The sequence below is a fragment of the Arachis hypogaea genome, chromosome 18 (genome assembly GCF_003086295.3).
Source record: "Arachis hypogaea cultivar Tifrunner chromosome 18, arahy.Tifrunner.gnm2.J5K5, whole genome shotgun sequence".
NCBI lineage: Eukaryota > Viridiplantae > Streptophyta > Magnoliopsida > Fabales > Fabaceae > Arachis > Arachis hypogaea.
In genome coordinates, this window is record NC_092053.1 from 101,164,401 (window position 1) to 101,236,489 (window position 72,089).

Consider the following 72,089-nt stretch of genomic DNA (forward strand, 5'->3'; position numbering starts at 1 on the left):
CACAAAACAGCAACACAATAACACAGCATAGCTAATCAATAATCAATTAATCATTCAACCTAAGCACAATTAAAATATCAAGATAGTCATAATCTAAGCACAATCGAGTCAGAAAACAAAAAACAAAAAATAGCAGCACAATTTTAATGAAGATTAACAAGGTTAACCAATGAACTAAATTAATTGAATCAGCACAATTTTAACAAAAATTAACTAGCAAAATAAATTAACTAATCATTCAATGATTCAATCCAAAACAAGAAAATAGAGTATAATATAACTAGATTCAAATTTCAATCTGAGTAACATTAGCAAAATCCCAAAAAAATCAATGTTCTGAGTAAAGAGTGAAGAACAGAGAACGAAAATTTAAAAAAAAATGAAGCCATTGCCTTCGTTCTGAGCAATATGAGTAGAGGGGCAGAAGCACAACAGAGATGGAGCCCATGCGATGAGCAAGATAATGGACGGCACAGAAGCGTAGCTGAGCAAATGAAGAACAGGCACTAGCAGTGAGCACTAGCTAACCTTCAAAGGACGACTGCGAGCAGATGACACCGACAGTAGAGAACCAAGATTGAGAGCCAACAGGGATTCTTCTTTGGAGCATGCCGACAGAACAAAGAGAGAAGCCCTTGACTGCGACGGATGGTGGCAGTGGCTCACTCCTTGTGGCAGTGAGGCTAGGATTTCTGTTTTTGTGTGGAGAGAAGGAATGAGATAAGAAAAATCAAAGAAGGGGCTTTAAGGTTGGGAGGAGAGGCTTCTGTGCTTCACATATGCCGCTGACTGCGATGGACGGCGGTGGTGGCTCACTCCTTGTGACTTGCGGCGGTGAGGCTAAGGTTTCGTTTCTTTGGAGAGGAGGAAGGAAATCGGAGAATTGGAAAAAGGGTTGGAACTTGGGAGGAGAGGCTTTCCATCACACATACTTTCTTTTTTATGTTTAAAGCGAAATAGCATCGTTTCATGAGAACTGGCCAGGCACAATCCGGTCTGACCGACCAATTTCCAACCAGTTCAGCAGTTTAAGTTCGGCTTTAAGATTAGCAATTTTACCTGGCAAACCGAACCGTTTAAGCTATCGGTTCAGATTGAATCGGTCAGAGGGGTCGGTTCGATTTTCAGAACCATGGGTATGAGGGAGAATCAAGCTAGGGAAAACATTGAGATAAGACTTAAAATATGTGAAAAGTATTAATGAAAGAGGAAAGATACAAAGATGATAAAGATGGGCTTAGCCCTAAAGATTAAAGTAACTTAGAGACGGTGAGATAGGAATTGTTGGTAGAGGCTGATGTTTGTTGACTTGGCTTTGGGCCGAACACTAGAACGGAGACGGTCGTAAACTTTGTACTGATTTTCCATTAGTCTTAGACGTGTTGTTGGCCAAAATTCACCTATAGTGGATATCATTTGTGTACCTCGGGATGTTGCTCCTATAGACCGAAGTTCACCTATAGAGAGTTGTCATTCCTGTAAGCCAAAATTCACTTACAAGGGTGCCATTTCTGTAGGCCGAGTTTCACCTACAGAGGGTTGTTATGTTGTTCTAGAAAAGCCATATCCGACTAAGAATGTTAGATTATGTTAGGAGCGGGTAGACCGACACATGAGCTCATGACCTGCATTAAGACTAGACATGCATCATACTTATTTGCGCACATTTTTCTGTGATATTTGTTTGTGATTGTGTGTGCTTTCTGATTTGGTTGTTTATCTGTATCTTTTGAATGGATTGTCGTTGTTGGCTAAAAATATACTAAAATGAACTTAACTGCAACCTCGACCCTATTAAGGACTCCCGAGTTCTTACCTCTTCTTTTTCAACCCTTTCAGTTACAAGTGCGAAGGCTTATTGCGAAGCTATAGAAGCATAGAAGAATTAGTGTTGTGAAGTTGGGTTGTTGTTAGAATTTATTTTTCCATCGCCTTGTTAGTTGAAGCTTTTATTTCAGAGGGGTAGGCATGTATATGTTGTTCATTGATTAACTATAATGTATTACTAGTAATTATGTGATTATTATTGATTGAAAGTCTTTGATGAACGATTTTTAATGGATAAAAATAAAATTTACTAGCTTTTTCCTAAAACTGGGAACATGTTAACGTCGTAAAGGCTTATTATTAAATAGATAATAAAAGAAAACAGGTCAGTAACACCTTATTTTTGGTACGATCATGACATGCTAGAAGTTAGGTCGTTACATATTATTTATTATTGCTTCTTAATGTTGATTTTAAGCTTTTGCAAATTTGATTATATTAGAAATAAATTTTAGTTCATTGTAAGTTTTATTTTGAGTGAACTACCAACCCAGCCCCTATCCATTTTCAAGAATAACAACGCGACCCCTCAAAATAAAAACGATCTACTTCATTCCCTTTCCCCTAATTCCGTCACACAACCCGGTCCCTGTGGGTTATTTTTCGGCAAGGCTTGATGGAAAATGATGAGCTGTCATGATTGAAGCATGACCAATCACATGAGCTCGCTGACGTGTTCATTCGATGCCTAGTTGGACAAGTTCAAATGGACAGGGGATCAGTTGTCCACTTTCTTCACTCTAAAAATGATGTCGCTCGTGCGGGAAGTAACTCTTTAATTGCTTCTCAAACGTTGTGTTTCCATAAAATCCCATCAACAAGCCTTCATATTTACAAGAAAACCAGAGGCATGAGCAGCAGTAAGGATCATGCATCGAGTTCCATTGGTGGGAGTAGAAGAGAAGCTTTTAAAGAGGAAGGCAGAAGTGCTATAGGCGTATTTGCAGGGAGTATTGGTGCACCAAAGAAGAAGAAGATGTTTATTGCTCCACGATGCCATTGTGGGGCGCATGCAATGCTATTTCTCTCTTCAACAGAACTAAACCCTAACAGGTTATTTTATGGATGTCCACACTTCAAGGTAATCTCAAATTTAATTTAAGTTTCTTTCATTTTAACTCCTTGTGACATCTTCTTAGTTGTGGGTATATTGTACAGAGTTCAACACCTCATTGCAAATACTTTGCATGGTTGGATGATTATGTTGCATCATTTGATGAGTTACCCAGAAATTATTTTATGGAGGGTTGGAAGCCAGATCAAAATCAGATACCTGATGCTGCTGTTGTTAATGCTGAAAAACTCAGGGAACTAGAGGGTAGAGTTACTGGGTTAGAATTTGAAGCTAGAAATTGTAATGCCAATAGTGGTACTAACTGCGTTAGTGTTAAAGCTATGGTTATTGCTTTTGTATTTGAAATTGTAATCTCAAAATTTGTTTAACGCATTTAGCTAGCATGAAACCTTATGTGATACTAGGTTTAAAGTTATGTTGTTTTAAAAAAGTGTATATTGTTTAAGGCATTTGGAGTAAAGTGTATGTCTACCATTTAAATTGTATTATTAACTTTAGAAGAATGTATGTTGTTTGAGATGAGATAATACTTTGATTCAATGAAAATGATCTGTTACTACTTTGATGCATTTTAGTATGTAGTTACACAAATTTCTCAATGGACAATATTGGATAAACAAACTAAACAGATGCTTTATATAAAACAACTACAGAAAACAACCAATCATGTCCTTGTTCAGCATGAGAAAGGGACAACATATAGCCCTTTAACAACAAAAAGAAGGCCAACATGTAGCCTTAAATAAAAACATCTTCCAAGTCAGTCTAGTAGAGTTTCAAAATCACCTAAACATGCATACATACACTTAATTAAAGCAAAAATTTTCCTAAATTTGTAAACACCAACATCAAAGTAACAACAAAAGGAGTTCAGTTTGATATCATCTAAGTCAACAGCAACATATCAAAGATCATGTCTGCCTCGAAGGTATAAATCAAGGGGTAAGAATAAACTTGAAAAGTCTTACTACAAGCTCGGAACTTGCTGCAGCCATGGTCTCTGTAGAAATAGCACTTTGTTGAGAGGGGACATTAGTAGTTGTTGTCCTCGAGTTCACATTTTGTTTAGTTGGAACATAGGGTTTGAGACCTGATACTGGAGGACCAGGTGGTAGAGTAGATAGTCCAAATAAAGGTGGAGCCAAAATAAGAGCAATCGGGGGCCTAACAATAGGGTGTTTTCTTCTCTGGGCATGATTGAAATTGGGGGTGGAGTTGGACTGAGGAGGTGATTGATTTAGGTTGATAGAGTCTGTTGCAACCTGTAACAAAAAATCAATGAGTTAATTAGGACAAATAGGTTAAACAACAGTGACAAACCATTATACCACTTCTGCATGGGGTACAGTTTGTGAAAGGGGAATTTCGTCTCTCTGTTCCTAAGACTCCGAATTACCCTTCCTTGGTAATGTCTTTCGAATTTTCTTCTTGTTCTTCTTTGCTTTTGTCTATCACCGTAACACAAACATGTGAGTATAGGGAGATTCTAATTTGTAACTTGAGCAGCAATATAGACATATAACAATTTCATAGATACTACCAGTAGATTCATAGGTGGTGCAGGTTATACATTATCATTGTTCAGATTAGAACTTTCATCCTATTTATATAAACAAGCTAAAATAAGTGGTATTTCACAATTTTCACAGGTGACTCTTAAACCCCTAACAATTTACAAAGTGGTATAGTTCAAACCCCAATTACCTAGCCTTTGTTCTGGCTTGGGTCAAAGGGAACAATCTACAACCCCTTCCTCTTAGCACCTCAACTTACCCTCTTTCATTTGATTAATCTCCATATCTCCTTTAATTACATGAAGTCCAGCTTCCATGTTAGGTGCTCCCATATCAAGCCAGAACATCTGCTTATACTCCCGGTAACCCAATTCTTTAAACAATTCAACGAAGTCAAAGAAATTTATGTAATCCAAGTCTAAAGGGGGAAACCTCTTCACTTTACCATCCAAGTAGCAGAGAACTCCCTCAGAGTCTTTGACAAATCTTCTCCCACGGTGAAACACAGGAATGACCATATATTCAGACATTTGCAATCATATTTATTCAAACTTTAAGAATATATCCTAACACTAAAAATATTTAAACAAACAGTTAACCATAACTACATTATTTAACTTTTATGAAAATACACAAAATTTATTCCTATTTAAACTTTTCTATAAATAGGACCACAAAGGGTTGCAGACAACAATGGTGCATTGTCAGAATCAGAATCAGAATGTTGGACCACACAAAACACAAGGGACAAACACTTTCTAGAAAGTCACTAACCTGAACTATGTGAAACGTCCCCAAAGGATTCCGTCCAACTCCGTCAACAACACCACCAACCCGCCATCAACTGTGACGTCGTCAGCACTATTTTAAGCAGCAACATCAACACTTCCCCCCCAACAACCCAGCATCCACAGTAGTCTCGAGAAATGAGGAACCTTTTCTTCTAGGGTTTTCTTATAAATGTGAAGGCTCATTGATGGGGTTTTATGGAAACACAACGTTTGAGAAGCAACTGAAGCGCTACTTCCCGCGCGAATGACATCGTTTTTACAACTGAGCCCCTGTCCATTTGAACTTGTCCAACTAGGCATTGAATGAACACGTCAGCGAGCTCATGTGGTTGGTCACACTTCAAACGTGACAGCTCAGCATTTTTTGTCAAGCCTTGTCGGAAAATAACCCACAGAATCGCGTTGTGTGACAGAATTATGGGACATGGACCGAAGTGAATCATTTTTATTTTGAGGGGTCACATTGTCATTCTTGAAAATGGACAGGGGCCGAGTTGGTAGTTCACTCTTTTATTTTTGGATATACTTAGATTCAATAATTTAATTCCTTAACTTGAACATATAACCTAATTAATCTTAAATAACATATTTTGATTTAATTAATTACAATTAAAGTAGTTAAATTTACCTAATCTATACCAATATATAATGGGGATACAGAAGTTTGGTATCCAATTTCTTCTTCCTATTTTACTCCTATTTCTTTTTTATTAAAAAATGACTTTATCCCATGACAGAGTTTAAAACCTGATTCACTTTTAATAAAGAGTAAACTACCCTTTCTACCCACGAAAGTTGAAAACGCTGACATATCTACCTATAGAAAAAGAAAATTACCATTTGTACCCATGAAATATGGGTTCCACACAACAAAATTATCCAAACACTAAAAAATTACCTAAAATTCCTAAATTACCCTTATCTTCACCACCACACCACCTCCTTCACCCAATCACCTTTCTAACCCTAACCTTCTTCACCCAGCCACCATCCCTCTTTCCCTTTCTAATCTCAAATCCCACTATCCCCCTTCACCTACCACCACCCCTCAAGCTCTTCACTCAATGGTGGCTCCCGCTACCCCCGCAACCGTCACCGGAACCCTCGCCCTCGTTCACGGATTTACCGGTGAATCCAGCTGGTTCCTCCAGCTCACTGCCATCTACTTCGCCAAGGCTGGATTCGCCACTTGCTCCATTGACCATCAGGGCCACGGCTTCTCCGACGGCCTCATCGCCCACATCCCTGACATCAACCCCGTCGTCGACGACTGCATCGCCTTCTTTGACGAATTCCACTCTCGCTTCGATCCTTCTCTTCCTTCCTTCCTCTACTCCGAATCCCTTGGCGGCGCAATTGCGCTATTAATCACTCTCCGCCACCGCGACTCACCGGAAAATGTCTCATCCGGGAAGCCATGGAATGGTCTGATTCTTAACGACGCCATGTGCGGGATCAGCGAGAAGTTCAAGCCACCGTGGCCATTGGAACATTTTCTTTCTATAGCTGCGGCTATAATCCCTACGTGGCGCGTGGTTCCAACGCGTGGATCGATCCCGGACGTTTCCTTCAAAGTGGAGTGGAAGCGGAAGCTGGCGCTGGTGAGCCCGCGGAGGAAGGTGGCGCGTCCCCGAGCTTCGACGGCGCAGGAGCTGCTGCGGATATGCAAAGGGGTGGTGGTGAGATTTGAGATTAGAAAGGGAAAGAGGGGTGGTGGCTGGGTGAAGAGGGTTAGGGTTAGAAAGGTGATTGGGTGAAGGAGGTGGTGTGGTGGTGAAGATAACGGTAATTTAGGGATTTTAGGTAATTTTTTAATGTTTGGATAATTTTGTTGTGCGGAACCCATATTTCATGGGTACAAATGGTAATTTCCTTTTTCTATGGGTAGATATGTCAGCGTTTTCAACTTTCGTGGGTAGAAATGGTAGTTTACTCTTTAATAAAAAAACTGGCACTATGTACTCAATTCTTTTTGTTTTTTTTTTTAATTGAAAAAATGACTTTATCCCACGATAGAGTTTAAAGTTGGTTCATTTTATTTCAGGTAACAACAAACTTAACATGTATTATGATAATTTTTTTTGAAATAATTAAAATAATAAATAATTAAAAAATTAAAATAAATAATGTATTCATAAAATTAATAATAACAAATAGAATAAAAAAATATAAATATATCTCTTATTTTTTATCATGCGTATTTTTGAATCTGGGTGAATAGGTATATCTTATAAGGTAATAACTATAAAATGAAAATAAATTTATTATTCTAAATTATAAAAGAAGTACTGAGTACTCTTTAACTACAACTTTTATTATAAATTTATTACAAAAAATGTATTTATGTTTCAAATTAATGTAAATGTTTGGGATAAAAAATAAAAAAATATGTCTTTATATTCTTATATTAAAAAATAAATAAAATTATTTTATATACAAAAATACTATTTTATAAGATAATTCCAAAAATCTCTCAAACACTCTGAATTCAATTCGTTGATCTAGCATAACACACAATACTTGATAAGATATTAAATAGTATTCTTATATTAAAGTTTATCATAATGATTTTATTATCAAAATAATATTTATACATTGTGATAAATTAATGCAGCATGATAATTTTTAATATACTTTAATTTAATTTTTTATTTTAATTTATATTTTTATGTTTTAAAATTTTAGTAATAATATATATTTTTATAATTTAAAATAAAACTAGAAAAAATCTAACTTAAATACAAATACAACGATAGAAGAAGAGTACAAGAATATTAATATTTTATCTCATGTATTTAAAAATACATGGAACAAATAAAGATTAATCCTTCTTATTATAAAATCTTTGTCCAATTAAAATTTAACAAATGACAAAATTTGATAACGGTAAAATGTGGCATAATTTTTTAAAATGTCTAAATACTATATTAAATATTACAAGTAGTGAATGGATAAATAATTTTCAAATTCTAGAATTAAAAATATAGATAACGCTTTATGTATTTATATGAGTTACTGAACCAATTTTATTGAATAACTATTTGAATACTAACTATAAAAAAATACTACTAAATCAGCCAATGACAATAATCATGAGATACGTAAATTAAAAAATACATATCAATTTAATAATAGTAAGTATGTAATCATTCCGGATATTTTTTTCACTACGATATGCAATCCATCATGATCAGAAATAACTTTGGAACTCAGTCATATTCAAACTCCACAGGATCGTTCGGATATAACAATTAGGATTTTCAGAGCCAAATTTGAACCATTAAAGGAGGATGTTATTACCAAGGGTGTATTGAAAAATGTGAAAAGTTATATTTATGTCACTGAGTTTTAAAAAAGAGGATTGCCACACTTGCATATGTTGTTAATCTTAGAAAATAATGACAACTTGAGTGATCCCAACCAGTATGATAGTTTGGTACGAGCAAAAATACCATCTAAAGAAGCAGAATCACACTTACATGAGGCCGTGCTAAGGCATATGATCCATAGTATTTGTAAAACGCTTAATCAATCTTCACTATGCATGAAAAATGGTTAATGTAAACGCAACTACTCAAAAGAGTTCGTAGCAGATACACGACGAGGTGATGACTCATATTCTCAATATAGGAGGCAATTTGATACTCCAATCCCTATAAACCAAAATGTGACAATTGACAACAGATGGTTAGTTCCGTACAATCCTTAGCTACTACTAAAGTATGATTGCCATATCAATGTAGAGATATATAGCAGTATCAAGAGTATAAAGTATCTATACAAGTATTGCTATAAGGGACCAGATCGTGTTGTAATGGAGGTTCATAAAAGTTCACATTATGATGAGGTGAAACAGTTTATTGATGCAAGATGGATTGCCGCTCCAGAGGCATGCTGGAGAATATTTAAATTCAACCTTTACCGAATGTACCCATCAGTTGAAAGGTCACAAATTCATTTGCCAAACCAATATCAAGTGAGGTTTTATGAGCACCAAACTATTTCTGAAATATTTAATGATGACTATTTTTCAAAAACAATGCTCATTGAATTCTTTGCACTTAATCAGGAAGATGACCAAAAATCTATGCATCTTTTGTATAGGAAAATCCCATAATATTACACTTGGCACAACAAGGAAATAGAATGGCGTCGGCGCAAGTCACAAAAGAGAGCTATCGGTCGAATCTATACTGTTTCACAACAGAAGGAGAAAAATTCTATGTGCGTATTCTGTTGTCAAATGTAAGAGGACTAACTGATTGGGATGACTTGCTAACAGTGAATGGTGTCTAATATCGTCCTTTAAGCAATTCGCTCAGCACCGAGGACTGTTAGAGAGTGACAACAGCATAAAAGCGTGTTTGGTTGAGGCATTTATTTTAAGAAAGCCATGTGCTTTAAGAAAGTTGTTTGCAACCATCTTAATATTTTGTGACCCAACAAATGTAAGAAGGTTGTGGGACGAGTTTTTTTTCATATATGGTGGATGATTATCCATCAACAAGCACTACAACATGCCATGGGTTGACAAATTGCCTACTCAGGGATTTCAATGACATCTTCCTTCAACATGGAAAATGCATTGAATAATACGATTTACCAGCTCTAACTTCGAACAACGACAATGACAACTTGATGCCTATATTATCCAAGAAGAGTTATCCATCAAAGTACTTCAAGAAGACCTGTGTTCTATAGAAAGATTGAATCATGACCAGTCTATAACTTTCAAGTGCATTATGAATACAGTTGATTGGAGAGAAAGTGGAGTGTTCTTCGTTGATGGGTTAGGGGAGTAGGCAAAATATTTCTATATAAAGCTATAATTGCAGACTTAAGAAGTAAAGCACATATGGTCTTGGTAACTGCATTATCAGGAATAGCTACAACTTTACTGCCTGGGGGTCGAACAATTCATTCTAGATTTAAAATCCCAATTAATATAGAACCATCCTCCATATACAATATAAGTAAACAATGTGATCTTGCAAAACTAATTAGGCAAACAACAACGATATTTTAGGAGGAAGCACCAATGGCTAATAAAGAGACAATGAAATCATTAGACTGCATATTACGAGACATATTAGAAAATAATAATCCATTTAGAGGAAAAGTGATGGTGATGGGATGAAATTTTCACGAAGTACTACTTGTTGTGCCGAAAGGAAGTATGTCGCAATTGATTTAAGCTTTTATTGTTAAATCACATTTGTGGGTATTCACCAAAATTCTCCACTTGCAACAAAATATGCGATCTCTTAATGATTATGATTTTGCGGAGTATCTTATGAGCATAGGGGATGGGATTGATCCTAGTATATGTGAGGACTTGGTATAAATAAAAGCACATATGACAATACCATGGGAAGGTGAGGCATCATTACACAAATTAATAGAACTCTTTCTAAATTTACAAGCTCATGAGTGAGATACATCTTACATGGTAGAGAGAGCTATATTGACACTCAAAAATAATGATGTACAATAGCTCAATCATATAATCATCAACAAATTTTCGGGAGACGAACAAATTTTAGCATCCTTTAATGAAGTAGAAGCAGATACTAATAATTTGTATCAACAAGAATAATATCTTAACTCAATCTCCACAGGTAGATTGCCACTTCATACAATGAAAGTAAAAAACAAATGCTCCTTTGATGTTACTAAGAAACATAGATCCTAAGACAGGCTTATACAATGACACAAGGTTATTGTGTCGAGAAACTTTTCAAAACATGTTAGACGTGGAAATCTTAACCGGCCATCACTCTGAACAAAGAGTTTTTCTGCCTCGGATAAAATATAAAACAACTGAGAACTCAGGATTATTCTTTGTGCTTATTAGGAGGCAATTTCCTGTCAGGCAATCACAAGGGCAAACTATTCTTAAGATAGGGATCTATTTTCCTAAACATGTGTTCAGCCATGGTCAATTATATGTTGTTCTATCTCGAAGTATTTCTTAGTCAACCACAAAACTCTTAGTCAAAGAAGAAAAAATAGATAGAAAAAGCGAACAATACACAAGGAATGTGGTATTCAAAGAAATTTTGTTACCTACACCTCAAGTAATTTATGCGCTTAGTAAATACGTGAACCTTTTCCTTGATATAAACAGTGTATTATATAATTTTAACATTGGAATAAATATCTTTGTTCACTAATTTTAACTATTAATGACTAAGATTTTTGAACAGATAAATTAATATCACATGAGCTCATCAAGATATGTCAAGAGATAAGAGAAATGAATTCGAACATCATTGAAATATAATAAAAATTAAAAATGATATGATACATCATTAAAATATATCAATAATGATTTTTTAAGAAATTAAATTATGCATTGTTTATATTTATTTTGAAAAAAATCAATTTTTTTTAAATATTGATATCAATTTTATAATTTTAGAAATAAAATTTGAGATGTATAATTATTTAATTCAAAAGTAATATACGAAATATTATTTAAATATATTGTGACACATATATGCAATAAATAACAGGAAGAATGATTCCCACCGTTATGGAGTAGAGTTATTCTCTACGTACAAGCGTTTTCCCATACAAGTCATACAAGTCATTTATATTCACGCGCTTTCACGTTTTTCTCCGTGCCTTTTCTTCTTCTTCTTCTTCTTCTTCTTCTTTCTTCGTGCTTCTTCTTCTTCTTCTTCTTCTTCTTCTTCTTCTTCTTCTTCTTCTTCTTCTTCTTCTTCTTCTTCATAATTTTTTTCTCTCATTATCGTCGTCATCAACACCACCTCTTCCTCCTCCTCCTCTTCTTCCTTCTTTTTTCATTGAAATTTCTTCTCCACTTTTCTTTTTCTATTTCTCCTTCATCATCAGTTATCTCATTTTTAAAGATAATAAAAAATTCAGGTTCAGATTGTCAATTGAACCAAAATAAAATTGATTATTGTTTTGAATCCAATCAAGTGGTTAAGGTGTGGTTCAATTTAGAAGAAAAAATATAGCATTAGAATAAACATTTTTCTGCAGCAAATTTGGGTGTAACACGAAGATATTTGGGTGTAACAGGAAGATATTTGGGTATATTTTAAGAATTTTTAGGTGTATTTTTATTCTGATAAGTTCTGCATAATTCAAAACTGTTCCTCTTCTTCCTTCTCATCTTCTACTGTTTCTTCTTTTTTTATCATCATCACCATCTTCTTCTTCTTCTTTTTCTTATTCATCTTTTCCTTTTTATTTTACCTTCTCAAGTTTCTTCTTGTTTTACTCTCTTAACAAAAATAAAAATAAAAAATCAAACAAAGAAGAAGAAGAAATACATAATGCTGCAAAATTACTTGGAAGAGGATCAACTTACATTCATTTAACTAAAAGAAAGAAAGAAATAAGGAAAAAAAGAAGAAGAAAAAATGCAGCATTAGAGAAAATATTTTTCTGTATTTGCAGCAAATTTGGGTGTAACACAAAGATATTTAGGTGTATTTTAAGAAATTTTGGGTGTATTTTTATTCTGATAAGTTCTGCATAATTTAAAATTCTTCCTCTTCCTCCTCTTCATCTTCTACTGCTTCTTCTTCTTCTTCATCTTCTTATTTCGTTTTCTTATGGTGAGAGAGAGCGTATTTTGGAATTGGTTGAGGGACGCGCATGTTATCACGCTCCAGTGGGTGAATGTAGTTTTTGTTAGACTTGGCCCAACTTGTAAGACTTGTAAGCTAAAAAGACTTAACAATTAATGGTACCAATGAGACCAATCGATAATAAAGTAAGTATTACTATATTAATGACGGTGACAATTGCATTGATGATACATATTTCTATTTTAATATTATTAATCAAACATGATATTTAAATCAGGTTTATCCACTCAAAATTTATTCTATTGGTTGGGAAGGTACAGTTAAAGCAGATAAAATTCAGTTATGAAAGATGATAAAAAAAGAAATATTATATCAAAAGAATGAAAGTTAATGAAATAAACTTTTATATTACAAAATAATACCATCTATTTAGACATATATACTAATTATGTTAAAAATTTAACTTTTTCTTTTTCAGCCATAAACTCAAAAAAGCACAATTAGCTGATTTTGGTGATAAACAATATCATTATAGGTAACTGTTATTAAATATAAATTTCTAACAAATCAGACGTAATGTCATTTAATTTACATTTTGTCATAGATAAAAAAGGATTAATGTCATTTTTTTGTCTTCTCAGAAAATTCAGTGCAAAACAAGATAACTTAATTCTACAGGTTTTAATTGAATTAATTGAATTCGTCCCTGTAATAAGGAATCAATTTAATTGAATAATCTTAAATTATTTATATATTTATTTTTATGGTCAATAAATCTGACAGATTTTTAAGACTCAAAAAATTATTAATAAGGAGATATATGATGAATTACGAAGAATTTTTTTAGGTACACAATTTTTATATTCTCTTATTTTGTTTATTAATTATTCTTATAGTTTGATATTTAAAAACAAAAAAAATAGGCATATTTCTTCCGTTTTTTCACTATTTATAGGAAAATGAAGGCCTCTTCAGATTCAGATCTATATTTTGGCGTACTACTTAAAAAAGATGAAGACAAATATGAATATCTATGACATTTAAGCAAAAATTATCTTTTGTAAATAATTAATATGTATTTTAGTTTTTATATACTCTTTTTGAATTAAAATAATAATAATAATATTATTATTATTATTTGAATTATATTTTTTTCTGATAATATATATACCTCTTTATAGTATTTTTTATAATTTAACATTTTAAACTTTTTTTATAGTAATTTTAATTTTAATAAAATATGATATAAATAAGGCCACGTCAATATTAAAATAATAAAAAAATACTTATTTAATAAATTTAAAAAGTGAATAATATATTAACAAAAAAATAAAATTAATTTATTAAAAAATAATAGAAAAGCGGCTGAGGCATCGTGCCTGTTGAGCCACTAGTAAACATAACTCTAACCCACTTACACTCAAATTGATTAAAATTTTATGTAATAAATTTTTGTACAATTAAATCAAATAATTTTTGTTTTAGAAACCAACCCATACCGTACCACTAACCATGGTTCTGAAAATCGGATCGGATCGGCTGATCGAATCAGTTCAACCAAGAACTAGCAGTAATAGCAGTCCGGTCTACTACCTATAACTACTTAAGAGAGAACTGCTGAACCGGCTAAGAATTGGTCGGTTGGACCGGATCGGTAACCGATCGGTTCATAGAAAACGACGCCGTTTTGTTTATTTGTAACAAAAAAAAAAACCAGAACCATTCGCGAACAACCCTCCTTCTTCCCTCAATCATTCGTGAGCCGTCCATTGCGCCGCCGTCCCCAGGTCTTCAGCGCCTCCGCCCTGTCCCTGTCCGAAACCCAGATAGCACATCATCCCCATCTTCGCTGGCTTCTCTATTTGTGGCTTAGAGCAGCTTGCCATTAGGTCGCCGCTTGCCAGTCGTCTCGCCTATTACCTCGTTGTCACCGCTTGCCAGTCGTCTCCGTGGCCTTCTCCTTCTCCTTCTCCGCAGTGTCTCCCCCTTCTAGCTCAGCACGCGTCATCCATTCCCAGGTGAAATTGCTGCCCGAGGCCTCCAGCTGGTGCGTCGTGGTGTCGCCATCTTCTGGCCGTCGTGTCTTCGTCGTCCCGCCGTCGTCTTTCTACTGTCAGTGGAAGGTTAGTGAAACTGTGATTTACTGATTTCTGTTGAGTCTGCTACTCTGTTTCAGGGTTTTGAGGTTGAATTTGTGATTTGTGATTTCTTGGGTCTTTTGTAATGTTGCTGATTTATGATTTCTGTTACTTGTTATGCTGTTGTTGTTGTTGTTGTTGTTGTTGTTGTTGTTGTTGTTGTTGTTGTTATGGCACTGTGATTCTGTGATCACTGATCAGTGTTTTGAATTTGGAGTTTGTGATTACTAATTAGTGACAGACATCTGGCATACCCCTATAAAGAATATATGATTGCATTTGCTTGTCACTGCATAACAGAGAAGCCTCCCTCAGCCGATCTTGCTGCTCTCTGTTCCTAATAAATGGATTTGTCTGACCAAAAGTCATGACTATTTGAGAGAGTCGCTGAGTTGCTTCTTGTGCTCCTTTTTTCGTTGAACAAAATATAAGCGCAGATTTTCCTCTTGAGTATTGCATTAGAATATCTAAATGAGATTATAAAAAAATGATAATTCTTTACCTTGTACAGAGATGTCAACAGCAGAAAATAAGTTACAAACCAAAACAAATTTGTTAAGCAGTAAGCTGAAGTATCCTTACCAAAAATATAGTTTTGAAGGCACTGCATGGAAGTATAAACAATAAATTTGTGATTCTATGATCATTGATCAGTGTTTTGAATTTGGCATTAGTAATTAGTGATTTATGATTTTGATTAGTGATTTTGTTATGCTGCTGTTTTGAATTAATTTAGGGGTAATTATTTGTAATGTTGCTGTTTTGAATTAATTTAGGGGTGATTATTTGTTATGCTGCTGTTTGAATTAATTTAGGAGTGATTAATGATTATTTCTAGTTGTACTGATGCTGTTTGATAAGATCATATGATTTTTAAGATACTTAGGGAGAATGAGAGAAGGAGAGAGCGGGAGAGAGCGTTTGAGGGTGAAACACGGTGAGGAAGATGGCCATGCCATCGAAAGAGATAAGGGGAAGAGCGTGGGAGGGTTTGCATTAGGTGTGAAGGAGAGATCAAGTAAGGGCGACCTTAGTTCTAGGGTGACTTCCAAGATTTCTTTCCGTGACAAGGTTATTGGTTCTACGGTAGCCTCAGGGATAAACCTGGCCGAAGCTTTAGATGAGGATTCCATGGCAGTGGTCACCAAAAACCAAGGAGATCCTATGCCTCCGAGAGTTTGCTTCTCCGAAGAGGCTAGAAACATCCTTTCTGAACCATACATGGAGGCAATTGTGATTAAGGTTCTTGAAAAAAACCTTAGTTACACGGCCATGTTTCACAAACTGAAAGGGCTATGGAGGATCACCGGTGGATATGAAATCTTGGATGTGGGTTTTGGGTACTTCCTCGTTAAATTTGATCGCATGGACGATCGAGAGAAGGTTTTACTAGGGGGCCATGGATGATCTTCAGCCATTATATTGCGGTCAAGCCATGGATACCAGATTTTAAACCTTGTGAGGACACTTTCGGGGAGACTATGGTTTGGATTCAAATTGCTGGTTTGAGCATATAGTACTATCAGGATAAAGCCATGATGAGAATTGCTTCTGTTGTGGGGAGACCAGTCAGGCTGGATCTGGCTACTAAGTCGGCAGAGCGGGGGAAATTTGCTCGGGCTTGCATGCAAATTAATCTTGGTTTGCCGGTAGTCCAGAGTGTGATTGTCAATGAGTTTGAATATAAGGTGGAGTATGAATGCTTATACCTTATTTGTGACAAGTGCAATTGTTTTGGGCATCCAACAACTGACTGCAGAATGACCCCAATAGAGTCGAAAAAGGTTGATCAAAAGGAAACATCAGTGACCGAGACGGCGGCCCGGGTGGTGCAGCCACAGGAAGCCTCAAAGGAAAAAATTTTAAATTTGGATGCAATCCCGAAGATTCAGTGATAGTTGCAGAAATTGGAGAGGAATTAGGTGATACGTTGCATAGGAAGGAAGTGGAATCCCAGCATTTGGAAAATGAGGCTGGCTGGACCAAAGTCAGCAGTAAAAAGAGAAGAAATTTGAGTCAATCAAACAAAGCCCAACAAACCTCTAAAGACAAAGTGCCGGTGCACTCGAATCAGAAATTGGACCAGAACCGTGACTTTAGGCTACGTATGAGAGGAGCCGAATCAGGGGTGAAGACCGGGTCGGTTGGCGGATCTCAAGCACGCATGGCGTCTACCAAACAGCAAGGGGTGAAGGGCAAAGCTGTCTCCGTTGTGGTACTGACTTTCACTGCCATTATCAAAAACAGACACAAGAGGTTGCGCCCTTCTTCTTTGCAGAATTCGCCATCGACTCTGAACTGCCTTGGCAACACCAGCAAGCAGCAAATCAGTGAATTGAAAGGGTTGTCAATGGAAGGACACAGACAAACCGGGCAACAACCGGGTAAGGACAAGCAAGTCTCAAGGGGATATGATGGTGGATCTTCATCATCTCATTAGGGACTTCGGCTGAGGTTGGTCCTTTTTACAGTACAATTGTTTTATGGATTATTTAGATTTAAGCTTTCTATTTTGGAATATTAGAGGGGCCTCTAATAAATTGGCCCGGTTTCATAGTAAGGAGTTAGTGAATAAATTTCGCCCTACTTTTTTCATTCTGTTTGAAACCCATATTCCTTTCGAGATGATGAAATCTTTTTGGAATAATCTAGGTTACCAGGTTGTTGGTATTGTTGAGGCTAATGGTCATAGTGGGGTATCTGGGTTCTATGTTCTAATTCAAATATTTCTGTGAGAGTATTGGAAGTAGTTGATCAATGTATTAGTTTTGAAATTACTATGGGCAATACTTCTAGTTACTGCAATACGGTGTATGCTAATCCGCATATACATCGGCGTAAAGAACTGTAGGGTGACTTGACAAGGATTGCTAATATGATCCATCTACCTTAGATTGTGTTAGGGGACTTTAATGATATTCTGTTGCAGAGTGAAGTTAGAGGGGGGCAGTTTAGACTTGCCAGAACAGAAAAATTTGTGGAAACATTGGAGGATTGTGGGCTGTTTGATATGGGGGCTATTGGGAGAAGATTCACTTGGTACAAGAAGGTGAAAGGTGGGGTGCAGCTGGCTAAGAAGCTTGATAGAGCAATCATCAACCAGGAGGCTTATACTGAGGTGTTGGCGCGCCTTTTCACTCTGATCATTGCCCGTTATTCACTAGGTGCAAGATGGCAGAGAGGGCTACCAAGGGCCATCGTCCGTTCAGATTCCAGGCTGCATGGATGACTCATCCTCTGTTTAGGAATGTTGTTCATACAGCTTGGAATAAAGGAGCTCCAGATGTGGTCAAATGTTTGTTGGAGGTTCAAAAAGATGCAACTAGCTTCAATAAAAAGGTTTTTGGCAATATTTTTGTTAAGAAAAGGGAGCTAGAGAGGCTTTTGAATGACGTTCAGATTACTCTGGAGAGTCGGGAGGATCAACAGCTTAGGATCAAAGAGCAAGTTTTGCGTCAGGAACTGAATGTTGTCCTTCTTCAAGAAGAGCTGCTGTGGTATCAAAAATCTAGAGAACATTGAGTGAGATGTGGAGACAGAAATACAAAATTTTTTCATCTGCAAACGGTTATCAGGCGAAAGAGGAACAAAATTCATGGGTTGTTTTTGGTGGATGGGTCTTGGGCCATGGAGACTTCGACTCTAGAAATGGCGGCAAATTCTTTTCAAAAACTCTTTTCTACAAGGGAGGATATTGACTTGGACGCCATGGGGCATTTTCCTTACCCGTCTCTTAGTACCGAGACTTGTCAAAAGCTAGTGGAACCAGTGACGTCTGAAGAGGTTAAAGGAGCTGCCATGAGTTCGTTTAAAGCGCCAGGGCCAGATGGATTTCAAGCAATTTTCTACAAAGAGTTCTGAGACTCTCTTAGCAATGATGTATGTGGACTGATCAAGCGAGCCTTTGAGGGTGAGCCAATGAATGCGGCTATTTTCGATACTCTCGTTGTTCTAATTCCTAAAGTGGAAGTTCCCTCTTCCTTACGAGAGTTTTGGCCTATTAGCTTATGTAATGTAATTTATAAAATTGTCACAAAGGTTCTAGTTAACAGGTTCAGACCTTTCCTCTCAGAGATCATTGGTCCTTTGCAAGGAGGGTTCATTCCAAGAAGAGGAACTACAGAGAATATTATCATTGCTCAGGAGATTATTCACTTCATAAGGAACACCAAGTCTCGAAAAGGAACAATGGCGTTCAAGATTGATTTGGAAAAAGCTTATGACAGGGTAGACTGGCATTTTTTGGAAGCTACTTTGGTCCGGTTTGGGTTTCCAAAGGCTACCATTAATCTTATATTGAATTGTGTGACTTCCTCTTCGTTGGCAGTTTTGTGGAATGGGAACAAGCTCCAAAATTTAAACCCAAAGAGAGGGTTAAGGCAAGGAGATCCCATGACTCCTTATCTATTTGTACTCTGTATGAAAATGCTTGCCTGCTTTATCTCTCATAGAGTTTCCCAAGGTTTGTGGAGCTCAGTAGCGGTTTCTAGGAGCGGACCACGACTCTCTCATTTGATGTTTGCAGATGATCTTTTGCTTTTCTGTAAAGCATCGAAAGCTCAAGTAATAGAGGTTATGCATTGCCTGGACTTATTTTCTAGAGTGTCAAGTTTAAAGGTAAATCTTCATAAGTCAAAGGCCCAGTGTTCCAAGAGGGTGTTAGAGAGGAGGAAAGAGGTTCTCTCAAGGGTCTCTAACATCCGGTTCTGCAATGATTTGGGTAAATACATGGGAATTAACATCGGTCATGCCAGAGCTTCCAGGAAGACGGCTCAGGAGGTTGTTGAAAAAATTTTGAGGAAGCTCTCCAGTTGGAAAGGATGCCTGCTGAATAAGGTAGGGAGGCTTTGTCTTGTTAAATCAGTTATAGCCTCTATCCCAGTTTATGAAATGCAAATTTCTCTTCTCTCGAAGTATGCATGTAATAAAATTGATTCCTTGATGAGACAGTTCTTGTGGAAAGGCCAAGCAACCGGCAAATAGCTGCCTCTGGTCAGGTGGGAGGTCGCCATAACTCCTAAAAGGGCAGGAGAATTGGGTATTAGGGATACTTCCTTTGCTAACATGGCGCTTCTGGGAAATTTGGTATGAGATTGTCTAAATAATAGTGAGAAGTTGTGGGTGCAGGTTCTGAAGCATAAATATCTCAGGAATCAATCTGGTATGAACAAAAATAGTAGAAATTCTTCATCGGCTACCTGGAAGAACATTGTTAGTGCCTATGAGCATCTCAAGGAAGGGCTTCATTGGAATATTGGGGATGTCCACAAATCAGTTTGGTATGATGAGTGGACTCTTTTTGGTAAGCTTTGCAACCTTGTTCCTTATGTACATATTTCTAAATCAGATTTCATAGTGGCTGACTTGTAGAAAGGGGTGTCTTGGGAGGTTGATAGTCTTACCACGCCTATTCCGCATGAGATTAAGCAGTTTATTTGTGGTCTGAGATATCCTAGTTCGACTGAGTTAGAGCCACAGTGGGAGTGGTGGCCTGTAGCAACAAAAAAGTATAGTGCAAGGGAGGGTTATAGATGGTTATTAGAGAAAACATTAAATTGGAATGCCAATAGTAATTAGAACTGGTTGTGGAATACAAACATTCCGGAGAAGTTCAAATTTACTATGTGGCTTGGCTTATATGATGCTCTACCAACTGAGACCTTTCGATTCAAGCGGCATTTAGCTTCTTCAGATATGTGTAAAAGATGTAACAAGACGGAGGATACTATGGAGCATTGCCTTAGAGACTGTGAACGATCAAAGGCAATTTGGCATATGTTGGATCCTAGTATCCTGGACTCGACGGCTAGTACTGCTCTTGAAGAGTGGTTTCGGAAGGCCTTGGCTAACAATGAGGCGTCTTTTGGTGCAGGGCTTTGGTGGGTATGGAGACATAGGTGCAATGACATATTCAATACTGACAACCCTTGGACAGACCACAAGGTTGTTGCCTTGTCCAGAATTACCGCCAAGGGCTTACAGGTTTACAGGAATTGAAACAATGCCTTTAGGTCTCTCCGAAATTGCCTGTATTGGGAACCACCGGTAGGCAACAGTTTTAAAGTTAATTGTGATGTAAGCTTGTATTTAGATTCAAATTTAGCGAAATTTGGGTGTATTATTAGAGATTCTAAGGGAGATCAGATCTCGAACTGCTCTGGAAGCATTCCCCCTGGTCTATCATCAGATGTGAATTATTTGCTTCTTGGAGGGGGCTGGTTTTAGCCTGAAATTGCGACTTGAGGGATATTATATGTTAAACGGATTGCCTTGACATTTTGCCCATCATGCATGAGCTTACAAGTCTGAAGTAACAAATTTGGTTCACAAGATTCAGGAGCTTTTATCTCGTCCTTGGTTTGTTCATGTTGAGTGGGTGTCCCGAAAAACAAATAGAGCTGCGAATTGGATGGCTAGATATGGTGCCAAGAGTAACTTTCATGTTATTTGGTCTGAGTCTTGTGTTGATCTCCAGCAAATCATCCGCTCGGATATATGATAGTGTTTGCTTTGTTTCTTTCCATGTTTAGACACAAAAAAATTATTTTTATGATATTTATTTATAATTGATTTATTATTTTATTTTAAAACGATTCTCAACTATCGATTAAACCAATTAGACTAATAAATCAATAAATCAGTGGCTAGAGGGATTTGATGAGTAGTCCGATTTTGGGAGCCTTGCCACTGACTAGTAACTACCATCTTTGTTTTCCCCCAATATCATAAAAATACTCCCTCGGTCCCTCCGCTACACCATTGCATCGAGTCATTGACCCCTTTTCTTTTCCATTATTATTTATTTATTTATAATATAATTCACTCTCACTACTCAGTGTGTGTTCTCTCTCTCTCGCGCTCTCTCTCTCTCTCTGTGTATGTAGGTGATGGCTGCTTCTTCATCTTCTAAGTCTCTGGTGGGGCCTCTTGCGCTTGTCTCAGAGAATGGTTGCAGAGTTTGGGAGGATCCTTCGTTCATCAAGTGGAGGAAAAGGGATGCACATGTCACGTTGCGTTCTCATGAATCTGTTGAAGGTGTCACACGATCCCGCAATTATTTACCTTCATCACTTATTATTTTTTCTTGGATAATTGATGATGATTGGCATGCTTTCTTCTTGAGTTTATTTATTTATATTTTAATTTATGGGATTCAAATGCATTTTGCTGAAATGCAATTCGTCGACCTGGGTTTGGATTCGTTTGATGCAAATTTGTTCCTTTCTAAATTTGTAAGCATCATTTGTGATTGGAAATTATCCTTTGGACTTTCTTTTTAAAAATAATTTTTTAAATAATTATCTAGGGAAAATTTCATGGGCAATTTTCGTATTTTTGTATTTAGGGAGATTTGGTGTGCTATTATTTCTGCAAAACTATCAATTGATTGAAATTAAGTTATAATATGATATAGTGAAGTCTGCATGTATATTGTATACAGATAATATTGTCCAATTATAAGTATTTGATGGAATCTGAATTAATATGAATGTATTTAGATTCATTTCACTGCTACATGAACTTGTCTTTAGGATCAGAAAAGTTTATGCGATTTCTGAGTTTTGAAGAATGGTTCCTGGTGCCTACAGGATATGGCTAAATCAATGATTGTGGTTTTTGAAGTTTGAACTAGTTGGTCTCCCTTGTACATATGTTTTCAAAAAATTCCCGCTACGTCTATGCCCTTTATAATAAACACGTTTTGACACCAGTATTTTCTTAATAACCAAACATACATTCTCTTTATTTTCTTAATTAAAAAATAATTTAAATACACAATTAATTCAATAACAACTGGATTTTTATATGGGTGTCAAGAGTGTTTGGTGTATGAATAGTGTTTTTCTTTTCAAAATAAACATGTGAACTTTACATTGTGTTTGTGGTAAGCTTTGCAATATGCACTTCTTATTTATGTTGGACAACCTGAATTTTGTGATGAGTAGAATCTCTTAGATATTGGTATAAACGCAACAAAGTGGATTTTCTGGCATCAAAATTTGCTGTTTGGAATGATGATGCTATTCAAGGATCTCTTGATTGTGCCGCATTTTGGGTAAAAGATTTACCCTTTGTCAAGTCCTTGTCTGGATATTGGAAGTTTTTCTTAGCTAACAATCCGGACAATGTCCCTAATGAATTTTATGGAAATGAATTCCAAGATTCAGAGTGGAAAACTTTACCTGGTAAGTTTATCTTAATTTTGAGTATGCCATATGTTTTAAAAAATTTATTTTGCTTCTAGAGCTTTACTTTCTTTAAGTCTCCTAGTTTTGAAGCATGTCCTTTATGATTTGATATTTGAAAATGAATACTTTTAAGGAAAATTAGTATGAAATACTTTTGGAAATGACAACTTTGTCTTTGTTTTAGAACAAGAGTTTCATTTTGATGCATTGACAATATAATTTTTTACAATGTCATCCAACCAAATTAGATGATTGATTCAAGTAGTATATATGAAACCTTTTTACACTAACAATGCATACTGTTAAATCCTTATAACAATCATGAACTATATATGCCATTGTTACATAATTTTTGCCTGACTTTTTGTTGTTTATTGGTTGAGGGACTAAAATTAGTATTCCTAATCCTCTCTGTTCAAACTTTCCTTTTCTCTGTTGCAGCTTCAGTTTGTTAACAAATGAATTATTAATAAATGAATTATTATTTAATATCATATTAGTTTGTTATAGTTTTATATTGGAAAGTTTGTTATATTTGTCATGATTATATCAACTGGATGGTGCTTCACATAATGGGTTCCCTTTGTGTATTTTGATACATTCAGTAGGCTCCTAGGTCATACTTTGAAATTGTTGCTAGTTATACTGTTCGGTTTTTATAGACAATTTTGTGCGTGGTTAATGAATGTAATCAACTTGGGGGAGATCTCACCTTTTTTATTTGTTAATATTTATGTTACCATTCATATAATTTTTTCTAAATCCATTTTTGTTAATTGACTTATCAATTGTCGTTTTTGCCATTTACTGTATTCACAAGTGCTGATATTGTCTATGTCTAAATTTCCAAACTTTGGCAGTTCCTTCGAATTGGCAGTTGCATGGATTTGACCGCCCGATTTATACAAACGTAACATATCCATTTCCACTAAATCCTCCTTTTGTTCCTATGGAAAATCCAACTGGCTGCTACAGAATAAACTTCCACATTCCCAAAGAATGGGAGGGTATGTCTATCTTTTGTTAACCAGTCTACAGTATAGAGGAATCTTGTGTTGTTTTTCTCTCTCTATTTCCATTCACTTCTAACTGTTGTTATTTATAACTATGATGCATTGCGCTTTACCTGCAATTTATGATGTATTATAAAGTACAAGTCACATGTGTCCATTGATACACCATTAAATGAAAAGGTTATTTAATAGTATAAGAATTGCTTAAAGTTACACCGTTATAATTTAACACACACACACACACATTGCAACAGTGAAGTAGATTTGTTTTGTTCTTTGTTTCTTTTCAAATCACCTTCTGTCATTCCCTCATTTATAAACCATGTTTTAGTTTTAATTTTTTTTTGTGCGTACCAACCATTAATTTATTTCATAGGTAGAAGAATTTTGCTCCATTTTGAAGCAGTTGATTCTGCATTTTGTGCTTGGATAAATGGGCATCCTATTGGATATAGGTATCTCTCCCTCTCCCTCTCCTTCTTCATCATTCCATCTCTTCCTCCCTCCATGTGGCTTCTGGAAGTTCCAGGTTCTGGAGGTGGATGTATACATTATGGATCGGTATGTTGCTGTGTTAACACTGATGCCATATGACAAGGAGGCATTTTGTGAAATTGATGATAAGTTGATAACTTTTTTCTCCAGTAATGAAAAATATTATCACGTGTTCATATCTTGCTCCAAATATAGCAGTGGAAAACACCAACCTAAATTGGAAAGGCATACATATTTATCTTATAGTCCAAATTGCATTAAATGCCTTAGCTTTTAAATTAACTAACTCTTGGTCTCATTGACAGAAATTTTGATTATTTTGCAAGGACAGCCAAGATAGCAGGGTACCTGCAGAGTTTGAAATCACTGATTTTTGTCATCCATTTGGTTCAGACCATATGAATGTTCTAGCTGTTCAAGTGTTTAGATGGAGTGACGGCTCTTACCTTGAAGATCAAGACCACTGGAGGTTATCTGGCATACACCGTGATGTACTTCTTCTAGCCAAGCCAAAGGTTTGTTTTCTCTAAATTGCTTGTCTCCTACTTATGCTGTCTCATTTGGTAGATGCTTTTGTGGGTAAAATTCTAATAATGCAGATTCTAGAAAGATGAAACATAAGTCAGCACTATATGCATATGATATCAAAATGCAATGTTGAAGTTATTTTAATCACCAGTGTTACAAGTTTATGAAATCTCTAGTAGAATACATTAAGCATCTTGTGTCTACCTGGTATGAGGGACGTGGAATATTTAGAGGTATATGTCTCTTTGATATGCAGAGAGATTTGAGAGCTTTGCTTTTTTAAATTTTTATGTATTCCAAATGTGCATTAATGCAATTTCTTCTTCATCCAAAAGGTTAAAGTTGGATTAGGTCCTTAAGGCACCTCAATTATGATTTAGGCGTCCTAGAAAAATCCAAGTTTTAGAATAATATGGATTTATATTTTATAAATTTATTATTGTTTTTAATATAAGTCGAATCTACTGTTTGATGAGTTCATCCAACACCCTTCCTTCGTCTTGCTTGACGCTAATATCTAATAATGTGTGACATAGGTGTTTATAATGGATTATTTTTTCAAAACAAACATTGCCGAGGACTTTTCATCTGCAGATATATTGGTAAGCATAATATCTTGTGAATAATATTTTTCATGTTACAAATGTACATCATGTTTGAAAATAATCTTATATGTGGAAGATTTTACCTTATTCCAATTACTTTTAAGTCTTTCTTTCTTTTTATTTTTTATTTTTTTATATTTTGGGTACAAGTTGAATGCGAATACCATAATTTATTTCAATACGAAACTTGTGATGGTTTATTTTCACAAAATACATTTAATCTTTGTTGCCCTTATTCTACATGATTGTACACTTATTTCGTCATTTTCTTTTTCTTGAAAATCTATATATTATTATTATAATATATCAAAAAGAGACCAAAGTAATATTATAGTGTGCTAATAACATCTTAAGTTCTTAAGGTATTTATAAATTGTCAACACTAGACTTAGTTTGTAATAACTTAGAGAAAAACATGTATCTATACAGCCACATTTGTTATGATATTATAGAGAATATCATCTATGTAACCAATCTAAGATTAAGCTCGTTTAGTTTGTAATAACATAGAAAAAATAAATCTATCAACATAGCCACATTTATAATACATAGAGAATAACATCTATTAAACTAATTCAGTATCAATTTCATAATCTTTCACATTAAGTTCTCCAATTATAAAAAAAAAATTATATTATAGAGGATGCTAATTCATATCAATAATTTAAATTCGAATATTGCATGTCTTATTTGTTGAGCAAACTTCATTTATGAAAATTATATAAAAGAAGAGACTAAAGTAATACTATAATGAGTTAATGACACCTATGTTCTTAAGTTTTCTATAGATATGACATGCTATCACTAAACTTATTTTGTAACAACATAAAAAATAACATCTTTCTACATAGTGACCGTTATAATATCATATCGAATAGCATCTATATAACCAACTTAACTGTTCTAACATTAATCTCATAAGTTCTCCGATTATGTAAAATTTTATATTGTATAAAGGATGTTAGTTTATATCAAGGGCATAATTGTAATAGTTTTAATTCTAGTTAGTCCATATACCTGACACTTTGCAATATATCGTCATACATACGAGAAAGTTAGCCATATCATTGTTCAAATGAGCAAAATATCATACTCATTTAGAATATTTTGTTAATGACAATGAAATTTGAATACCAATTATATTGATAAGTGTTAAGGCTGAAAATGCTATGTAAATACTGAGAATTTTTTTGCATTTTAGATAAGTAGAATTAAAAAAGAAAAAGGCAAAATTCATTTATTTTTTTTATCTTTTATTATTTGAGTATATATATATATATATGGTTCCCCTCTATTAAAACTATCAGAGTTCAAGTAAGTTCATATATTTGTGAATTATTTCTAGGTCAATATTTGGAAAAGAAAAAAAACATGGGTCAAACATGTTATACTCTAGGCTTATATAAAATATATAAAAATATTTGTATATAATGCATCATTTACTAATATATTTTTAAAATTAGACTAAATAATTCTATTGAAAAAAGTTTGATTAAATAATTTTAAATTACTTAATTTTTAGCAAAAAGAGTGTTCTAATTTGTATTCTGGTTTAAATCTAGTTGATGATAATTCTTGGGCCAAAGGTAGAGGTTAGCTAAAGTTTCTGCCAAAGTTCAAATACAGATTTGTAATATCATAGGCCAGGTCTGCCTGGGTTCATGGTTCACTTTGATTGCCACTAACCACTATTGTGTTTAAATTGATGTTGTAATTTTTTTATTATTTTATATATTCATGTTTGTATTTGGGGCATCATATTTTATTAATATCTCTTACCTATGATCCAGGTAGAAGTTAAAGTAGATAATTCCTTAGAGACATCCAAGGATAATCTCTTAACAAACTACAGCATTGAAGCTGCATTGTATGATTCTGGAAGCTGGTATACCAGTAATGGGAATCCTGATCTCCTCTCATCTAATGTAGTGGACTTAAAATTTCAACCATCAAGTGCACCAACATTAGGTTTCCATGGTTACGTGTTTGGTGGGAAATTGCAAGCACCAAAGCTTTGGTCTGCAGAGCATGTGAGTAATTTCAATCACTTTCTACATGTTTAGACCGAACTCTTCTTATTGAGACATGAACCAATGATTTTAATCTGAAGATCTGAGCATTCATGTCTTAAACGATCACTGATTCTGTAAAAGTTTTGTGCTTTGATCTCAATTCAGTATTGAGCTAAAGATTTGGTATTTTCAAATTCTTTCATTTCATACTTACTCTATGGCTGTTATCTGCAGATATGCTCAAAGTTTATTGTTTCTCACATTCTTCCCTCTCATTGTTTCCCAATCAGTACATTTTTGTTTACCTTATCATCCCCATATGGTTTTTGAATACAGCTCTGTACCTTTTTCTGCGAACTTTGAAGACTTTTGTCCTCATTTGACATCTTATATTATTTGAATTTATCTCAGCCATACCTCTATACCTTAGTTGTCGTCCTCAAAGATAAAACTGGAAATACTGTTGATTGCGAGTCATGTCCAGTGGGCTTTAGGAAAGTATCTACAGCCTACAAACAATTGCTTGTCAATGGAAAAGCTGTCGTAATAAGAGGTGTGAACAGGCATGAACATCATCCACGAGTGGGAAAGGCAAATATAGAATCCTGCATGATCAAGGTAATGTTTGTCAATTTATCCTCTCATATAGTAATTAAGAGAAAACAATATAATTAAGCTCTCCTGATCTTTCAAAAAGTGCAATGACACCCTAAAGTTATCAAATGGCGAAGAGACGCCCTTTCGTGAACTTTTCTTAAGGGGGTAATTTTGTCAATAAGATATCACGTGAAGGGGTAATTTCGAAGAAAATTTAGCAAATCTTTTTGCACCATTTGATAATTCCAAAGCGTTCATTGCACACTATGAACGTTTAAGGGAGATGTCACAAGACCCAATGTTTAAGGGGTTAATTGCATTTTTCCCTTTAATTAATTTGGTGGTTAGTTTTTACCTTTATTATGGGAACTTTTCATACACTGATTACCACTTTGCTAGTTTGCTACAGGATTTGGTTTTGATGAAACAAAATAATATTAATGCTGTTAGGAATAGCCACTATCCTCAACATCCACGCTGGTATGAACTATGTGATCTGTTCGGCATGTACATGATAGATGAAGCCAACATTGAGACTCATGGTTTTGATTATTGTACACATTTCAAGCATCCTACTTTGGAACCGATTTGGGCAGCTGCAATGCTGGATCGAGTGATCAGCATGGTCGAGAGAGATAAAAACCACGCATGCATTATTTCTTGGTCTTTAGGGAATGAATCTGGATTTGGGCCAAATCATTTTTCTTTAGCTGGTACCACACTTACAGCTCGATTTTGTGCATAACTGTATCAACTTATTACTTTATCCTGCCAGTTAATTTTTGGAAAATTTGCTTAGTAAATTTATCTTGTACCCTGCGAATAAATTGCTTCCGAAAAATTGCGTTCTCTTTTTCAGAGCTTATTAATAACCATTTTAAGCATATGCAAGGCAAGTCGCTTACTGTAGTTAAACATTCACATGTTGGTAGGAAAAATCAACAATTATTCGCCGAGAATAACTTTGAAAAGAATAAGTAGGACAGCATTATTAAATGCATCTTATTTGGCTTTATTACCTTTTGAATTGTCATAAGGGAGTTAATTCTTTCAAATGATACAATAGGTTTATTTTTTAATTTTTATCTCCATTCAATGATGAGATATTCGTCAGGTTGGATTCGTGGAAGAGACCCATCGCGGGTAGTGCATTACGAAGGTGGTGGATCTAGAACTCCTTGCACAGATATTGTGTGCCCCATGTATATGCGTGTTTGGGACATGCTGAAAATTGCAAATGATCCAAATGAATCACGACCTCTCATTCTTTGCGAGTATGCATTATCATCATCATCATAATCATTATTACTTATTTATTTTTGACATTTCTATATTTGGATATTGGGATTTGTATCAACAATGCAGTGTTGATATTTACTTTCCATTTTTCCTTTTGATGCCCAAATGCCAGGTATTCACATGCAATGGGTAACAGCAATGGGAATCTACATATATATTGGGAAGCAATTGACAACACATTTGGACTTCAAGGAGGCTTTATTTGGGATTGGGTTGATCAGGTGAGCGGTCCATCAAGATTTGATTTGATTCTGTTACTGAATAAGGTGTATGTTAGGAGGGAATATAGAGGGTGAGTGGCTTTCATGCGCTAGTTCCCAGCTAACTTTGAATACTGAGAAACAAATACTCATTAATATTGAGCCATCTTTGTCAAGGGTCTCTTTATTCTTGAAGTTCATGATCAAGGTCCACCTACTATGATTTTTTGCCTGTATGATAATCTCTTGTTAATCTTTATGTGGACCAAGTTATGTGGCCTTATGTGATTAGGCATGCTTATGAAGTGGGCTCATTGCCTGTACTCATTGAGTTCAGTTATGATCATCAGCTTTTTTGGGAGTGATTATACTTATCCAAGGAACAAAAAACCCTGCAACTTCTATTTTCCTCTATTGATTGACCTCTTGAAATTAGATTCAATCTTCATTTCCTTGTTTCCTACCTTTTACCCTGGATTTTCAATTTGGATGTTTGTTAATATCAGTTCTGGTATATTGTCTTCATGACATCGTAGGAGTGTCTACAGATTATTATGATGAAGTCTTTTGATTAGTAGGTTTGGTACTTTGCATGTAGGCCCTGATAAAAATTGATGAAAGTGGCAGACAGAGATGGGCGTATGGAGGTGAATTTGGGGATGTTCCTAATGACTCAAATTTTTGTTTGAATGGCCTCACATTTCCTGATCGAACTGCTCATCCTGTTTTACAAGGTAAACTGACATCATAGTTTTACTTTTGTATGCACCATTGTTGAGCTGGGTGCATCCTCCATTTGTTTAGTCTCTTTAGAAAGGTAGTCATGGTTTTTCTTCTTTCAGAAGTCAAGTATCTATACCAACCAATCAAGGTGGCTTTGCATGAAGGGAAAATTGAGGTACACATATTACGTTGTGGTTTTTGTATTTGATTGATCAAATCTGTGCTTGCTTATTTATATATATAATTTTGCAGATTAAAAATGGGCATTTTTTTCAAACAACAGAAGGACTGGAGTTTAGTTGGTATGCTTCTGCAGATGGGTGTAACCTCGGATCTGGAAGTTTAAGTCTTGAACCAATTAAGCCCCAAAGTAGTTATACCATCGATTGGCAATCAGGTCCATGGTATTCTTTGTGGACTTCGTCGTCATCCGAAGAAATGTTCCTCACTATAACTGCAAAGCTTTTGAGTTCTACACGCTGGGTTGAAGCTGGTCATATTGTTTCATCCTCACAAGTTCAACTGCCCACAAAGAGAGGCTTCGTTCCTCATGTAATCATTTTAACAAATGATATATCGCTATGAATGGATCTTGGTGTTTGGATGTCATTTACTGCAGTAACTGAATTTTAAATTTTCTGTGTCATGCATGATTATTGTTCCAGGCTATCAATGTTAGTGGTGGCACCTTGGTGGCTGAAACTCTGGGTGATAAAATTAAAGTTAACCAGCAAGATATTTGGGACATAACATTGAGCACTAAAACAGGAACGGTTGAAAGCTGGAAGGTAACTTTTTTAATTTGGCTATTATGTGTGGAATCTCAAATTGCACGATATCTTAATTTATTTATTTGAGTATATTAAGAAAACTTCTATAATCTTTATAATTACTGTAATCCATATTTATGATATAAGTTATTAATATAAATTTGTTATATTAAAATTAATATTCAGGAAGATTTCTCAAAAAAAAAAAAAAGCGGATTATTTGGTTAACCTTTGAGAAATAGTTTTCTTTTTATATTAATGTAAGGGAAACATAATCAATTTGTTTAGATTTTAGAAACCAGGCGGATAGGAGGAGTTATTGGAATTGGAAAAGTTGAATATTTATTTCTCTTTTAAGGGATAGTTTAGATACTTGATTGAGAGTTATTTGGAGCAACATAGTCTTAAAACCTGGTTTTAAAGATTGAAAGTATTCTTGCTGATTAAGATATCTCTATTCTCTATTATTTTGTTCATCTAAAGTGTGTGTGTTACAATGAGGGAACTTTTGCATTGTTGTGTTAAATCCTTCCCACAATAACAACGAACAAAATATCTATCTATCTATGTATCTATCTATCTATTTTTATTATATAGAAATTGATACCAACTTCTTTTACATTAAGTTTAGGCCATGTTTTCTCCTCTAATAATTGCCATGTCAGCATTTTGATTACTTGGCAAAAATTAAAAGAAAAAAAATACTTATCTATTATTATTCAACTAAAACATAAAGTACTAATTAAATACAATAAGCATATATTAAAAGTGCCATAATAATAATAATTAAAAAATTTTCAGTTATAAATATTGAAATTCTACAACTTATACATGTTAAGACTCTTATTATTACATTAGTTGGTCTACTTATACATGCTATATAAGGCTCTTGCTACTTTTTATTTCTTAATCTCTCGTACCAATTGACGAAAACTCCTCCAAGTAAGTTTAAATTTGGCACATTTCTTTACTAAATACATTCAAATATATCATGATTATAAAATTAATTCATAATTTTATTACATTTCTGGTATTTTTCATTCTCTTTCATTTTTCCTAACCCAAGTAAGTTCAAATTTGGCACATCTTTTTATTAGGTATATTCAAATATATATGATTGATTATAAAGTTAATTTATAATTTTATATTATATTTTTGGTATTTCTCATCTCATTCATTTTTTCCTATTTTTTTTTCTTTAATTATTTGCAAACCTAAGAATAGTATATAAGAAGACAAAGTATGACAACTAAAAAAAATGTGAAAATAGAAGCAACAAATGAAGATTTAGTTTTGTACAACTCTAATATAAAAAGGCCTATGCCTTTTTTAAAATTAAATGAATTCAAATTCTTAAAATAATAAATTATATTTCAATTTGTATTTTACATTTTAGTTGAATAATTATATGGAATTATATACAAATTATCAAATAAATGTTTTGCAAAATATTTTTAATATAAAACAATTCAAATTTAACATTAGTTTACATATTATCTAATCAACTTTTAAATAATATAACACTTATTAGAATATACTATATACTATAATTAATTTATCTCTCTGCGCATCGCACGGGTCTCACTCTAGTAGAATAGAGAAAGGGATGAAGGTAGAAAGAGCTAGAACAGAAGAGAAGAGAGAAATAGAATAGAATAAAATAGAAATATGGGAATGTTGCAGCCAAGGATATCAGTGTGATATTCCTGGGTCTAAGAGTATATTCAAGTGTGATGTATGAGTAATATGTGTAAAGTATAACTTGGCTTTCAAGAGGCCAAGACTCTTACTAATTCTATCCACTACTTTCCTCAATACAAATGCATTTCCCTTTTTCTATTTATATCACTCATTCCTTCTAACAGATTCCCTAAAAGCTCGGTCCCCACTCCCTCAATTAGTTATTTTTCTTCCTGCTATGATATGTAAATTCCAGAGGAAGGATACTCCCTTTCTGCCCTTCCACTACTCTGCTGTTTGGGTTTCTAACAATGTTCCACCTTAATTAATTTGCTAGACTTTGGGACATTGCTTTTCCCAAAAATTTGCTTTTGTATTGGGATATGATCTAAAGGTTGTTTACAGTTTCTCTAGTTTTCAAAGAGATTGAGAATGAAATGACCTCTTGCATTTCAGGTGTCTTTGTTCATATGGTTTTCATATTCTGTGACATTTTTGTTTTAGTTTTGGTATGATCTTGATGTTAAGTTGTAATTAGTAATTGCCCCTAGTGCACTTTGTTTTGTTCTCATTTTTTCTAATAAGATCTTATTTCTAAGCAGTTTTCAATCAGTTATATTTGAAAAGCAAAAATTATCATGTTTCTATTCTTTATCAACGATTTGTAGAAAGTTCATGATGTCTTTGATTTTCAATTTTTGCAGTTTTCTGTTCAGTTATTTTTGTTTCTTTACTAAATATTCATTCTAATATTATGTTGATATATAATGCTAGGTCAAAGGAGTTGATGTTCTCAGTAAAGGTATATATCCATGTTTCTGGAGAGCTCCTACTGATAACGATAAAGGCGGAGGACCAGCTAGTTATTTGTCTAAATGGAAAGATGCTGGAATCGACAGCCTCCACTTTGTTACTGAAAGCTGTTCCCTCCAGAATACAACTAACAGCTCGGTTCAAATATTGGTTGTTTTTCTTGGTGTTTCCAGGCAAGACAAGTCAAAGGTTTTATTCACAACGGATATAAAATATTCAATTCATGCTTCTGGCGATGTCATTGTGGAATGCAGTGTTAAACCAAACCTGGATCTTCCTCCTTTGCCACGTGTGGGAGTAGAATTCAATGTGGAAAAATCGTTTGATCAAGTGACTTGGTATGGCAGAGGGCCATTTGAGTGTTATCCAGATCGAAAGGCTTCTGCACAGGTTGCGATATATGAGTCGAATGTTAGTGACTTGCATGTTCCGTATGTTGTTCCAGGGGAAAGTTCCGGTAGGGCAGATGTTAGATGGGCAACATTCAAAAATAAAAATGGTTTTGGTATATATGCTTCTAGGTATGGTAGCTCTCCACCAATGCAAATGAGTGCAAGCTACTACAGCACTTCGGAGCTTCACCGAGCAATGCACAATGAAGAGCTTATTGCAGGAGATAGCATTGAGGTATTTAATTTCTGTTGGTATTTCAGCAATATTTTGATTCAATTGTAGTTTGCTACATAATTATTTTAGGGCGTGATCGCTAGTTGTGAGGGAATGAAAAGGGAAGACTTTAGAAGGTTGGAAATGTTTTAGGTATTCCACACTAAATGAAAGCTCTTGGTCTTGATGAGCCTGTGAAGAAGCGTGTTCTAAGCCTTCAAAAGAGGCTAAGAAGACACATTTCTTTACATGAAGAGTGCCTCTTCTTTCCGAAGGAGAAGGTGTTAGGGGTTGGGGACTGATGTGTGAGCTCGTGGAAGAGGGAGGAATGTGATGAGAGAGCTTTTGAGAAGTTGGTTTGGCAAGCAGTAAGGATGTGAGAGATGGTGGCGGTTGAAGAGGGAAAGGGCGTGTGGGAGAGTGGTGGATTTAGAACTTGGACGACCAACAAGGTTCGGCACTGGATTGTTGATCAGATAATGATGATTATGATGATGGTGGTTGAGCAGAGGGGAGATTGATGGTGGCAGTGGTGGTTATGATCGTGGGAAAGAGAAGGTGGTGATAGTGGCAGCAGCAGCATCAGTGTTGGTTTTAGTGTAGAGCTATGAAATCCGGACACTTCGCTGAATTGTCGTGTCTGCGTGGGATACGACACTCGTCAATAATCGTCAGACATGTATGTCTATTGTGTCCAACTATGTCTTAATAAAAAATAAAAAATTATTCGCCGGACACACCTAAATACCGTCACGTGTCAGCAACTCCAGTTTTATTCTTAACATGTGTTCTTGAAATGAATTTGAAAATAATATATATTATTTATTAATTATTTTAAATACTTTATATAATTAAAAGAAGACATTAAAAATAGTTAAAAAATATAATATCAATAAAATATCAAAATATAATTGTAATTTATCAAAAAAATACTTTATATATATATATATATATATATATATATATATATATATATATATATATATTGTGTTCCTGTGTCTTATAAGATTTTAAAATTCATGTGTCTGTATGTCCCATATCGTGTTCGTGTCAGTGTCTGTGCATCATAGGTGAAGAGAAATAAAATATGAATTAAATTTTGATGTTCTGACAATATACAGAATTTTATATGGGCATTCAACAGGATTAATGTGTTTAAATAACTTTTTTAAGTAATAGCTTTGAAGATTAGTTACTTTTGTTAATATGATAATACGCTATTAGATGTCTGAGTAATTCACTTTTAACAATTTTAACACATTTGACGAATGGAAGGGATAAATGAGTAACTTTTAGCAAATGTTAGGGTAATACTGTGCTATTTCATAGATTACACAGGAAATTGCGCATGGGTCCGGCCTTTACCAAAAATTTATGTATGCTCTCAGAATATATTGGTTTTGTGCTTTAAGAGAATTCGTAACTATTCATTCTTCATTTTTCACTTTTCTTGTCAATTTTTTAATATTGTAAACTAAACTGAGTGGTAGGCTACTGTCATTAAACCAAACAGGTTTCCATTGTCTTTGTATTTCTGTGTTAGAATCTGAACCCAAGAACATCCTCTTTTACCATTTTTTTCTATTTAGTTCTTCTAACTATTCTGTTTATTTATAATTTTATTTTGGTATTATATGCAGATTCATTTTGACCACAAACACATGGGTTTGGGTGGAGATGATAGTTGGTCCCCATGTGTGCACAACCAGTATTTGGTTCCTGCTGTGCCATACTCTTTCTCTCTAAGGCTATCTCCAGTTACTCCTGCTTCTTCTGGTCATGACATCTACAAATCTCAGCTTCAAATCTCTTGATTTCTCTGATATTCGACTAATTTGTCTACGAATGAGTAGGAATAAACTTCAAAGCTCTTGTGATGTGAGAAAGAAACATTAACATGCAATCTCTGTTGGTACCTATTTGAATCTATTTATTTATCTATTATATAAAAAAAAGAAAAACCAAGCTAGTTTTGACAATCACTAGCAAGAGGCCGGTAGGGGTGGCAAAGCCCGTCATTTGGTGGGCTGCCCCATTCCGTCTCGCTTAGTGAGGCGGTCTTAAATTTGTCTCCCGCTCTACTTAATGTAAGCCCGGCAATTCTCTTTTATTATTATTATTATTATTATTATTATTATTATTATTATTATTATTAAATGTAATACAATGTATATATAATTTTACCATCATTTTAATAAATTTATAATTTTTAAAGACAAAAAATTATCACTTCTAAATTCACAAATATTAAAAGCTTTATAATTTTAAATATGTAATAGATATAATTATTAACCAAATTTTTTGAAACAAAATAATAAAACTAACATTGTAAAAAATAAAACAAATATTGTTCAAAATATATAATTAAACCTCTTCAGGTCTCTAATAAATCAAACATAGAATATAATCTAAATTATAACTTAAAATACCTTAAATTACAAAAATAATGGTGGCCCCTGGGGAAGCCGTCCCGTCTTGTCGAAATCCGCCGAAGTCCGCGAATTAGGTGATGTGGGTTAGGTGGACTTTTTAATTATGGCGGTTTCAAATTTTTAGTTTGGCCCTTCTTTTTTGGCGAGTTACACGGTCGGCTCGTCGAATTTTGCCCTATTTGTCACCTCTACATGCAAGTGAATGACTAAGTTTGTACAATTAATAAGAGGTATAAAAAGAATACGCAGAAAGTTGAATAATGATATGTTTGTCATATACATATATTGAGCTTAGAAAGATAAACACTGATGTAACTAATAATCTTAGATCATGTATTAAGTAAAGGGTTTTTTATTTAAATAAATTATTTGCCCTCCTATTTTACCTGAATCCCCTAAATAATTTTTTTGAACGTGAATCCCCTAAACCATATAATATATAAATCGTCCTAGGCTCGTGTGTTTTAATCAATATATAAATCATTGTACTCCGGGACGATTTATGCATGAATTGCAAAGGTGAATAAGGCATAAATCGTCCCACCCTACTGTGTATTAAAAGTAACACATAAATCGTCTTAGGCTAGTTTGATTTATGCGTTTTACCCTAAAACCCCATACCCTGGCATGATTTACGTGCTTCTCCATAACCCTCAACCCCCTAGCACGATTTACGTGCAAATCCCAAACCCACAAGCCCCTAGGACGATTTATGTGGAAAACTTTATCCCTCAATACCCTAGGACGAGTTATGTGTTACTATGATAAGACACGTTAGTATGGGACGATTTACATGTAAAAACACAATACCAGACACCATGAAACGATTTATGTGCTGGAAGAGCCTATAAATACAGGAGGAACATCATTGTCGAGCCATATTTCAGCTGAGGGTTGCGGGAAGATGGCTGAGAGTGTGTTCTTGTTAGTTCATCATCGGGGAAAGATCGATGAAAACACAAGTGAGGGTGTAAGGTTCAGTAGCAAGAAACAGATTGGAGTGTTCATAAATCCATCAACGAGTTTAGATGATTTACGAAATAGCATACTACAAAAGTTAGGTAAGTGCGGTAAGAAGCTTGTGAAGCAAATGTTCTTCAGGATCCCTATCTCACTCAGGCAAGGTTATGTGAAGTTTGGAAAATATGAGATGCTAGGCGATGACGACATTCGCGTTATATTTCACAGTCAATCAAGATTTTCAGATTTGGGAGCTATGGAGTTGTTCGCGAAAATGGCTGATGTGGAGGGTAGCTCCGGTGGATCTGCTCCAAATCCGCCCACAGTCGGGGTAGATGGTGCTTCAAGTGCCATTCCTATTCGTCACGACGTCACCGCCCACGTTTCATCTCCGTCATTTGCAGCCGATCTGGCAGTTCATGCCGAAGATGGGGATTGCTTGGGTGATGTACGAACCTTCGGGGAGCTTGCAGCGGAAATCAGAGAGGGACCGGTATTGGATGGTGCAACTACGTTCATGGAGGTCAGAGATAGGGATCCAGTTACTGAGGCCATTGGTGATGATGATTCAGATTCGGAACCACCCGTTAGCGGTGATGAATCTGACGATGAGGATGACACAAGACCAGTTGCGAGATCGCAAGGCCAAACAAGTTCTCAGACACAACAGTACCATCCACACTTCTCTACATTGGATCTTGAGGCAATGAATCAACCAGCATTTCCAGGTCAACAAATGTCAAGTATTCACAGAGACGAGCACGGTATGCATGCGGCAGAGGAGTTTGAGGTCGGGCAGCGGTTCCAGAGCAAGGAGGAGGCAGTGTTGATGGTGAAGAATTATAATATCCGCCGTGGTGTTCAGTATAAGGTGTTTAAGTCGGACCAGTTGAAGTATCACGGGAAGTGCGTCCAGTTTGGGAATGGGTGTAATTGGCTGATACGCGTGACTATGCGGCAGCGGAAAGGATACTGGGAAGTCCGGAAGTACAATGGGCCTCACACATGTCTTGCAACCGAGCTGTCCACCAACCACAGGCAGCTTGATTATCATGTGATCTGTGCATCAATTCTATCGCTGGTTAGGGCGGATGCGGCAATCTCGGTGAAAGTACTGCAGAATGTGGTGTCAACGACATATGGATTCAAGCCCAGCTACCAGAAGGTGTGGATGGCTAAGCAGAAGGCGATTGCACAGATTTATGGTGATTGGGAGGAATCTTACAACATAATTCCGAGGTGGATAATCGGGGTTCAGATGTACATGCTGGGCAGTATTGCAGTATTGCGCACTTCACCTGTAAGGTCTGGTAATACGGTTGATGAGTCGAGGGTGTTTTTTCATCGATTGTTTTGGACGTTTTCGCCATACATTGAGGCATTCAAGTATTGTAAGCCACTGATATCCATTGACGGTACCCATCTGTATGGCAAGTACGGCGAAACGTTACTCATGGCGATTGCACAAGATGGAAACTCGAACATACTCCCAGTGGCATTTGGACTTGTCGAAGGTGAGAACACTGAGTCATGGAAGTTCTTCCTTACTCACCTTCGCCAACATGTGACCCCGCAACCCGGCATTCTAGTTATATCTGACCGCCACAATGCAATCAAGGCCACGTTAGTTGCAGAAGACGGTGGGTGGCTCCCACCGGCAGCCTATCGTGCATATTGTGCTAGGCACATAGCTGCTAATTTTGCGCTTAACTTTAAATCCAAGGATGCACGGAAGATTCTGGTGAACGCAGCCTACGCAAAGTCTGAATAGGAGCATCAATATTGCATGGAGATATTGAGGTCCGAAGACCCGGCTATGGTTGAGTGGTGTAACTGGATTGGGTTAGGGTTATGGACCCAATATCGGGATGGTGGGCGCCAGTACGGTCACATGACAACCAACATATCTGAGTGTATCAATGCCGTCTTGAAGGGTAGATGGAACTTACCGGTGGGGTCACTTGTGAAGTCAACATATGGGCGATTGGCTGAGCTCTTTGTTAGAAAAGGAAAGGAAGCGGAGATGCAACTCGGGGCAAGGCAGGAATTTCGCAGATGCTTATGAGGGCGATTGAGAAGAACCAACAGGCCTCCAGAAACATGCGGGTTGAGCTATACGATAGAAGGAACACAGAGTTTGTTGTGGACGAGATTGCTCCGACGGGAGGGAGAATCGCTCTGACTGCATGTAGGGTATCGCTTTCGGCCAGGACATGTGACTATGGCTATTTTCAGGCCCTCCATTACCCATGTCGTCATGTGCTTGCAGCTTGTTCGTATTTCAGACTAGATTGGAGGATTTACGTGGATGACGTGTATCGCTTGACAACCATCTTCAATGTTTATAAGATAGGTTTCTCCCCTCCGATGGCAGACGACTTGCTTCCCTTGTACGAGGGTCCTCAAGTTATCCCAGACCCCGGCATGATGCGAGCGACCGTGGGTCGTCCTAGGACTACACGGATAAGAAACAGTATGGATGAGCCCAAACCGGACAGGACGAAGAGATGTGGTATGTGTAGGGTTCCAGGTCATACTAGAAGACAGTGTCCCCTTCGCGCATGTGCATCCGGTCCTCATGAAGGGACTAATGCATAGAGCCTCGAGTAGCGTTATAGTTTATGTTATTTTATTTGCCTTAGCATAGTTAGATTGTTGCTTGATGTCGTCCCTTACACTTTGCATTTAATGGTGTTCTTTGTCGTTCACTTCATTTGTTGTTAAAGACCTCGTGTTAGTCGGTTTAAGTTTCACTTTTCATTTACTTTCAAAATAGTCCTTTAATCTTACCATAGTACTAGATAATAACATAACAATAACGAAATTGTAACAGTGCTTAATAACAACATAACAATATCGAAACGACAAGAGTACTAAATAACACAACATCAACAATAGTAAAAAGTACTAGCTGAATACCATAACAATAACATAAGAATACCCCACTATCTAACACATATGTGACCCGGTGCCACACTTGGCTGGCCTGATGATGCGCTTCCTCCTCTGCGTGACCGGTACATATGTCTCCGGTGGCTGCACCTCCATCCCAGCAGCACGATCGGGCTCGTCAGGCAACTGTGTGTGCGTCTATCCCTGCACGGCAGATGCCGGAGTACCACCCATGGCAAACGGACCTCCCTGATAAGTAGTCGGTGATTCATTCGAATTGACATTAAGATCCACTGCCCTTCCCTCAAACTGAGGCCTATAATCACCATCTGTGCTGGCAAACTCCCGTATCTCAGCAAAAAAATCACTCCCCGCACCAAAAACCTGCTCCATCTGGTTCGGGCTGTAGAAGTCAGAGAATAGTGTCGTGGTCTCAACCCCCCTCCGAAACCCCCACCTCCAAACCCACTAGGTAGCGAACCACAACCACATCCAGACCTACCTGCACCACCCCCCCCGACTAGATCCCTCAGCTGCCCAACTCCCCCAGCCAGACCCAGCTGCACCACCTCCCCGGCCAGACCCTCCAGCACCACCCCCCCCAACCATACCCCGCTCCACCACCCCAACCAGAGCCTCCAGACTGACTCCCCCAACCAAAGCCACCTGCACCACCCCCTCGACCAGACCATCCACCACCACCACCCCAACCCCAGCCGGATCCCCCCCCCCCCCGCCGTGTCTCCATCCAACCTGATGACTCTGGCTCCCTCCATGGTCTTCATCGCCACCCTGTGTCTCATCCAACTCCAAGGCATCGTCGCCCCCCTGGCGCATTGGTTGGCTATATCGCATTCCAACCCGCTCACACGTAGCCCTCCTACGGTTGTCCGGGAAGTTTGGTCCCTGCTGTCTAGCGGGCACATCGATATTACCTTGAACTGGAGCATCTGCAGGGATCCCGACCTGGCGAGGGTCAACTAAATCCCGGTCATGCAACAGAAATCTATGGGCTACCCTGTACCACCAATCAAGATACTCCACCGAGGGTCCTGGATCTGGTACCAACTGAAACGTCAACATGCTCTGATGCCTCTGATCCCAACACTCATGCCATGTGGCAAAGACCTCAAGAAACCAGCGGGTAGGTCCCCGACCATCCTTCGATAATAGAAAATCAATTTTGATGGCTGGTTCAGGTACGTGCTGAACTCCTCCAAGCTGGGAAAGGACTCGGTCAACCTGGTGCCACTCGATGGAGGAAAAGTAAATCAATGCAGTTGTCGACTTCCATAAATGCGTGTGCTCAGGTCTAAGGATATCAGGGTGGACAACTTGAATAACCTCCAGTGCCGAGTATGGCATCCAAATAAACTGCAACATGTAGGATCGTTATGTCAGAAGACAGTACGTGATGCATACACTTAACCATATAAAACGTGAAACTATAACAAATTTTATGGGAGATTATACTTACATCATCCACTCTCACCCTGTTCAATCTGTGTCGGGTAGCAATGACCCGAGGACCCTTCTCATCTGATGACGGCATGTATCTACCCCACCTGCAAGATTCAGTGTCGGCACCATTAGACATACTTTAAAAGTGATTCAGGCATTAATAATATACGTTATGTTTGGAGTTAAAGTATATCAAACTAAATAATAAGCATTATACTCACCTTGATGCAAGCGGCCAGAGAATAACATCAAACCCTCTTGGCCTGAATGTGGGAAACCTCCAGAATATCTAGGACTGCAGCAATGCTAGTGGCCCAGCTAAGTTTTTTACATTCCGATTAGCTACTCTGCAGAGACACCTATATAACCAAGATAATGCGGCCGAACCCCAGCTATACTTTTCGAGTCCGTCGAGATCCGCAACATACGGGAGCCAGCGTAAGTGAACTCTGGCCCCAGACTTGTCGCCAAAAAGCATCGTGGACAACAACATCATGATGTAACCACGAGCATAGACCTGTACCGTGGCCTCTGTAGCATCATTTGGCATGACTCTGAACCTGTTTTGGAACCAGCCATATGATACGGTGAACTCATCAATATAGTCCTCAGGAGGAAGTTCACCGAACAACTCTTCAAACCACTGCCACGCAGGCTTACCCCCTTCCATCAACTGCTCAAAGTCATTGAGACAACCACTAACTGGAAATCCATCAATAGGGAGGCCGAATTGATATGCCACATCCTGTAAAGTGACAGTGCACTCCCCAAATGGCATATGGAAAGTGTGAGTCTTTGGACGCCATCGCTCAACAAAGGCACTAATCAGTGGCTCATCCAGCTTAAACCAATAATCATTCAGCCTAGCAACATGCAGCAATCCGGCGCTATCTAGGTAAGGCATAATACGGTCATGCAATATCATCTTTTGTTGCCTACGGATAGTCCGTACACACCGGGTTGGCTGATAACAGAATAACAAGCACAGTCACAACTCAACATCGCACAACAACCAAAAACATGTATCAGAAATCAACCAAACCCCTAAACCAAACATGACCCTAACCTATCCTAAACATGTTAACCTTAACATTTCACTAATTTCTAACACAACAAGCATTTTTTTTCAAAAGAATCACATTCTTGTAACTAAACACATCAACTACATTGACTATATCAGTTGTAAACCAAATTAACTACTAACCTCTTCGTCAATAAAACCTGCCACGTGCGCGATGCCGTTCAATCGGTACATGTCGTTCCTCGCCATCTTCGACCGCCCCCCAAAGCCACCAAATCAGCCTCCAACCGCTGCCAACCCAACCTTCAGAAGCCACCCTCCGCCGCCGTCAACGCCGTCCACCGGAGGCCACCTTTTCCGAACCTTAACCAACCCTCCACCGCCGCCGACCACACCCTTCCTTGAATTTTTTCCCGTAGCTCTCCTCCCCTCCACTACCCTCCTCGCCGCTAATGGAGTCTCTCACGAATGAGACTTTACTCGTGGAAGGTAAGTAGGGTTTGGGTCTTTACACATGAATCGTTCTAGGCTGCTGAGGGGTATATATGCACGTAAATCGTGCTGGGTAGGTGGGGGTTAGGTTTCCACATAAATCATCCTAGGGGCTTGTGGGTTTGGGATTTGCACATAAATCGTGCTAGGGGGTTGAGGGTTATGGAGAAGCACGTAAATTGTGCCAGGGTATAGGATTTTAGGGTAAAATGCATAAATCAAACTAGCCTATGATGATTTATGTGTTACTTTTAATACACAGTAGGGTGGGACGATTTATGCCTTATTCACCTATGCAATTCATGCATAAATCGTCTCAGAGTACAATGGTTTATATATTGATTAAAACACACGAGCCTAGGACGATTTATATATTATATGGTTTAGGAGATTCACGTTCAAAAAAACCATTTAGGGGATTCAGGTAAAATAGGAGGGCAAATAATTTATTTAAATAAAAAACCCTTAAGTAAACATGCTTAATTAATATGAATACATGACAAGAATAAGAAGATTTGTTCTTGAATCAAAAGTGCACATGTTCCATGTCAGAATTTGATTGTTATGTTGCAATAAATTGAAAAACGCCGAATGAGTTTGTAAATTAATAATGTGGGTAACTAGGTACAATGATAAGGATAAAGTATGGTCAAAATTAAAAAACAAAAGCTTGACATGAATAAGTAATAAATAGTTAAAGAAAGAATTTAAAGGGATTGAGAATATGATTCTTACAAATCCTATGGGTGTGTGTGGTTGAAGGGAATACAAGTGTATTCCCAGGAATGTTGAGATGGGAATATCTTATTCCCATGTTTGGTTCAAGAGTTAAAAAATTATTCTTGGGTATATTTTATTCCCTGGAATCAAAATCCCACCCATTTCATTCCCATATCCTCCCTAGGTATCTCTAATTCCAATGGGAATGGAATGTTAATAATAAAGTAAAAAGACCAAAAACACCCTTGTTAATTTCACTCCAACCCTTCTCTTCAGATTTTTTTCAATTCATTTCAAACAAAACGAAACCCTAGCAGAGACCCCTCCTCCATGAAAACCAATCCCTAGCGGGGCTTTTCTTCAAATTCACGGAGGTTCCACCGGCGTCGGCGCCGCCTCGCCGCCGATTTCGATTTGCACGACCACTGCGCTCCTTATTCTAGAAGAAAATCGTTCGCGTTCGTGTCATCATCACAGCTCACAGTTCCTATTCGTGTTTCCTGTCCGTGTTCATCATCTCGAGTGGTGCTTTCTGTTCGTGTCGTCTCCTTCGCTTCTCTCCCTCCTCGCGGCTCAGCAATAGCCATCAAAGAAAGTTTAATTTGTCTTCTGCAACCTTGTTCATCTTTTTCAAGCACAAAATCTTCTTCTTCAGGTAAGGATCTTTTATTTGTTATTTATTTATTTTTCCTGAACTATGTTTGTGATACTGAATAAAATATATGGTTCTTTGAAATGCAATGTCATTAAGGAAGCATAACAAGAGGTTCTTTGATGATTACTACAACACTCAAAGCCCTTTGAAAAATGAAAGCAATTCTTTTTTGAAATTGGAAAAGGCTTTTTTTAACCTTTTGATCAATGTATATATAAGACAAAGACTATGGTGGATTGAATCAAAGGTTGAATGCTGAGGTTATAAAATAGAGTTGTGTTTATTTTTTTCTCTATTGATTCTATTTTCAGTCATATGCTGTAACTTAGAATTGTTATTATTTTTTGGTCTGCATTATGAAATTTTGGGTTTGATTCTTGTGGCATAAGGATTCATAAAGACTGTGGAGTAAACACGCTAGTCCCTTTGCTTTGTATTCTCATAGCTTGTTCATAGAATAGAGTAGGATGTGGAGGAGCATGAATTGCTCCAGAGAAAGACTGAAAAAGTAGTAGTTACAAGCTAACATGTTAGAAACAAATAATAATTATATAACCTCTTATCAAGGACTAGTAATCATTCAAGTGTAACTGTGAGAGTAAATAATAATAATAATAATAATAATAATAATAATAATAATAATAATAATACCATCCAAAGAAAGGATTGTGTCTTGGCCCCTCCCAATTTCGTAATCTTAATTAATTATAACATTACATAAGTGTGATCATGACCTTGTACCCTGTAGCTTTCTCCTTTCATATCCAACAATTCTTATTTTCGGTTTGGTTTTATTTTCAACTCCTCACTAGTTACTAGGTTTGTTCCTTTAGAATTTTCAATAAAGGCATATACATAGATAGATAGATAGATAGATAGATAGATAGATAGATAGATAGATAGATAGAAGGGTGAAAGTGAAAGCAGGTAGAGAGGCTAATTAACAAGATAGATATATGGCTGATGCATTTGATGAGGAGTGTGATTATCTATTCAAAGCTGTTCTGATTGGGGACTCAGGGGTTGGGAAATCAAATCTGCTATCAAGGTTTTTGAGTCTGTATTATAAAATTTTGGGTTTGATTCTTGTGGCATAAGGATTCATAAGGACTGTGGAGTAAACACGCTAGTCCCTTTACTTTGTATTCTCATAGCTTGTTCATAGAACAGAGCAGGATGTGGAGGAGCTTTCTTTGCTTTAAATCCTTGTGTTAAATTTTTATGCTGTTTGACTAATATTGTGATTCATCCTTCATCTATTTAGAAGAGAAAAAGAGAAAGCAGGAACAAATAAAAGAAGGGCAGGGGTAGAAACTTTATCTTTATACAACTAGCTCTAGTCCACTTCCAATTAAACTCATTTATATATCACCAACACACACCCATAGGCCAGAATGAATAAGCTACTAGAAGTGATTGAGTAACTTTGGGAGTAAAAAAGTTTGATTTGAATTGAGGAAGTAAAATGACTATGCAACAATGCAGCAACAACAAGTGAAGTACGTATGATAATGAACCAAAAAAAGCAAATAAGCATGCATTCATTCAATTTTTCTTTCCATGTATTTTCAATACTATCTAACTTTCTATATTGACTCCTAACATTCTTCATAATATATATTATATATGATTTCTTGCTTGTGTGATTTCTTGCTTCAAGATGATGAAAAATTGTCTTGTGTTATTTTCTGCTTATTAGTCTATAGAAAATGGAAGAGAATACTCGACCTAATTCAAAGCAAACTAAGCGTCAATGGACGCCACACGAAGATGCAAAATTAGTTGAGTGTTTGGTGGAGCTTGCAACTACTTCTTGGAAGTGTGACAATGGCACGTTTAAATCCGGTTATGGAAAACATTTGGAAAAAATGCTGCATGAAAAAATCCCTGGATGTGATCTTAAGGTACAATTTTTTTACATAATACTTGTTTTCTTTGTTTACAATTTTATATTTGTGTTATAATTGTATAGCTTACAAAATATTTATGCTTCTATATTGGGATGTTTTACTACTGTGCTCTCATTGATCTGTTCTCTGGGTTGGGTTGTAGTCCAGCCCAAAACCGTGACAAAAAAATGGCATTTTCAACTGGAACTATTGAACTAAGTCCTTCAACAGAAAATTTGTTCATAGACAAGGCTTGAATTTAAAACTATTTAATGAAAATTAATTACATTTCATTTGAGCTAATCATGTTGGTGCTTCAGTATTTTATATTTTTTACTTGGAACAGATTAAAATAGATAAAATAAATAAAATAAAAATTCCCTTGTTATTTAATTAAGAGTATATTTCCAGTTCTCTTGTTAATTTTTTTCTTCTTGAAAATCTGAATGGTGAACCAAGCAACCAGGCCAGACTGTATTCTCTATCTCGTTATCAGTAAGTGGTTAGAAGAGTTTGATTAAACTGTCAAAAAAAAAAAAACCAAAGGAAAGAGAAAAGTTTAAGACTTTAAGTCATGGTAGACTATTTTATGATTATTTCAGATACTGTATGCGAAAACTAAATGATTATTACTGCTCCATACATTCACTATATTTAGTTATGCTTGGATGAATTGTGGTGTCATTGTATTAAAATTCAGTTTATTGAATTTAATCTGAGTAGTAATAATTTTAAATTGTTTTGCTATGTTTAGGCTAATCCACACATTGAATCAAGGGTGAAATTGCTAAAAAGATAATATTTTGCAATAGTTGATATGATGGGCACAGCTGGGAGTGGATTTGGTTGGAATGACAAAGATAAAATGATTGTGGTGGAGCGACAAATTTTCAATGAATGGAAGAGTGTAAATTCTAAATAACTTTCTTAATACAAGTTTATTTATCTTAAGTTTTTTAATATTAATTGCTTATTTATTTTCTTTTAATTTCAGTCACATCCTAATGCTAATGGCCTCTATAATAAACCATTTCCACATTTTGAGGAGTTGAGAATAGCATTTGGTAGAGATAGGGCTCAAGGAGGCAATGCGGAAAATGTAACTCAAGCAGTTGCTACAATGGAGGCTGAGCGCGAAGCAACCTTGAGTGATCGGCAAGTGAATGAAAACACCCAAGTAAATTTGGAAGAAACCGAAATGGAATATGAAGCTGATTCTCAAGTACGTAAGCAATTGACTCTAATTCATGTACATAAATTCACTTATTGTTGATCCTACTGCTGTGTATTTTCTTGGATTTTGGAGTGATTCTTCATTAGTTCATTTACTTTAATCTGTGCCTGTGACTAGCCTTAACTATTCCCATCATGTTGAGCAGTTAGATAGAAATACTGATCTTCATTTCTGTGGAGTATAATAACAAAGAAAAAAAGGATATGAATGTAATTATGCAAACAGAATGAGAATCAGGGTAGTTAATATTCTATTAGGTTCTGTTTAGTTAGTTAATGTTGTTAGTCTTGCTGGCCAAGGCAGAGATAATGCTTGTATATACAAGTGTAGAGCATGTATAATCAGTTAGGCTACTTGTTCTTCATTTCTATCAATATTGAATAATCTTCTGATGTTCCTGCTGGTGTTGCTTTCAATTTTTAGGAGCCTCCAACTCCTGGTGTTTCTGTTGCTCCCGGTGCTTCTGCTGCTCCTAGTGCTTCATATATAGAAAGGAATAAAAGAAAAAGAGGGAGCAAAAGTGAGGAAGTGATTGACATAGTAGTAGAATCAATGAGAGATATGAAAGGTGCTTATCAAGAACACACAGCCGTTTTAGTTGATATGGTTTCTTGTTTTAAGCATGAGAAAGAAGGAGCTGAGCGCAGAATGAAGCTAATGGAACTGTTGAGAGATGTTCCTGGTTTGAGCGGTGATGATAGAATGAAGGCTGGCCTTAGCATTCTAAGGGACAATAGTCTGATCGACATGGTGTTCCAACTTCAGCCGGGGGAACTTTTGCCATTTTTGAAGAAATTGCTTTAAATATTGCTATTTTTGAATTTTTATTGAATATTATAGTGACTTGATAGGAAGACATTTGTGCCAATTGTTGCTGTTGTTTTGTGAGGAATATAAGTAGCTAAAACCCTAGTTCCTGATGCCATTATATCAGGTTTTAAGATCCATGGAAAATTAGTTAAAGTTCCTCTTGAACTAGAATGTGTAGCAACTGGTGATGGCTTGATTCCAAGAAATGTTTGTTGACAATTGATGGTGGATTTTGGAATTTTGTTGCTTTGTATATAATTGATCATAGATTTTGCATCTTTGGAAGTAATTACAATGCTAGGAGAATAGAGATGCCGCCATTCAGTTAGTTGAGGATCATCTGAGATGAACACTGCTCCTTTTACATTGTCATAGTCACTAATTTAATTATGATAATATTGATTTTAATTAAACATTTGTTATTAAGGGTATTATAGTAAATTTATTAGTAGAGATAAAATTTAGAGTCGATAATAATTTAACTAAAGATATTTGTTATTAGGAATATTTTAGTAAATTTAAAAAAATTTAGAATCAATAATAATTTAACTAAAGATATTTGATATTAGGGGTATTTTAGTAAATTTAAAAAAATTTAGAGTCAATAATAATTTTAACTAAACATATTTGTTATTAGGGGTATTTTAGTAAAAAATTTAGAGTCAATAATAATTTAATTAAACATATTTGTTATTAGGGGTATTTTAGTAAATTTAAAAAAATTAAAATCAATAATAATTTTAACTAAACATATTTGTTATTAGGGGTATTTTAATAAATTTAAAAAAATTTAGAATTAATAATAATTTTAACTAAGATATTTGTTATTAGGAGTATTTTAGTAAATTTAAAAAATATTTAATTTTTAGTCATTAATATTTTAATTTGAATGATTAAGGGTAATTTTGACATATTACATAATATGACCAAGATATTTAAACTCAACCAAACAAAAATTTAGTCATTCCTAGGATTATTACATAATATTCCAATGTATTAAATTTTACAACCAAATATGGGAATCATATATTCCAAGTAATCACATTCCTAGGAATATAATGCCTAGGAATAAGATTACTTGGTAATAAAATTTAATCTTTGAACCACACACATCCTAAGACTTAATCACAATCAGAGTTGAGAAAGGTTTGAAAAATGCTAACAATACAAATATTTTTTATTTTTAATACCCAATAATAAATATATAAATTAAAACTAATATTGTTTCGTATAAAGTCATAAAATGTATAGCATACTCAAAATATATCAAATTCGTATTAACTGTCATTCTTTATCAGTTACGTTATGACAAATTTGGTTATTAAAAAATATTAAAATTAACTTAAATATACACAATATTATTTCATTTTTTCATTTTTATTTTATCATAAAAAATCATACATATTATAGAGAATCTCATCTTTTTACCAACGGTTCTTCCATTCAATAGTTTCTATAAAGAAAAAAAGGCATAATAATGTTGTGTTTGACAGAAAATATAGAATTTTGAAAGGTTGAAGCATAGGTTTAGTTCTTAACATATTTGAAGATGAAGTGTAGAGCAGACAAAAAGATAGCTAATAAAAGAATAAATGATTAAAGCTTCCTCAATACTAAGAGTCATAGTGTATGATAGGTGTTCTATAATTTTTTTTGAATTTGATTGTTTCTTTATTATTATTATATGTTGTTTTGTTTAATTTATGTTAAAAAGACTTATGATAATCATCTTATCGTGGTAGTGTAAAAGTTGTAGGTATTATATTTACTTTGTATGCTTTTAAATCTCATGTTCTTGATGGATATTTGTGACTGAGTAATTATTAAAAGAAATTAGTTTAATATCTATTTTATATTCTATTTAAATTATAATAGTGAGTAAATATTTTTTTAAAATAAATAATAAAATTTTTTCATAAAAACAACGTTTAAATAACTGTGAAATTAGATTATACCACAGATGATGATTAATATCTTGACATTAGATTTATTATAAAACAAATTTTTAGAAATATTATGTTGTATTATATAATTTAGTTATATTTTTCTTATCTTCAATCTATATTATTTAGATTAGCATATATATTTCTAAAAAGGGTTATTCAAGAGTTTTTTAAAATAATTAAATCAAATCAGTTACAAACTAATTAATTAAATTGATTAAATATTTAGATATCTTATAATTTAATATAATTTAATTTATATAAATACATGACTTTTATAATTTTATTATTTATTGTAATAAATTCTAGAGATAATTTTTGTAAGTTATAACTTATTTTTTATCTTTCAACTTTTAAGAATAATTTTTTTAATTTTGTTTTTATAATTAAAATATTTTCTACTTTAATATATGAATTTTTTTATGAACTTTTTATTGTGCAACTCACTTTAACAAAAATAAATTAATTTATGAAAATTTAAACTTGAGCGCTTGCTATGGTTAAACTCAAACTTTAATTTATTTTGTCATATTATTATATCAATATTAAATTCTTTGATAAACATTTATTTGATTACGAAATGATGTTATATGTTACTTTCATATTGACAATTAAATTTCAGTTACTACACAAATATTATATTTCAGGTAATTGTATATTTTTTTTGTTATTTTGAAAATTATTATATAATTTTAAGATCATTTAATTATGTTTATTTTTTTAAAAGCATTGTCATTATTGGAAAGTAACTAATGTTTATAATAATCTAAAATTGAGAAATAAAAATACAAAATATTAATATACTGAATTTTTGAAGTATAAATCTTGAAGTAAATATATGTAATTATAATTAATGATCATAATTAAAAGTCTTTATTTTATTTCAATTTGTTCAAGACATGTTTATCTTAAATTTTATTTCTTTATTAATTAGTATTTTTTTGTACATTTAATTGTCTTTAATTTATATAAATTAAAATGTATAACTTAAAAAAATAGATACGTGTCTAAAAAATAAAAAAAAATATTATTTTTTGTTAATAAAAAATTTATGTCGCTTTAGCTTTTTTTTTTAGCATCATATCTTATATTTTTACTATAATTAAAAGTTAGAGATAAATTATTAAATATAAATTAGTAAAAAAATATAATACTTAATGAATTATCATAATCACATTTAAAGGTATTTAAGTTATTTTCATATAATAAAAGTGATATGCTTCAAAAAATATTTGTATATAATTTACTAACGAATATATGAGATATTTATGATAATTTTTATTTTTATTAAAAATATCATTGTATTAAAGTGATGCATTTTAAAAATGTATAAATAAGATTTTTATTTAAAAAAAATTACAAGATAGCAAATACAATTTCATTTTAATTTTATCCTTAACATTTAGTTTTAATTTTATCTTTAGAGTTTTAACATGTTTCAATTATATTATTTGATTTAATCAAAATTAAATAAACATTAAATTATTTAATAAATAATAAAATAAATTAATTTAATTTAAATTATTCTCTTATTATTTTTTATATGTAGGAATCAGAATGTACTTTTATGTATTTTGATTAATAGTTCTTAAATGAGTTACTATTTTATTTATTAACATTTTAAATTTTTTATAATATTTTCACAAAACTTGATTAATAGGTAGTTCTTCTTCACAATTTTTTTTAAAAATTTTTTGACAAAAATATATCTTAATTTTTGCCTTTCATCTTTTATATTCATTGATTATACTAATTTTTTTACAGTGTATTTTTATCAACTATATGCATTATTTTTCTGTCTTTTTTAATTTTTTTAATTATTTTATTACCTTATTTTTAATTATATATTTTACTTTCACTCCTCATATATTTTTTGTATTTCACTTCATCTTATTTTCAATTTCATAGTTAACTTTCAATTATATAAAATTCAATAGTTTCTTTTAAAACATGCTTAAATATATTATCTATTATATACAATCATTAGGATAAACAAACAAATATAAATTGAATATATAATTTAATTTTAATTTAAACTAAAAATTAAATGAATTATCAGAAAAATAGCAACTAATTTTGTTTTTAGTTTTTCTATAATTTATTTAAAGATAAAAATCTCTCTATAACCACTAACATCGCCGATAACAAAATTATAAGTCTCTATAAAATAAAAAGAAATATATAAAATAAATAACATATATATAATTTTAAAGTTATTAATCATAGACTATGGATAACTTTTTTTAAAAAAAATCCTTATGGATCAAAATGTAATTTTTTGATATTTTTATTTTTTTCTAAATTTTTTAAAACTTATCAACATTTAAGTTGTCTATACATCACTTCTCAAAATATTATGATTTCATAAGTTATAATATGTGGGATAAATCATCCTTTATAAACCATTTACAAACCAATTTTACGTATATCTCCAAAGTAAAAAAGACTACAAGCATGTCTCAATTTACATATCTATGTAAATCAAATTTATGGAGTTTGAATTATGTGTTTTCGTAGTAAATCGAATCTATAAGATTCAAATTACTTGAATGCTATCTATGCTACTAAATCGAATGAAGGAGATTCGATTTACAATGAACTGAATTGCTACTAAGTGAGTATAAATCGAATTTTATTGCTTCGATTTAGCATGGACCAAATAAATCGAAATTTATAGATTCGATTTAGTAGGAGATGACATAATTCTAATTCTTTAAATTCAATTTACTTTCGAATCACAATGTCAAGTAATTCGAATTTTATAGATTCGATTTATTACTTATTACCCTAATTTGAATTCATTAAATTTGATTTATATAGAAATGTAAATGGAGACAACTAGGTAATATTTTTGGGTTTGGGGGATTCAGGTAATTTTGGAGTGGCTTTGGTTTATCAACATAAATTAACCTAATATATGATATTAGTTATTGTTATATATATGAAAAATGTGACTTATTTATGCATTATTTGGATTAGAAGAATTTGTAGGAAAATAAAATATTGGAAAAGAAAATGGATAAAAAAATCAATTTTTCATTGTTTGAATCAACAAAAAAATTGAATGGGCAACATAAAAGTATATGTGGAGCTCATGTGAAACTTTTCTCTTCAAAGTTGCAAAGAAAACTGATGCAGAAGTATAAATATGGGTAAAAATACAGAGTTAGCATTTGAATTATAATTTATATATAATATATAAAAACATTAATATAATTTTACTCTATTATAATTTTTTCTCTTGTTACTTTTCCTTCCATCCAAGTAAAAAAAAAATTTTTCTTTATTTTTTTATTCATTTTTTCTTCATCAAAACAACACACAAAAATATACTTTTCTTTTCATTTTCTTTCTTCTCATTTTCTTTCTTTCCATTTTCTTTCCTCTTATTTTTCATCTTATATCCAAACAATAGCTTAGTGTTTATCCATTTATCTTCTATTAATATTGTCATAACAAGGATACATGTGACTTTATAAAAATGATATAACCTAAACTTTGATTATCTGAGAATTTATTGAGTGGCTAGAATAGCTCCATGTCACGAACCAATGAATGCTAGCAATAGGGATGATCACAAAAACAGTCAAAACAGGTATTTTCAGGGATTACTTGCGTTTTGGAGATAGATGGGTGCTCGTAAAATCCTCACGATCTGCTATGCGAAAATGGATGGGGACTAGGGGTGACAAACGGGTCGAAACCCGTCGAGTTGACCTGCATATATAACCCTCCAAAAAAGACAGGTTGGGTTAAAAATTTGAGACCGCCAAACTTAAAAGGCCCGCCTACTCCGCACCGCCTAATCCATGGCCTTTGGCGGGCTTCGGCGGGACGGGGACGGGGCAGGGCAGGCTTTCCCATTGGGTCAAGCTTTTATTTTGTGAAGGCCATTTTTTTTACAAATTTCTATAATGTTATTGATTTACAAGAGGATAAAGATGATAATTGAAGATGTTCTAAATTATATTTTGAATTATGTTTTATGTTTGATTGATTATAAACTTGAAGATATTTAATTATATATTTTGGACAATATTTATTTTGCTTTGGACAATGTTGATTTTATTATTTTGTTTCAAAAAATTTGGTTTATAATTATGTTTATTACGGATCTGAACCACAGATCCCGGACCCGGGACTGCACCCGACCCCGGCTACCTGGGTCCGACCCGCACCTCGCTCAAAAGGCCCAAAAATCGGCCCTCCAGAGCTCCTAACCAACTTTCGAATTCACTCGTCCATCTTATCTTAACCAGATAAGATAAGATAAGATACTTATCACCACCTATAAATAGAGGACCCAAGCCCCTCCAGGTATTCATTCATTCCTCACACCTTATACCTCTTAGATCCATTCTGATTTGAGCGTCAGAGTGTCTTTGCAGATACCTCCCCCCATTACTCCAGTCAAGCGACCCGGCTTCAGCCTAGATCCGCAGGTTCCCGATCCACCCTTCAACCCGTACCAGAGACATCTCGTACAATGTTTATTACATATTTATAATTATAAAGACTTTAATGTGTGTAAATTATTTAAAAATTATAATTTTTTTATGTTTTTAGAAATTATAAATTTATTGAAATTATATATTATTTAATATTTAATGGTTTATAAAAAAAGAGAGCCCACCAACCCGCCAGCCTACTATTAGGCGGAGCGGGGCGGGCCAGCCCACCAGATGACGGGCTTTTGGCGAGACAGGGCGGGCTTTTTCGTTTGCCACCCCTAATGGGACACGGACATAAGTACCCACCCCATGGAACCTATTAAATATATGCAAATATAAAATTATTAATTTATCCTAATTTATATATATATAAATCCATTTCTTGAATTTAGTAACCCTAATTTCTGCCTCCAATTCGAATTCTTCTATTTTCTTTCAGACTCATTCTCAGCCTCGATCCTCTCTCTCTCTCTAACTCACTTTCTCTACCCCTCAAGTCCGTCACTACGTCGCTCAGTATCATCCAAAAAATATTGTGTTATGTTATCATGTTGGAATATATATTTATGTTTCTCCTTTTGAAATGTTATTTCCCATAACGAATATGTTAGAAATTGTGTTGAATTATATTGAATTGATTATTATATTATGTCTTTTTGTGTTAATTTTTTTTCAAAGTTTTCAAAGAATATTCGTAGATATCCAAGGAGATCTGCGTTTTCTAAGGGATAATAAACAGGAGCTTGCAATGACGGAGAAGGAACGAGAGCATTTTTTTTTAAAATAGGAGTGAGGGATGGGAAGGGGGCTTCTCACGCTCCTTTGAGTACTCATTACCATATCTAACTAGCAACGAAGATCCAATCTGAGCCGATTTAAGAGGAGACACGTGGACTTCATCTGTATTGGGCCTTTAAGGTAATGAACCTAAATTGGATTTGGGACCCTAACAATGAATTTTAGTTGATCTTGCTTGCTTTGAGGTTTTACTAGGTCCAAATATATCTTGGATTAATATTTTGAGTCATTGTTATAACAAATACTATACTATTTAATATTATAACACTTAGTATATGTAAAAGTTGGATGTATTTACAAGACATTTTTTAATTCAAATTAAAAAAATTAATTATCTCTATTTTAGTTTTAAATATTATTTTTAATGTAACAAAAAAGTGAAAATAACAATAATCACTTACATAATTAAAATAGATAATCATAATATATACATGACACTATATATATCAAGGATTATTATATATGATATATAATTTTTTTTCTTTTCTATAATGACTATTTATATAATTTATTGAACAATTTTTTCATCTTAATATTTAATAAATTTAACATACAAAATATTATTTAACATACAAATAAGTAACTTAAGTCATTATCTAGGACAATAAGTATAATATTGTAAATACTTATTTATTTATTGGTAGTAAAAAAATATGTAAATAGTATAAATTGATATTTTTTAGTATAAAAGTAATAATAAAAGTTATTAATTAAGTTAATTATATAATTAAAAAATTATGAAGAATTTTTTAAATAATAATAAAAAATAAAATTACTATTTTCACATATTACAAAGTTTATGAAAAAAATTTTGGATAATAAACCAATCCTCAACCGATTATACATTAATTCTGTCAAAAAATTAAATAATCAATACATTAAATATTATTATTTACTTACTAATATAATATATATTATCAATTATTAAGTTTATAATTAAATTTTAACCCAATTTTTGGTAATTAAAATTTAAATGATTGAAATTATTAAATGCTAAATATTTTGTATCTAACCAATTTATTTTTTTATTGAAATTAAAAAAGGATGAGTTGTTAATCAATTTTAAATTTAAATTAAAATTTGAGTAAGAAAATAAAAAAATATTTTAAATTTTATCTCACTAATCAGAATTAATTTCAAGATAAGAAATTACTTTATACATTATATATATTGTAGAATAGTATAGTCATTTGCTATTTTATAATGGTAAATATTGTCAAATAAAATGGTGTAAGAAATTAGAAAAAAATGTATTTACAAATTTAGGAAATATTAATTTATTTTTCAATAGAATAAATTATATATTGAATAATAAAAGTTGTTATTGGTTTTTCTTCACACTAACTAATACTTGACGATGGTGTTTCGGTACACCATGTTACCAAGAAATATTAATTGATCTAATAACTTTTGTAATGATATAAGTTTATAAATTTAAAAATTTATAAATCATTTCATAAAATGTGAAATTTTAACAAGTAACAATGTTGATCATATTGTTTTGACTTCAACAATGAATATGATACCAACAAATAAAATCGTCCCAAGTAAATTTTAACAAAGACAAAAGTCCATAAGTATTGCTATTAATGAAAAATTAATCTATTTTAAAGACAAATACACCTTTTTTCTACGGATTTCTTAACTCGACAAGTCGAGGACTAATCCACCACATATTCATGCTCTATTTATTAAGAGTCTGTCGCTAACTAATAATGGTGGATTGTTATATACACAAAGTGAAATTCGAACTTCAAATATTTGCTTAAGCAGACAAATGAGATGATCATTCAACTAATCCAAATTAATTAAAATAAATATTAATTATTTTTAATATTTTTAAGTTATAAAATATTTATAATAATAATTACTATATATATTTTTCATTTAAATTTCAATAAAATTTTTTTATATAATTTTATGTATTATCCCGCGTAGAGCACGAAAACATACACTAGTTAAAGTGATAAAAAGAAAGAAAACTATCTCATTTAAAATAAGATCCATGAGTTGGTCATCAGCTGATCCCTATTGAACAACATATTGCCTCTTGTATCACAAAACAAAATCCTTTTGAAGCTTAGAATTTTGGATTAGAAGATTCTAAACTTTTAAATTATGAAGGACCTCTTCAAATACAAATGGTGTCTTAATATAATATTTCTCTCTCTTTCTCTCTCTCAAGTATTTTACATCAAAGCATCTCCACTTCATGTTTTCATCACTCTTCGCATAAATTCCAACACACTCGCAGTTTGAAAATTCTAAAGGTATGGGATAATAATAGTTTATTTTGTCCTTAACTCTTCTCTTTCCATAAATTCCATTCATATGAATGAATGTTATATGCTAAGTTGAAACTGTGTACATTTTAGATAGAACTTAAAAGATAAATTCCAAATTCTTCTGCTCTAAAGAAGCATAACATGTACCTCACCAGATATATATTATCATCACAATATTTCTCCAGCATTAATTAACTGTTCATTATCAATTATGAACAAAAAAATAAAAAATAAAAAAGTGAAAATCAAACAACATTCTCTTAGCGAAATTTCCAAACTTATTTGGAACTCATTCCTATCAAAACAATAATTTTAGTAAATTGATCAATAATATTCATGAGTCATGATGTGTGTGTGTTTTGGGCACAGAAGGGTTGTTTTTGTTTACCTTCTTGTTTTTAAGCTTCAATTACTGATTGTGGGGGACCTTGATAAGAGAGATCTTGAATTGTAGGTCCTGTTTCACCAACCAGCAAAGCATGTAAATGCTCACCTCCTCCTACTTTACCTTTTCAAACCATCTTCAATCTAAATCCAAAAACCATTGATTTCAGAAATAAATAAATAAATCTTATCCCAGAGAATCAATTTGGATTTATGCCAGACAGATCTACCAGCGAAGCAAAATACTTATTAAAAAAGATGATGAAGAGGTATTATAGTAATAAAAGGGATTTACATATGTTTATTGATTAGGAAAAAGCGTACGATATGGTGCCAAAGGAGGTCTTATGGAAGATTTTAGAAAAGAAGAGAGGAAGGATCGCATATATTCATGCAATTTGTAAGACTCAGAACTTTGAAAAGTCTTATTATGATCAAGTCTCAAATCATATAATTATTTATAGCCTTAATTTCAGAGATTATTTTATTAAAGATAATTAAGGCAAGTTTTGATTTATTGAATTTGAGATGAGTTATGATTATTATCCAATTTTATAATTATTGAATTATTTTCTATATTCAAATTATAAAGTTGGTAGTTGTGAAATAATAAGGATTTCTATATAATTTAGATTAAATAATTAATATTTTAAATATTAATACTGCTACTTTGGAAAATAAAGGGTTTAATTATATTATTTCTAATTATTTTGATTTGGGCATTTTATGGAAAATAATTTGTAAAATTGGTGAGCAAATAGTATTTTCTATATGCAATTAGTGTTGGATTTAATGTGGGTTTCAATTACTATATTGTCCACAATTTTACCAGAAATTACCATAATGCCCCTAACCCTAACTTTTGAAAATGAAACCCTAACCTAGCAACCCGTTACTCGACCCGGTTCCCTTTTCCCCCTCACCCAGCTGCAGCCGAAATTTCCTTTCTCCCCCCAAAGCAGTATAGCACACACGGTTTCCTTTTTCCATTTCCATGAAAGGAAAGAAGCAGAAGCAGGAAACGGAGAAGAGGGAGGAGCGAGCTAGCACCGGTGGGCCTCGCCGTCACCACCGAGCTGCTCGCCGTTCACCACCAACGTCAAAGAAGAGGGGAAGGAGGGGCGTCGCCGTCGGCCGCCGTCGCCTCGTCCAAATGCCGCCTTGCCGCCGCCATGGCGCACCGAATGAAGAGAGAAGAGAGCGTGCCCCGCCGCGCCTCGCCGTTAGTGCCGCCATTGTCACCATCGATGGAGGAGAAGGGGGAGAGCGCTTGCGAGGAGCTGCTGCAGAAGCCACCGCCGTGCATCCTCGTGTCGTCGCTGGAGATCTGGCCGTCGTCGCCGATCATCCTTGCGCCACATCGGAGACAGAACTGTGAAATGAAGGGAGCGCGACCCACAGCCACCAACGGAGAAGAAAGAGCGCGCAGGAAAGTGAAGCCGCTGCTGTCACCGTCACGTGTGGAGCCGCCGCCGCGCTTGACCTCCGTTGCTGTTGCACTTCGACCGCCACCATTCTTGCCGCCGTCAAGCTGCGTCGGAAGGAAAGCGCCGCCGCCGTGCCCTGTTAGAACTTCTGGAGCCGCGTTGGAGCTCGCTGCAAAATGAGGATGAGGCTAGGACTAGCGCCATTGTGCCTGGTAAGGACCTGCAACAGCTGCTGCTCTTGCTCCGTTTTGCTTTATTTTGCCACTGTTTAATGGTTATCCTTGGCGCCGTTCTGTCCGCTAGAGCTGTTGCTGTCGATTTAGAGTTGCTGCGCAATGGGGCCACTAGGAGAGTATTGCTGCTGCTGAACCATGGGCTCTGCGGCCGAGACTCTGCCGCCGAAGAACACTCTTCCGGTAAGGGTTTTTATTTGAGGTTTCTGTCCTTTTTGAATTCCGAGAATACCGTAGTCACTGCGTGTTGGTTTCAATTGGCGCGATCGGAAATTGTCGTCGCTGCCGCTTAGGTGGCTGCCGGGCTGTCGTTGAACCGGTTCAGAGACCGCCACTATTCCGGTTCAGCTGTTCCTTCTTCATTCGGTAAGCGTTTTCGATTTGAAAGCTCTCTAGTTACTATTCTGGCTTCATACACTAAGGCTTTGCGGCATCAATTGCTATGAGACTGAGTTTCTATTGTTATGTGTCGCGATTAGTGTTGCTGTGGTTACTGCGGGAGTGGCTTGGAGCCAAGGTTGCGTTGTTGGTGATCTCGGTTTAAGAGAGGAGGTTCCTATGACGCGTTTGGATTATGGAATTGCGTTTTGAGGTAGGGGCGCTTTCCAAAAACTATGCTTTATGTATTGGAATTATTACATATGGATACTGTTGTTAGAAAATGTGTATTTGGTGATTGTATCGGCCTTATGTATAATTTGATTGTATCGAATGATTATGAATGTTTGTTTGGCTGAATTGTTGTGCGGCTTTGTGAAATGTAATCTTTGGAAGTTGATTCTTTAAAGATTTGAAATGAGTTTAATCCGTTGAGGATTGGTTTGAATTGAGTCAATTATTTGGGTGATGTGAAAGATAGAACACTTTTGAATTCAGCCTGGTTTACTTTAATTGACTTGGTTTCGGGCAAATGATTTATTGCTTAATCGATTCTTTAAAGCTTTGGAAATGAGTTAAATCGATTGATATTGAGTTGATTTTAAAATAGTATCCTTGAGATACGCCACTGAGGTGATTGTTGGATTTAGCTTGATTTGAATTGATTTCTGATTTTGTGTTGTTGAAAAGAAATGAGGAACGGTTTAGTTGGGACCCGAACCGGGTGACAAAAGTCCAAGTTTTAGGGGAGGTGTTGCCGAAATTTCTATAAAATCTTAGTCTTGTTTGAAAGGTTATTTAAAAGGTTTGGATTTGAGAAATTGTATTATTTGATTTATTAAGAGGATATTTATGCTTTCCAGCTTAATTTATTTGATGAACCTTATACGTTGAGTTCGGCTTATTTAGAACTGAACTATTTTTACCGTTTGAATCACTGAAGGAAATAATGATGCTCTAATATTGATTTCAATATAAAAAGGAGTTTTTAGTGATTTTTAAAGGAACCTAGACTTTTGATTGAGTAATCAAGTTTGAGGCATTTTGGAAGAGTTGGAAAAATGGGTTCCAAAAAGAAATCTGAAAGCGGTTTGATTCAAATGAACTGGTTCCGTTTCAAATGAGTTGATTTTTGGACCGGGTTGGAACTTGTGATTTTGTATGGTTCGGTTTCATAATAAATTCAATTTTATTTACTTGAACCGAGAATCTATGATTTTAAGAGTTTCAATGAATTTTAAGGAATTGATGTAAGTTGACCTTCCCCTAAAGACTTGGGACTCTGCCGAAAAACTTTTGTTATGAAATTCCACTGTTGGGTGGGTGATTTTGGATACTTTGAAATAAATCCTTAACTTTCCATGGTTTTGGAAGTTTTGGAAAGAGAATGTCGAGAGTGGCTTTGTTTTAGAAAGGGAACTCACTTGAGTAAAAGTGGCTTGTGAGCCTGAGATGATTTGAGAAATGAGATCTTTAAAGCCAAGGCTGAAAAGAGTTGAAATTTGATTTCAAAGTGAAATGGCTTGAGAAAAGTGATTTATGGCTTAAATTCCGGTTTTATGAATTTAATGATGTTGAACGGTGGAAGTGCTGTTTTGTTACGGGCCGGAATGGCTGTGTATGATTATGAATATTGGCTGGTTTTGGATTGAACCATGAGCCGGAATGGCTGTGTATGATACTGATTTATGGCTGAATGCCGAATGAGTTATGGGCCGTATGGCTGACTATGAATTTTGAATTTAAGCCGGATGGCTGAGATGGATGTTGATCCATGGCTGGAACTGAATGAATATATGTTTGAGATACCTGGGTAGTAGCAAGGGTTGTGGTTCGTCCCACTTGCTCCAGGTCAGAGACTGTGACGCCTGGGTAGTAGCGGTAGTAGTGGTGATTCCACTCGCTCCAGGTTGAGCTTTTAAACACCCGCCTGGGTAGTAGCCGCAGTAGTGGTTATTCCACTGGCTCTGGGTTGAGCGGGTAGTAGCAATGGGGTTGTAGCTCAAACCTACTTGCTCCGCGATGGGTGTTTCTGTCCATGGTTAGCTACCAGGACGTGTCGGGTTGGCTATATAACCGACAGATGATATCATCAGCCACTAGGGACAGGCATGCATCATATGCATCTATGTGACATTGTTTGGGTGTGCATATTGTACGTGGTTTGCCTTTGTGATTAACTGCTAATTGTTCTACTTGCTGTAACTGTTTGTTTGTGCTTGAACTTCCTATTTGTGTTTGCATCTGGGACTCTGTTGGATTGTGGTGATTGGTTGATGGTTGGATTGTTTGGGCCTAGGACCGTGGTTGGATTGAGATGGACCGATGGTTGGTTTCGGTTTTGTGTTTCTGATTTGGAAAAATATGAAAGGCTATTTTGGTTTAGCATAGATAAACCTTTTTGAAAGGCTTTTGGTGTTTTTGAGAATTGAACGGTTCCTCTTTCAGAAAAGATTTCCGACTTTACCTTATTGAAAACTGTTATTTTTGAAAAGAGGCATAAGACAGTTATTAATCACTGGTGCGGTTATCTTCAAGTATCCTATTACAGTAATTCCCAAAAACCCTCTACTGAGAACCCTTTCGAGGATAATGTTCTCACCCCCCTACATTTTTCCCCTTTCAGGATATGGGCGCAGAAGTTACGAAGAGCTTATTTAATTATTGTTGTGATACTCTGTATTGTTTTAGTTATGGTTTATTGTACCCTCGCCCTTATCTCGATATAATCTGTAAGAGGGATAGGAATTATATTGATTATTGCTTGTAATATTATTTATATATATATTTATGTATAAATATGGATGTACTCCTTATGAGTTGTTGTAAGTTGTATGGTACTTATGGATGTACGTTATCGAACGAAAGTATTTTTGGGAGCGGCATTGCGATTTAAAGTTTTAAACAGGCTCATATTTTAGTATTAATTAGTATAAGTGTCGTCGTAATGTCCGAGCTATCAGAGTCGCGCAGCCGGAAGCGTGAGCTTTGGTAGTTAGGGTGTTACACAATTAAAGACATGTATAATAGGGTCACAACTAGTGTGAAGACTCAAGGTGGTGTGACAGAGGAATTTTCTATTGGTATAGGATTATATCAGGGATCATCCTTAAGTCTATATCTTTTCACATTAGTCTTGGAAGTACTCACAGAGTACATCCAAGAGCCTGTGCCATGGTGTATATTTTTTGCCGATGATATTGTCCTTATGGGAGAGTCAAGGGAAGACCTAAATAAGAAGTTGGACTTATGGAGAGAAACTCTAGAAGTGTATGGTCTGCGCATAAACTGTAGCAAGACGAAATATATGGAATGTAAGTTCGGTCTGAGAAGGAAAAATCCTAATATAGAGGTGAAGATTGGAGAAAACATCCTACAAAAAGTTAAAATTTTTAAGTATCTTGGGTGCATCATACATGATAATGGAGAGATTGAACAAGATGTAAATCATAGGATCCAAGCAGGTTGGTTAAAATGGCAGAGTGCATCTGATTTTATATGTGATAAAAAAGTGTCTTTAAAACTTAAAGGTAAATTCTATTGCACTGCTATAAGACCGGCTATGCTTTATGGTATGGAGTGTTAGGCGGTCAAAGGGGAGCAAGAACATAAGCTAAGTGTGGCAGAGATGAAGATAATGAGATGGATGAATGGTCATACGCGATTGGATAAAATAAGGAACGAAGATATAAGGGAGAGAGTTAGAGTAGCACCCATTGTGGAAAAGATGGTATAATCGCGTCTCAGGTGGTTTGGACATGTGAGAAGAAGACCGACAGAACACTCAGTCAGGAGGGTGGATGAGATGGAAAATGGACAAAGGGTGAAAGGCAGAGGAAAACCTAAGAAGACCATCCATGAGGTGGTCAAACGAGATCTACATGTAAACGGTCTCTCTGTAGACATGATACATGACATAGCTCAATGGTATCATTTGATTCATGTAGCCGACCCCACCTAGTGGGACAAGGCTTTGTTGTTGTTGTTGTTGTTGTTGTTGTTATTGTTGTTGTTGTTGTTGTTCTAGAAAAATTATTGCTTTGTTTAGTGTTTGGCAAAAATCAAAGCTGTGAATCCATTCCTTTACCACCAACTATTCCATACACTTACTGAAATAAGTTTATTGAATTTGGACTATTTGGACAACACATATTGTAACAGTAACATCCTACCACACAAAGTCAATTATACATATCCAATTTCATTCATACCATTATATAGAACTCATCAAACACTCAATTCACATAATCATACTAAATCACAATCCATCATTAACATACATTATTCAACGCTATTATATGGCAATTAACTTAGGTTTTCACATAATGTTACACAGTGTCTATCCGAAATTAAGACTCGTACCTTAATGACGAAAAATTTCAAGATTCCAAGCTTTTTCTTCCACACTTTCTAAGACTCAAATTGGTTTGTACCAATGTCCAAATTTAAATTCCACAATTTCACCAAATCAAGTTTCTAATTGCTCAAATAAGAGGATCATATAAAAACTAAGACTCATATAAATTGATGAACCAAGAGAAAAAAAGGGTCATTACCTTTATCCACTAAAATTAGTGATGAAAATCACCAAGAACACAAGTTATAAGACGCCTATAACACCAAAATCACAAAAAATTCTCAATATCCAAGCTCAAAATACAAAATCATATTTGAATGAGAAACTGGAGTTGGGATTTTGAGTTACTCACCAAACTAATCTAATAAAATTGAAGAGGATGAGAAGAGCGACGTGTGACCGCAAATGGCTTGTCAATCGGAGCTCCAAAGCAAAAGTGATGACCAAATGAAGTTGATAAAGTTAGGGCTTGGCTCTCCCTTCTCTCTTCTCTTCAATCCGTGGCTCTCTCTCGAAAAAAAAAAAAAGAGCTGAAATTTGTTAAGTTTGTGGGTTATATATACTTGGGCTTGGGCCCAACTCAAGTTCTTAGCCCTTTGCCCCAACTTTGAACTAAAACCTTTAACATAAGTGTTTGAACTTTTGTTTTAAATATTTTTTCTTATCATTTTCATATTTTTAATTTTTCTTACTCACATTTTTTGCCGATTAACTACATTATTGTGCTCAATTTTATTTTCTATTAAATTTTCATCGACATTTTTCTTAAATTATAAATGTTAAATTCATATCCTTTTTGCTCCCATTTAATTCATTTATTAGTCATTTACCTGGATTTTACATCCTACCCTACCTTAATAAAAATTTTGCCTTCAAAATTTCGATCACTAAAAGGAAACAGGTGGGAGCAGTGCTTTTTTACCTCAACTCTTAATTTCTCAATTCTCTACTGACCTTTGGATGCAGCAAACTGTAAATGCGAATCAATTACGTTCTCTTATACTAACAACACATCTTAAACCATATTTTTTTCACATCATAACAGCCCTAAAGCCATCAAGTCATCACGTACTTGTCATTATTAAGTTCCGACCATCAATGTACCAATGCAATGCTTTTAATTTCATATTCAAGAATCATAAATTTCATTGTTAAAAGAGTAACTTCTCCAAATCACATTCGGCGGGATCCAAGGATTATACCAGAGGTTTTAGACTCAATTTTAGGTTCAATCACAGGGGTCCTTCTAGTTTCATCTCAATATCTATATTCGAATCTTGGAACTTAAAGGCTATATACTTTTTCACCATATTGAGAGTCCAACCCGCTTTTGCTGCGTCACTTATAATACCGTACCACACAGAACTTTACGCCTAGAATGTAAATTAAAGATGGTGAGGCGCTATGACCTCTAAAAATAAAAGACAGAATACAAATCTTAATTCTCCAAAGTCAACCTCTAAGAGGGACAAAATATGTTTTTATACAAAATCGGAGAAAGTACACATATATAACTAAATAAATAATATAAAAAGCCAAAAGATAAGTTTTCACTTCCAACAAAGCAAATCCAGCACGCTCAGCGAGACGCGTCACGTCCTGTATATGAAAAACAACAAATACGTATGGAATGAGAACCTGGAGTTCTCAGCATGGTAGAGGTCCCGACATAGATAATATATAAGGCCGCGAAAAAGTCAGAGACATTCTTAGAACTCCGACACTCAGATTTAACTTAAATATCATACTAAACCAAAAATGCGTTACTCTATCTAAGGGATTCTGTTTCTAATCTTACTCTTCACTTTCTGTCAACCCAAACCTCCTAATCACTGATGGAATTACCCTCAGCATCACCTTTGTCAGCATGAGGAATTTCTCAGTTGCAAAGACATACAAAGCATACAAGTAATACATAATTAAAGAAACGGATACAACATTTAAGTCATGTAGCATATAGACATATATAAGCAATTAGGCAAACCAAAGTAATGCATACTCAAACAAATCATACAAATGCATATGATGTATGTCTTTCCTTTAGCCAATGATATCATCTATCTGTTATCCAGCCAAACCCGACATGTCCGGTAGCGAACCCTAGACATTCCCAGTGGCGCGAAGCTCAAAGCATATGCATATATATATATATATATATATATATATATATATATATATATATAATCAATCATCCATCGTGCGGCTGGGTTAAAGAAATCTCACTAGTCACTGTGTTTGTCCAGGGAGACTAAGACCAATCATAAATAGCATTCTAGAGCAAGTGGGGCGGCCACTGCATCTACCCAGGAAGCTCACAATCACTTTAACCTAGAGCAAGTGGGGCGAATCACACCCTTTCCTTTATCCAAGGAGCTCAAACCATCTCATCCCAGAGCAAGTAGCGCAAACCACACCCTTGCATCTACTTGAAAAACCTTAACTAACCAACCTAGAGCAAGTGGGGCGAATCACAACCCTTGCGTCTACCCAGGAGGTACGTTCTAATATGTCCAAGAGGAACAAAGGAGGGGATCCTAACCTCCCACCATCTTGCTGGAGGCGATTTTACAATACCCGGAGGAACAAAGAAGGGGATTCTCACCTTTCACTATCTTTATCTCTATTTGTGTATTCTTTGTATTGTTTGTATGTGTTTGAACAATTGATAGATCCCTTATACTAGCGGTGATGACGCTAAGGGTTGTTATTGATGCGATGTGTTGATTAGAATTGATGATGAGAATGAGTTTGATTGATATTTGAGTTGACTGAGCAGACGCAAGGGTTGTGGCTTTATCCCATTTGTTCCGGGTTGATATTTTGACTCCTTGGATAGATGCAAGGGTTGTGGTTTGCCCCACTTACTTCGAGTTGAGATTGGAACTCCCTGAGTAGACGTAAAGGTTGTGGTTTGTCCCATTTGCTCCGGATTGGAACTAAACATTGAGAATAAATCGATACCATTGGAACTGAATTTTGATATAGAATTACAGAATTTGGACAGTTGTGATATAGAGAGAGAAGATGACTGGTATTATGACTGATGACTTGTACTGAATAAAGTCGAGAATCTAAAATTTCTAATTTAGCTGAGATTTAGTCTGATTATTCTGTTTGTTGGATTTAGAAAGGACCCTAGACTTGAACCTTGAATGATTGGAGTTTAGGATTGCCTAAAAGGTTCATATCTTTTTACATAGTCTCTATTTAAAATTATTATTCTACTAGAAACCTTCGGGTTCTCACCCGTTGTCGGATCTTGTTTTTCAGATACATAACATGACAAACCTCGTTTAGCATGCCGGACTCTCTATGGAAAGCGAAGACTCCTTTGCATTTTGTACTTTGTGGTTATTACATTTACATTCTCCACTTTTAAATATATACTTGTATATCCCTCTTAGAGGTTGATTTATGGAGAAATAAGTTGTATTTTGTATACTTCTGGATTGTGTTATACTTTCTACCCGGCCTTGTCTTCGCGGGTCGAGACTAGTATTTGCTATGTTTTTCTTTTGAACTATTGTATATATTTCTTTTGTTTTTGTGTATCGAAACTTTATAGCGTCGATGTTTTTGAGTGCGATGCGGTTGTTGTTCTATCGTCATTCTTCCCAAGCTCCTAGATATATCATTATTCTTTAAATACTATGTATGTACTTTTCCGTTTTTAGAAGTTGTAATACTTCACCACCTCTAATTTACAACTATAGCATAAGACTTTGTGTGGTAGAATGTTACAAAATTCACTATCATTTTATTTGATTTGATAATTTTTCTAAGAGTAATGTATCGTTTTGTTCCCACGTTTTCGTCCTATTTAAGTTTCTAACTTTTTAAAAGGTTTAATTATTCTATTGGTCCCTATAGTTTCGCGAAATTTTTAATTGGGTCCCTATACTTTTTTTTTCCTTTTAATTGGATCCGTGCACTAATTTTTTTTAATTAGGTCCCTCTTGGCAGTAATTGGCTTAATTTTATAGGGACCCAACTAAAAAAAAATAGTACAGGGACCCAAATAAAAAAAAAGTGTAGGGACCTAATTAAAAAAAAATTTGGTGCAAGGACTTAATTAAAATATAAAAAATATAAAAACCTAATTAAAAATTTTGTAAAATAATAAGGACCAACAGAGTAATTAAATTTTTTTAAAATCATGTCAATATTATCATCCTGTTAATTCTAGTAACAAATTACTAATAATAGAACAATATTAAGACGATTTTAAACCGTTAAAGATTAATAGAATAATTTTAAACTGATAAATATCAAGGACAAAAATATTGCGATTAAAACGATATTTAATTTTTTTTTACCAAAGATATGAGACTCGAACCCGTAACCTCTTAATTGAATATGAGAAAACTATGCCATTTGAGCTATTACTCATTGGCACAAATGCTAGAGAAAGATTCGAACTTGGGTGAGTAAGGATAAGACACCTCCTCTTACCACTCTGCCATCTTTAATTGCCAATGAGTTATAGCTCAAATGAGATAGTCTCCCCATACTCAAATAAGAGGTTGTGGGTTCGAGTCTCCTATCTTAGGTAAAAAAAAAAAAAACAATATTTAATTTTAAAATAAATAAATAAAAATAAAAAATAAGAAATGGTTTACGAAAAGGAAGACCGGAGCGAAAACTCAAAACGTGACACTTCAACCGTGCCCAAGTTTCTTGTTTGAGATTCTTATTACAGACTACAAACTACAGGCTACAGCCGCCACTATATCACTGGAATATTTGAGAGAATCAGAGAAGACCCAAATCATGATCTTCGTTGATGGGCTTCCATTCTCTCCTCGTTATTCTTCAACATCTCAGGTACCCGATTTCACTCGCATCATCTTTTCCACTTACCCTTTTTGCCTAAGAAACTGAAAAGCCACTACAATTTTTTATTTTCCTTTTATTTTTGGATATATGTCATTTATTAGAATGTGATCAGCAAATGTTTCAACATCTTCTTTGATTAAGAAGAAGCACAAAGGACTGAAGAAAAAACAAAAGAAGTAAAATTGAGGTGTGGGGATCAGGACTCAGGAGAGATATATGGCTTTAATCTTATTTCTCAATTATCTGATTTGTTTTCTCTTTACCATTCTTTTCTTCTTTTGGTTGTTTTCCCATTTCTCTATTCGTGTTTATGAACTCAAATGTAGGATACATAAGTAATGCTAACATATTCTAAAAACTAGAAGGCAAGTTATTATTTCACAAGCAATGTATTCAATGAATGTCTCTATTTTTCATCCAGGAAAAAAATGAAAAAAGAAAAGAAAAGAAAAGAAAAGAAAGCGATGCATGATCCTGTGAGTTCTTGATGCAGGCAATAGAAAACTTAGATTAAGAAAAAAATAAATGAATCTCAGGGAACCTAAAGGATCCAATGGACTCATGGCAAGGCTAGGAATAAAAGAGACAAGAACTTGATTTGATAAACACTCAACCAGAATTCGAGAGAAAATGAGATAGAGGAAAATTGATATCATTCAAGGTTGATAAATTGTAAAGCTACCCTTTACAAGTGGACAACACTCGCAGAAAATAAGAAATAACCAAAACAAAAGTAAATTGGAAGAAATTAAAAGATAAACAACTCTGCATCAATTCTTGCTTGCATGATTGTAAATTATGGGGTTTGTCATGCCGTTTTAAAAATATAAGTTTAGAATCATGTGATTCATATAATCTGACATTCTTGCTAATTGACAGGGAAAGGATATTCTACTTGTTCTGTTGGAAAATCCCATTTTGGTATCAGCCTCGAACTCTTTCAAAGCTATCCCAGAGAGGAAGTTCTCAGTGTCTGAAGACTCTACTCTAGAAAGATCAAAATGGGTTTATATATTCCAAAGAGAATATGCTACTGTTGACCCTGCAGTTGTTGAGGTATGTGATACTGTTTACCCATCACGAGTTTCATACATACATGTCCACATTCTTTTCTATCCGCACCATAAAATGCACCTCTCTGTCAGTTTGTTGCACCTGTCAAATTGAAGCCATTATTTGAAGTATTTGAAATACTTCTCTCTCCCATCCACTAGTTGTACATCTCTAAGCAATACTTGCTGAATTTGTTTTTAACGCACCTCTGTTCTCAATTTTGTGACATACACGTACACGCACACGCACACACGCAGCTTCATAAGATACTCATTCTAGTGAAAAATTCTAGTGCTTGGTAATTCGTTTCCTAAGGTTACTCTACCTTTAAAACTCTGCTCTCCTTAGAGGTAGGTAATAGCTCCCATATCAACCTTTAGGAGGGCCATTTAACAAGTGATTCCTCCTATTATTCAGTCTTTCGATGCCTTTATCATTTATCTTCTCTCCACAATAATCCAACCTAGAGCTTTTATCTTTTACAGATTTAATAACCTTGAACCCATCACATTGTCTTCTTCAAATGAAATATCTTGGTATCCTGGTCTCGAGTCCTCTGATTTTTTCTTTTTCTTTTCTAATTCCCAACTCACAATTTGAAAAGGATTCTTCTTGACCTTGATAAACCTATGTGCGTCATGTGTAATACTTGCCCAGTGTTAGCTGCCCATTTGTTTTTGCACTGTTCTATGGCTAATTTATCATGCAATTCACTTTTTGGTATCTTTTATTTAATGAATGTTGGTTCATCCGAAGTTTTCATTGATTAGATTTGTTGGCTCTAGAAGAAGAAAGGATGCAAAATATTTATCGGAGTGTGCTGTTTCTGACACTGTTTGGTGTATTAATTCTCACATGTCTAATGTAAGGATTTTGGGCAATCAAGTTTTGTAGGAAAGGATTAGACGTCTTGCATCTTCTTGGTGCAAGACACATGG

The 72,089-nt window shown here is 34.7% G+C and overlaps 3 protein-coding genes, 1 long non-coding RNA gene and 1 pseudogene across 5 annotated transcripts in view; all 5 read left to right on the forward strand.

Moving 5' to 3' along the window:
* Positions 1-5,109: 5,109 nt before the first annotated feature.
* On the forward strand, positions 5,110-7,281 carry LOC112770200 (caffeoylshikimate esterase-like; annotated as a pseudogene).
* Positions 7,282-18,135: 10,854 nt separating this feature from the next.
* Positions 18,136-18,771, forward strand: LOC112770203 (uncharacterized). The gene is made up of 2 exons (XM_025814600.1): positions 18,136-18,407; positions 18,486-18,771. The coding sequence occupies exons 1-2, from the start codon at positions 18,136-18,138 to the stop codon at positions 18,769-18,771; spliced, it is 558 nt and encodes a 185-aa protein (XP_025670385.1).
* A 2,795-nt stretch (positions 18,772-21,566) lies between these two features.
* Positions 21,567-36,550, forward strand: LOC112772254 (uncharacterized). Of its 2 annotated transcripts, XM_025817158.3 has the most exons (17): positions 21,567-21,945; positions 22,857-23,096; positions 23,960-24,106; positions 24,489-24,567; positions 24,939-25,122; positions 25,672-25,737; positions 27,531-27,770; positions 28,164-28,370; positions 28,759-29,062; positions 29,464-29,623; positions 29,761-29,869; positions 30,447-30,582; positions 30,691-30,746; positions 30,824-31,123; positions 31,237-31,359; positions 33,796-34,461; positions 36,081-36,550. In XM_025817158.3, exons 1-17 carry the CDS (start codon positions 21,798-21,800, stop codon positions 36,252-36,254), a joined length of 3,339 nt encoding a protein of 1,112 aa, XP_025672943.1. In that variant the 5' UTR covers positions 21,567-21,797; the 3' UTR covers positions 36,255-36,550. The 2 variants fall into 2 exon arrangements, with proteins under 2 accessions (XP_025672943.1, XP_025672944.1); XM_025817159.3 differs by lacking the exon at positions 22,857-23,096.
* Positions 36,551-44,934: 8,384 nt separating this feature from the next.
* Positions 44,935-47,777, forward strand: LOC112771721 (uncharacterized). Its single transcript, XR_011876390.1, has 3 exons — positions 44,935-45,073; positions 46,773-46,977; positions 47,717-47,777. It is a non-coding gene; the product is annotated as an uncharacterized lncRNA (long non-coding RNA).
* A 22,108-nt stretch (positions 47,778-69,885) lies between these two features.
* Positions 69,886-72,089, forward strand: part of LOC112771962 (protein N-terminal asparagine amidohydrolase) — a 7,687-nt gene continuing 5,483 nt past the window's right edge. The window contains exons 1-2 of the mRNA XM_025816831.3: positions 69,886-70,086; positions 70,978-71,154. Of these exons, the coding sequence (XP_025672616.1) occupies positions 70,033-70,086; positions 70,978-71,154 (231 nt within the window). The 5' untranslated portion in view covers positions 69,886-70,032. The remainder of the gene's footprint in view (positions 70,087-70,977; positions 71,155-72,089) is intronic.

Bases quoted from the DNA above. Each gene is read 5' to 3' on its own strand.
- LOC112770203 (XM_025814600.1), top strand. From the start codon at position 18,136: ATGACTCATCCTCTGTTTAGGAATGTTGTTCATACAGCTTGGAATAAA. The intron at 18,408-18,485 runs GTATCAAAAATC...AACGGTTATCAG, and splicing joins CTTCAAGAAGAGCTGCTGTG to GCGAAAGAGGAACAAAATTC.
- LOC112772254 (XM_025817158.3), top strand. From the start codon at position 21,798: ATGGCTGCTTCTTCATCTTCTAAGTCTCTGGTGGGGCCTCTTGCGCTT. The intron at 27,771-28,163 runs GTGAGTAATTTC...AATTTATCTCAG, and splicing joins AGCTTTGGTCTGCAGAGCAT to CCATACCTCTATACCTTAGT. The intron at 30,583-30,690 runs GTAAACTGACAT...TTCTTCTTTCAG, and splicing joins TGCTCATCCTGTTTTACAAG to AAGTCAAGTATCTATACCAA.